At 45.6% G+C, this 71,933-nt stretch overlaps 2 protein-coding genes across 2 annotated transcripts in view; one reads left to right on the plus strand and one right to left on the minus strand.

The window, feature by feature from the left end:
* Positions 1-202: 202 nt before the first annotated feature.
* Positions 203-25,304, plus strand: RP1L1 (RP1 like 1). Its single transcript, XM_066546159.1, has 5 exons — positions 203-841; positions 15,937-16,105; positions 18,151-19,449; positions 20,323-23,120; positions 24,342-25,304. The coding sequence occupies exons 1-5, from the start codon at positions 203-205 to the stop codon at positions 25,302-25,304; spliced, it is 5,868 nt and encodes a 1,955-aa protein (XP_066402256.1).
* Positions 25,305-69,142: 43,838 nt separating this feature from the next.
* LOC136554311 (serine protease 55-like) overlaps positions 69,143-71,933 on the minus strand; it is a 17,282-nt gene continuing 14,491 nt past the window's right edge. Inside the window, 1 exon segment of the mRNA XM_066546160.1 lies at positions 69,143-69,464. Coding sequence (XP_066402257.1) covers positions 69,177-69,464 — 288 coding nt within the window. The 3' untranslated portion in view covers positions 69,143-69,176.

The following is a 71,933-nucleotide window of genomic DNA, read 5'->3' on the forward strand; positions in this document are numbered from 1 at the left end:
ATGGATGCTCTTCCTGCTGTGCTTCCCTGTTCCTGCCTGATCCATGAATTCCTAAGAGCCTTTGGTACAATCTGCTCATGATGGAGCTGTTGTGAGGAGCACAAACCTAGCTCCCACAGCAATCAGGCCCTGATCCTTCCTAACTCAAACAAACCCCACTCTGTTTTTTCCTTCTCTTTGTAGTTACCTTTAAGCAAGAGGGATGACTCAGGTGCCTGCTGACTACCTGTCAACCACCAGCTCCTTCAACTATGAGCCACCCCTCCCCTCCGTGGCTCGGGCCAGCACCCTCACCAAGGTCCCTCCAGCCAAAAAAATAACCTTCTTCAAGAGTGGAGACCCTCAATTTGCGGGAGTCAAGATGGCCATCAACCAGCGGAGCTTCAAGAGCTTCAACGCGCTCATGGACGACCTCTCCCATCGGGTCCCGCTGCCCTTCGGGGTCCGGACCATCACCACCCCACGAGGAATACACTGCATCAGTGAGCTGGACCAGCTGGAGGATGGAGGGTGCTACCTGTGCTCCGACAAGAAGTACGTGAAGCCCATCAGCATCACCTCCGGGGGACACAGGCCGGCCCCGCCGCGGAGCAGTCGCCCCTCCAGCACCATGAGGAGAGTGGCTCAGGAGGGCAAGCTGGAAGATTATTCTGCACCTTTCACTCACCATGGCCCCAGAATACCCAAGAAAATCACTCTGGTTAAGAATGGGGAAAGCGGATTTCGGCGTTCCATCATCCTGAACCGCAGAAATGCCCGGAGTTTCAAAACGCTCCTGGATGAGATCACGGAGATCCTGCAGTTCCCGGTGAAGAAGCTCTACACTATTGATGGGAAGAAGGTAAATATCTCTGGTGCTGGTCAATTGCTCAAACAGGAATCATCACGTTCCTTGTGATGTAAATCCTTTAGCTCATGGGTCCAAAAGTTTATCCACCTTACCTTAATCCTTCAGGCTTTGTCACATTAATCACTTGACCATTAATTACACAATGGTTTGATGCAGAAGAATCTTGTTCAGCCACTCAAGACTGAACTTCGTGCCAAATGTTGTTTGGGGTCAATAGGAGGTTTAATATTTTGCAGTCAGATATAAATCCCCTTCTAGTTACAGTGTTTCTCACCTTTTTTTGGGAGGCATGTCCCGACACAGGTTCAACTTTTCCATACCTGACCACTGGGAATTCAGCAGAATAAGGTGGCTCTTAGGTAGCACCCTGTGGTTGCACAGCTCCCCACAGAACAGGGTCCTGCTCATGATGTAGGATCCTCAACAGAGACAAGATAAGATAACCAATGATGATAAGATAAAATAAGATAAGATGCGGCAGTCTCAGTTCAAAACTGGGCAGAACACATCCATGACAGATGATATGGTAAGATAACCAACTAATGCATAAAAAATTAATGTTTGAGTGGGATCAAGAGACACTTTCCTATTGATGAATTAGTGAATCTGCTGTGGGGGAAATTCTTATGATAAATTCAAGGCATGGCAATCCCTTCATTCCTATGTTCCCAAAGGAATTTCTGGACAAAGCTGAGATCCTCTTGACTTCTTCTCCATTTTTTGAAGGGATCTCACAAGTTATCCTGACTTGTCCCTGTCCCTGCAGTGAATGGAGATTCCCAGCTCCTTTGCCACTTTTCCCACCTTTACAGGGCTGAGTGCCAGCTCCTCAGTGGTAAAGACACAGCCATTTGTGGTGTCACTTTCTGAGCCAGGTGACTGAAATGACCTGGGTTCAAATGGCCCATTATCCAGGAGGGGAAAAATGCAGGAGTATTTTGCAATAAATTCATTTTTACCTGGCAGAGGGAGAGGAATGTGCAATAGGAAGGAGAGAGGGAGGGGATAATTCCTGGTGGAAGCCCTGTGTATTATCACAGAGCTTTCTGCTATTCTCACCAGTCTGGAAAGAGCTTCCAACCAAACCAAATCCTGCTGCCAAGATATTTTATAACCTATGGAAAACTAACTTATTTTGCCACAGATTTCTCCAGTTTTCAAGACTTGGACTGCAGCTCAGTCCAGAGGAACATAGTAATCTTGTGAATGGATAGCAACTTCCTCTTCTTCACTTTTTGAGAATTTTCACTGATGTCTCAAAAGAAATGTTTTGCTTTCTACTTCTTAGTACAGTCTTCATGTTCCCCTTGTAATTCCTAAAAGAATTCCCCACAATTTTCCTTCTAGTTATTATAAAAACCAATATTTTAGGTGAGATATGTGTTAAATATGCAGTCTCTAGACACAATACCCTCAACTCAATGATCCGGAGGTCTTTTCCAACCTTCCCATGTTTGCCATCAGCAGAAATGTGAGTGTGGGTCAAACACCATCACTTAATCTCTCCACAGTCCCTTCAGATTCTATTTTTTTAATATGAAAATTTTCGTTACTGTTTTGTCAATAAGGAGTTGATTTTTATGCCTTAATAATTCTATTTTCATACTTTTAATTCCTGTGCAGAATATCACAGTGATAGGTGACAAGGGGTCCAACCTCAGCAACATCATCATCTTCCACATAATTAGGAGATGTGTGATTATTAATACCATTCCTGGGAATCTTTTACAGTGAGTGTTTTGGCCATTATTAATTTTAGTAATTTACCTCCAGCTTTCAAAGTGTTTACTACTGTTCATTTAACAACCATTTCTATTAGGGCTTCCTGTTACTCTAGGCTTGGGTGTAAAGCATTTAAACCACAAAAAATTCACTCTGTCTTGGATTTTCCAATCCTTTTACTTTCACATAGATTCTCTGTTCTTCTTCTAAGTTTTTGTGTCATAGCTCAGCTTCAAGACCTCTGTTTCTCATACACAGTCGGTTGTGTCTGAGTTTTCATCAGATATAACTGTTTCATTGAGGAGTGAAAATTGTGAATTCAACTCACAGTTTTGAGCTTTCCTGAGATAACCTCCTTCCACTGGTGCTGGAGTTTAATTTTAGCTGCACATCTTGTCTTTATACTTAAATTTGCATTTTCTGTTAAACACAAAGGAAAGAAGCTTCCATTCTTCCATGATCATTCAAAGGTATCTGGATGTTTCATATTTCTTGGGTATTTCCTTTTTTCTTGCTTTATTCTCTTTGAAGAATAAATCAAATTCTCTTTAAATAATTTTGTAAACTTCTTTTATCCCAATTATCTATGTAATTTTTTTTCCCATGGCTTAGCACAGAGATCTTTCTGGGAAAGAGGGCTGGGTTTGAGTGGAACAGTAACTTTTGATATTTATTCCCATATTTTGACAGATTAGCAGAATAATTCCTAAGCAATGCATCTGGACAACTGATGGATTGACTTTGTATTTGACTGGCTCAGAATAACAAAATTCACACCATTTACTAGCAGGTTCACAATGTTTATTTTTTCAGGCAGTTTTTCCTTGAATTCTTGAAAACCAAACACAAAAAAGGGGAAAAATCTCCTGTCTTGCATGTTAATCAATCTTCCATCAGTGGAAGAGATTTTCATAGACCTCAGAGTGTTTGCTCTTCAATGTCCTTTTGTTTCTTCTACTACTGTAATTCCAGATCTGAACTTAAATCCTAAAATGAGTTTAATCATCTCTGTCCAAAATTCCTGGCTCTCTTTTTATCTGCTCCATTTTAATATTGTCACCATTTTATAGAGTAAATTCAGGACACTTTGAAATTACAAATCTTTATGTGGGTATAAACTTAGACACACATGGAACAGGCTTCTTTTGTGTTCCTTTCACAGAGTATTGATTTGAGAAAGCAGAGAAAAGGGATTTCTTCCTTTTGTAGTCCACAAATTTTTCCAGTACACCTCTAAGTTTAATTCAATCATAACTCAAAGTAAAATCATAGAATCTGAGAATTTTAAAGCCCTGATTCCCACAGAAGTGCATCCAGTTTGGTTCTATCGGTATTTGCATATTTGTATTTTCATTCTAGCTCCTGAAGGCTTGAGTGAGGGAAACCAGTATTTTGAATTCCTAAACATCAAGCAGATTTCCTACTAGGAGATCCTAATCCCACTGAAGAAAGTAGGTTGAAATGTTTGAACACTCATTTCATCAGGGCAAATAGCCCATTTTCCCAAATTAACCAAGATTTTTCTTGCCTAGAAATTTGATGACTATGGATCTGGAGAGAAATTTAGTTCAGTTTTCTGGAAGCAAAATCAGTAAAATTTTCAGCAAGAAGAGAAGTGTAAATCATAAAGTTTTTTTCAGGTCAAGCCACTCTTTGGTGTTTTCCAGGTGATTAACTGGAAATAATTGGATTAACTGCCCAAATAGAGAAATTTGCTATTAAGGTTAACATTGACATGCAACCAATTGCCCAGTGAAACTCTGTGCACATTTTCCCACTAAAATACAGACAATCCTGGATGTAATTCAATAATTAATCTAAATCTGATTGTCTTACGAGGCATTTGGGATGGGGAGGACATTTTGCCTTTTGGACCCTCTTTATTAATTTTAGAACAAAGGAAGACTGACTGAGACTAGTAAATTAAGCTAGGCCTAAGTTTTCATATACCAGTTGCAAAGTACTAGAGATATTTAGATATTGGAAACACAAGTGTGGGACTTTACACCCATTAGCTGATGAGATGGTTGGAAATCACGTATTTCCTAGTTTTTACTGACAACATCAGTTCTACACCAAAAAAAGAACCAGGTGTGCAGATATCTCACTAAAAAGAATAATTGTAGGTTATCTTCTCCATCAAATGACCTTTTGACTCCATTCTGGGAAGTTTTTATACCACATAGTGGCTTTTCTTCCTCATGGTCTAAACCACAGGAATGCACCTCTCTTCAGATCCCCACCACCCGCATCTGGAGAGGGAAGGATGTCTCTGGGGCAAAGAGACAGAGATCACAGAAAGGGCAGAAATCCTCCCAGGCTGTAAGAAATGACGTGTAGGATAATGAGGCAGCGACAGAGGATTTCCCTTACAAATGGCAATTATCCAGGGCCCACCAGCTGAACAGTCATTAAGACTTTGTTAAGTCACAGGAACCCAGCACCATGACTGTGTCCAGGCACAGATGTCCTGATTACTGAATCACTAGGCCTCCCTTTTACTGGCTGTCCTGAATTAAAACAAAAACCAAACCAAACTCTTCCTTAAAAGCCAACGTTCCTCCTCACATGGCGTTTGAAACCACACTGCGAGATGGCAAATACTCTACATAGTTCATGGCTGCTGGTGGCAATTACCAAGAGCAGCTCAAGTGGGATTTATCAGCCCTCAGAAGAGTTTTCCAGGGGATGTGGCCGGTTTTATGTTTGCTGGAGTGAGGCCAAGGCCGAGATGTTTTTTGTTTGGGCGCACTCAAGGCTGACCGTAAGTTGTTACATTAAATGAGTGAATCTGATCCGGTTTTGTTGTGTGGAAAGGTCGAGTGGGAGACCAGAAAGACTCGATTTTGCCTCAGATTCTGCAAGTGAGAATGTTGCAGAAGGAGCACTGTGTGCCACTGAATTTCCTTGAGGGATCAGAGAATTGCTGTACAGGTTAATCAGGGGAGCAATCGCGAGTTAAGGAATGTTTCCTCAGGCACCACAAACTGGGGACTGTAAAGAATTAGTTACTAGAAACTCCTTGGGGTAAGAACCCTCAGTTTTCTCTTGTGTTTTTGCCAAATTTGTGAAATTTGGCATGAGCTGCACTTAGGCAAGACCAACCATTCTGGGGCAAATCAAGCCATCTTTAACCGTGTCCCAGTCTTGGAGAAAGACAGAATGGCCCAAATGAAGTGACTCCTTCCCTGGTGCATCTTTCCGATCTCCAGTAACCTGTAGGATAAGATCTTCAGCCCAAAGCAGCACAATGAGCCCTCACAGCTATTCCAGTAGCCAGGAGATTACCAGAGCACAAAATCTGGCACCAAATGGCACCATCTGTGGATAATCACACTTTGTAGGGCACAAAATAGGGTCTAATTCCCACAGGGGTGGACACATTCAAACCACTTCTTAGAAAAGCTCCCTGGCGTGTGTTAACTCCCAGATCTGCCCAGGAATTGTTTGGTAGAGTGCCAGTTGATCCAGGCTTAAATGCTCTAAAAAACACTCTAAAAAGAGTGGTAGGGGCAACTCTGTTCCAGTGCCCTGGATCCAGAACTGACTTTTAGCAGTAAAGGCAGAACTTTTATTTTTAGATGTTACTAGCCAAGCTGGTGGCCTAACTATTATTGCTGAGTAGTTCTTGATAATGACTGTATTTACAGCGACCTAGGGGTGCAAGGCCAGGAAACAGGCTTGTCTGACATATTTCCTGACTCAGATTTACACATCCATAGAGCCATTCCTGGGACATCTGTAGGCTGCCCGCAGGCATCCTCTTGGCCACTCATGTGGCTTTCTACCAAGATCATCTGTCTTAATGACAGGTATCATCAAGATGCTGATGGAAGTGCAGGGGGAAAACGGGATACATGGAGGCAGATAAGCTGGTTTCAAATGTGGTGTGTGTATATAAACAGTGGGAGAAGAGAGGTGATAATTTGCCCCCGTGGGATCGTTAATTTTCTGCTTGCAGGTTGATGTATCTGCTGTGACACTCAGTTTCTGTGCTCAGGTATGAAGGATTGCAGTGAATTCCAGGCCCTGATCTGGAGCAAACTGTTGTTATCAAGTGAGCTGTGCCACTTTTCCACCCACCACATGTGTGACTCATGGTCTAAAAACAAACCACAGGTTTCAGGTTCGATATTCTCTGATTGCATGCCAAAACCACAATGACTCCAACGAGATTTACACAAGCGATCTGTAAACCTCAGCAAAACTTTCCATGAACCTCATCCACAAGAAGATTCATATCCAGGTGTGTTCTGTGAACCTTTGAGATGCCCTGAGATCATCTGGCCAGGTGCCTTACAAGGTAGAGTTAAAGGGACCCCGTGTTTAGCGACTTTCTTATCTAACGTGCGGCAAATCTGATACTTTCTTATCTACCATACACCAAATGCAGATGATTCCTTTAGCCTGAGGAGGTTTTGTTCTTTCAGTAATAATGGAGTAAAGTGTAATTGCTTTCTAATCCTTTTGAATTTAATCCAGGGCAAATACATTTCAAATAATGTTGTTGAGTATATGCAATACTCATGGAATCATGGAATATCCAGAGCTGGAAGGCACTCCCAAGGATCATGCAGTCCAACTTCTGACCCTGCACAGGACATCCCAAAAATCCCACAGTGTTCCTGAGAGTGCTGTCCAAACCCTTCTGGAGCCCTGGCAGCCTTGGTTGTATGATCACTAATATTTCCTAATTTTTCCTAATAGCAATATAGGAAATTCTTCCACTCATTTAACTTGGCCTTATGGACTTCAATTAGACAGCCAAAAGTTTCTGCCATGCTGTGGGTACTTCCTACAACTATTTTTGGCATTTCTGGGTTTTCCCCGGAACAAATGATTTGGTTTTTAAATGTAAGTAGTTTTGGAAAAAAAGGAATTGATTTTTTTGTAGGTACAATTTTGTCACATTTAGGTTTTTTCCCATTTTAAACAAATTTTAGAAAATACTTAGAGGAAAGTATTATATAGTTACCAACATATAGAAGCTTAGAACTCTGGAAAGATTACAGACAGTTAAAGAAGAAACAAAATACCCCAGACTTACAAAATGCAGATTTGTCAATGCAACAAAGGGCACAAAAGTGCATAAGAGTAATTTAAACTTGATATATAATATCCTGTATTGGGGTTTTATTTATGAAAAAAAAATTTATTGAGCCAATAAAAACAGCTTTATGTCAGTAACAGTTAAATTGCTGGGAAAAATCAGGGTTCATCAGAAAAAGTTGTGTTACAAAATATTTATGAGGAATATGAAGCTTTTCCTGTTGATGGCTCTCTTTACAGTCTAGAAAAGGAGCACTAAATTAAAGTGGATTCAGAAGAGTTAAGATTTGTCAGCATGGTCTCTCTATTTATTCATTTGCTGAGAGTACAAAAAATAGCAGAATTCCACCCTCTCCTGGAAAAACTGTGAATTTTTTGTAAGTACTTTCAGTAGAAATCACTGTTTCTTCAAAGAATTTTCACAGGAAAGACTGTGGGGTTTTTTTCTTAGGGAAATCATGCTTTACAAATGCAGACTTGGGAGTCTTTAGCCAGTAAAAGGAGAGGAAAAGATAGGATTTTTACATTTGCATCAATTTTCCTCTTTCTTTTGGGCCTTGAACATGGAATTCAAAGGATTTTGCTGCAAATCATAGCAAGGTCTGGAAGTAGAAGTAAAAATCTTCCCACTTCTCCCATTTGTACCATGGACTTTGCAAAATGAGAGTGAAACTTGGACTCAATAACAAAAAAATACTCAAATAAACCAAAATTTTCAGCTGAATGTGTCTCTCTTTGTGCCCAGAGCTGCTGGAGTCCACAGATTTTACCCACAGTGGTTGTGCTAAGAGACATCCAAGATGGCAAGACCATGGATCAATTCCCTATGGATGTGTGAGCTTGATCCAGGAGGGTTTATATCCTCAGCCCCAGCTCCTAGAGATAATTGAGCACAACTATGTTGTCCTTCCCTCCTTCTCCCACAATTTCCAACTGGAATACCTGCTCATCCACGATGTAAATATTCTCCATATGTAAGGAGTGAGTTTTGACAACTTCTGGTCATGGGGAAAAGCTTGAACCCCCAAACTGGAACCTTCCCATTGACTCAGCCACCACAAGGCTGAGCACAAGAACCAAATGTTTTACATTTTTCAAGGCACGTCAATTTTTAAGCTAATCCTGCCCCAGGAGAGGATCAGGGCAGGCTCTTGGGGTGGAGTGGATGTTACTCTGACTCATCATTTTCAAAGGCTGGTGTTGGATGGACCAGATTTAATGAACCCAGTGCCAAAGGGGCAGGTGGGGGACTCTGATTTCAGTAAGAAGGTGAAAAACATCAACAGCGAAACTTTTCTAGAAAGGCTGTCCTCTCTTCTCAGTTGTAATTTTCACCTTTAACAGCAGTTTGCTCTTTCTCTGGCTGCTTCACAGCTAGAACACTGTCAGACCTAATTTGGAGCTGACAGGGTGGGTGGGGACAGAAAAGGCCATCAAAAGTTGCATATAAGGGCAATGCAACGTGGACAGGGGCAGGACTGCTGGCACCCCTCACACAATCAAAACTTCCAAACTGAACCAGGCTAGAAATCACTTTTCTTCCCATTTATGTCCTCTTCACCTCTTTCTTAAAAACATGCTTTCTCCATGCCTTTAATTTCCCCATCAATCCTCTTCCCTTCCCCTTTTCCCTTTTCCCATGAAGTGTTTCTCTTCTGCTGCTACCCAAGTGATTTTCAACAGCCACTGCTTTTCTGATTGCAATATTTCTCTTGGAATGATGAAAGAGTTGCTCACCCAAAGTATTTTCAGGGCAAAACCCAGTATGTTTATTTGATATGTGTGCAAACTGTCACACACGGGGAAAAAGCATCCATGAGCACTCCAGGAAAAGCTGCCAGCAGAGGAATAGCTGCACATGATCTTTGCCTGTGCTTGACTGAGAAAGCAGAGCAGGGAATTATTGCATTTTTCCTCTCTCTTTCATGTATTTTACTTGGCTCATTGAGTGCTTCATGGCCTTCCAAAACTCTCATTTTTTCATGGATCTTTACACTGTGGGCAAACTTGAAACCTGAACAGGTTGTGTCTGTAAAAATCTAGAGGATGCTGATGTTTGGAGAAATGTTGGAATGGCAAATTATCTTACATTGATGCATTTCAGCACATGGAACACTGGACTTACCCATATTCTCATTAAATAAGCATCAAATAAAGGTGGCACCTTGTAATTACAAGAGCCCTGGACACTGGAATCTGTCCTGATATATGCATTTTTCTTTGGTAAAAGAAGGTTTTGTGATGAGTCTTCCAGTACCTGAAGGGAGCCTGCAAGAGAGATGGAGAGAGACTTTGGACAAGGACATGGGGTGACAGGACAAGGGCTAATGGCTTCAGACTGACAGAGGGCAGGGTTAGATGGGATATTGGGGAGAAATTCTTCCCTGTGAGGGTGGGGAGGCCCTGGCACAGGTTACCCAGAGAAGCTGTCCTGCCCCTGGATCCTTGGAAGTGTCCAAGGTCAGGTTAGAATGGGGCTTGGAGCAACCTGGGATGGTGGAAGGTGTCCCTGCCCATGGCAGGGGTAGAACTGGATGATCTGTGAAGCCCCTTCCCACCCAAACCATTCCATGATTCTGTGTGGATCTGGGGACCTGATATTTAATTAAGTTTAAGAAACCATGTGAGTTTTGATCTGGGAGATGCAATCGATGCTGTGTGCTCTCTTCTTGACCAACAATTTGGAAGCTACCATTTCCAGGGGATTTGATCCATTGATTAGAATGGGGCTTGGAGCAACCTGGGATGGTGGAAGGTGTCCCTGCCCATGGCAGGGGTAGAACTGGATGATCTGTGAAGCCCCTTCCCACCCAAACCATTCCATGATTCTGTGTGGATCTGGGGACCTGATATTTAATTAAGTTTAAGAAACCATGTGAGTTTTGATCTGGGAGATGCAATCGATGCTGTGTGCTCTCTTCTTGACCAACAATTTGGAAGCTACCATTTCCAGGGGATTTGATCCATTTCCATGCAGTATTTCCTCACTCCAAGTTCAGTACTACCTCTTGTTCTGTGTTCCTCCCGATGACAGGGAAGAGCCTTCTGACCCCTGCTCAAGTTAGAGAGAAGAATTCATGCACTTCCTGATCTCTTCCTCCTCCTTTTCTTCCACTACTTTACTAATTTGTATGTGGGCATGGAGTGGCAACACCCCATGATTCACCTTCTGACCACAGATTACCCAGCCACTCCCCAGAAGAACCACTCTCTAATTCCTCTGGTGCAAAGTTTGGGGAAGGGAAGGGCAAACGGGTTCTTTGCATGAATAAAATGCAAAATTCATTATCATTAAACCACGATACATCAGTTCAGAGCCTGGATGCCTCTGGATTGGATGTGGCACATCCACAAAACAACTGGGCTGTTCACACTCCAAGGAGGCGTAAGTGGGAATTGAAGACAAAATGGAGCAGATGGAAGAGCTCTAGGAAAGGAGGCAGTGAGACAGCACAGGGCAGGGACTCAGCCCATTAGAGTTCCTCTCTTTCCAGCTTTTCCTGTTTCTCCCATGCATCTCTGCACTCCTTTGGAAGGTGGATTATAGATTTGTCCTCTGAACCATGACTTGCATTTTTTCCACATTCTCAGTCTCAGATGTCTTTGGCTGGCTGGCAGCCAGCAGAGGCAGAGCAGGGGTGCCTCCTTCACTCTGCCTTCATCAGAAGCTGATATCTGTGTTCAGCTGCTGAGGTGAGCAAGGCTGAGTGGTTCTTCTTTCCCTGGGAAGAGCCAGAGGGTGGCAGGTTCTCCACAACAACCAGCTGCTTCTGTATTTTGGAGGTGTTATGTTTGCCTTGCTTCTGTATAGGTATTGATGGCATTTTATTATTAATTGTGTTGCAGTAGCACCTAGAGGACCTTGCTGAGATCACAGCAGTTGGTGGGTCCTGTAAAGCAAAATTCATGGAGACAATCCATCCTCAATGGATAGCAGCCACACTGGAAGGAAAAGGGGTATTTCAGAAGAGAGGATGTGTTTTCATTTACACCTCACTCGAAATGACCATCCCAGTGAAGTTTAATGTCTGTAAATCATTTTTATTGGAAAGAACATCAATGTTTTTTGAACCAATCTATAAATGCCATGTCCCACTGGGGCAGGGAGTTCCTCTGGTGAGGGATAATGAATCATAAACCATAGGATGGTTTGAGTTGGAAGGCACCTTAAAGATCATCTTGCTCCAACCCCCTGCCATGGGCAGGGACACCTTCCACTAGACCAGGCTGCTCTAAGACTCCTCCAACCTGGGCTCTCGTCCAGACCTTCACTCACAGCATCCATAATCCTCTTGGATCCTGATCCAGAGTCTGTGAAGGTAACCAAGGTTCTCTCCATCTATTACAGTGGGACCTGGGTCAGGTTTTACAGTAAGATTGAGAAACTCAACTTAATTTTCAGGCATTACACAATAAAGCTTTTATAGGAGTTTATTCAAGCCCACCAAGAGCCAGCTGCTAGAGACTGATCCCATGAATTTTGGTGGATTTTTGCCCCCGATAATCCACAGCCTTAACTGTGACTGAGTTACATCAAGAGAACTCCAGAAAGGCTTGAATGGATCCTGAGTGATCCTAAGGAACTCTTTGCTAACCCATCAAACACGTCTATCGTAAGCCATTATTTCTCTTCCATTTTATTCCTAATTGTTCACTTCTAATTAAAATAGTTCACTTCTAATTAAAAGTTCCTGTATTTTGGGACTCAGCTCACAAATGAAGATACCTCATTTTCTAATTTTATGAATGTAGTTGATGTTTCCTGCAGAGCTTTCCGGTCTCATATTTATCTTTTATCCTGTCAGCCATCCTCAGGCACATATTGGATACTCTAGAACATCTCAAATTGTTCTGTGAATCTACATTTAGACAACTGAGATGATTGACTCTGAGAGTCAGGCATGTCCAAGGGGGAATGTTGACCTGCATAAGGTGAAATTATCCATTTTCCAAAAATATTGGCTGGTCTCCACCAAGAAGCCTTGATTGTAGATGATGAGTTACAATCCTGTGTGATGAATTAATGGAGAAATATTAGAGCAGGGCATTCTCTTCTCCATCACATCTCCTTCAGGTGATCACCAGATTTTAAGGATTTACAATCCATTGCCTCTGGGTGTATTTTAGCTAAATTGTGGTGGGATTTAATACTGTTTTCTCTGAATATCCTAGCATGGCTGCTCAGGAACTGTGCTGTGGCAGCCTGAGGGAAGTGGGGAATCTGTTTACCAGTAGAATCTGAGGTTTTACTATTGCTTTAAAATCATAGAATTGCATGGGCCTCACCCAGGACACACTGAGTGAGCTGCAAGTTGTTAAACACACAAGAGGGGATGTGCTGTTCAGTGATAATTCAGCACTAGTAAAAGGTGTCATATTGGTGGCTCTGAAAACAGATGTTCTCTGGAAATCCCAGGCAGTGTGTTGAGAGGATGGGATTCCTGCAGCAGCGTGGGAAGGCTCTGTATGGAGCAGATGGAATGAACTGTTATCCCAACACTGCCCTGAAACAGTGGATGCTGCATTAAATCAATGTGAGAAATGGCATTTATATAACCCTCAGAAAACATTCAGTTGTATTTCAAACTACCAAAATGCTTTTTTGGTAGTTTGGAAACATGACAAAGATGAACCTCTGAAATTATTAATTCAAAGAGATTAATCTTGCAAGACATTAGGAAGAAAATTTACATTATAGACACAAACACAGCTAAAGTGCTGCTGATGTCAGAAACATCCCATACTACAAATACAGACTATTTGAAGTGACATAACACAAGTGTATTCCATATAAAAGAATGTATAAATTCCCTAACTCAGCTGGCTGAGCTCCATGGATCCCTGACTCTCTGTCATTGGCACCATCTATTTTCTGCACACACAGCACAGCAGTGATGAGTGTGATTGAAATATCTACACCCAGACATGGAACCACGTGAGAAAATGTGGGCAAAAATAGCTTTCACTGAAAAAAATGTCCTTTACAAATAGAACAGTCCATAAACTTAGTGGGGCTTGAAAGACAGATTCTTTTACTTTAGGAACAGAACACATTTCCTGTCTATTTTTCTTTTTTTTCTCTCTTCCTATTTTTCTTTTTCGCTTTCTTCTTTTTTATCCCCTTATTTTTCCTACTTGTATAAGATCCAGGGGAAAAAGAACAGAAAAGTAAAGAAGGAAATTAACAGAATTTCCTTTAAATTAATAAAGAAATTAATTGAATTTCCATTAACAGATGGCAAAAACCTACTCAAAATATTTGATTTATTAAATTCTAGGCTTTCAATAAACTTTTAAAGTGAGCTAGAAAGCTGTTTTCATTAGGACTATATAGAGATTTTTTTTTTAGTAATAGATGGACCAGAAGTGGAGTGAGCAGAGGCAAACTGAGATTTGTGGGATATTTTTCTGTGTCACGGTACCCATCACATGAATTTGGCAGTTTCATTGCTTTGCAGAATTTAATGAAAGTTTCATTGAGAAAAGCTCTCTTATTTTAGGTTTTATAGCAAACTGGATGGGCCTAAAACACAAACATTGTTATAACACAAGCAGAAAATAAAAATTAATAGGAAGACAAAGGGTTTTTTATTGTATTCCCACTAAAAAGTTGATGCCATATGTTCTATTGTAAGAAATGCTTTCAGAAGTTATTAACTAGATCCAGAATGTTCTTCCATTTATCTCTGTCTTGCTCTTCCACCCTCCACACATTTATCCTCTTATTTGCACCAGATCCAACACCAATCCCCTAGTACCTCCCACAGTCCTGGTGGGACATCTCGGAAAACCCCAGGAGCATCTCACAAACTGAGGGCTTAGGCTTCCAAGGGGCTCTGGTTCTTCATTCCTTGGCTGTAACAATATTTAGAGGCCAAGTCTTTCCTTTACACAGTTATTTCAGGCACACGTGACAACTGCAGAACTGTCATTGCTGCTCCTCTGAGATTCCTTATCTTGGTTCTCATTAAGGGGATGATGATTAAGTGACAGGGTGAGGTCAGGGTGCATCTTGATAAGCCCAACACCAGAGCTGGCATGGCAACCCATGGCATGGTCGCCTCTTGTTGAAGTCTTCCCTATGCTCTGGAGATGTTCTCCTGAAGGAGCAGGCAGAGGAGGAAGGGACATCCTACATTGTGGAGATGCACAAAACTGCCAGAAATTGGCCACTCTAAAGTCCTCTCAGACTGCAAGAGAGACTTCTCCTTCTTTTGAAAGACATCAAGTATTTTACCTGAGAGCTCAACTTCTGTCTTTCAAATGAGAGGTTGCAGAAACAAGATGGAAGATGGCTCCAAGATCTGTCTGCCCAGTGCTTCTCACAGGACTGATTCCTGCTCTTTGAGAGAGACAAATGTATTTGAGAAAAAGCTGGAGGGGGATCTGAGAAACTTGATTCAGCTGAAGATGTCCCTGCTCATTGTAGGGGCTTGGACTGGATGGCATTTAAAAAGTCCCTTCAAGCTCAAACTTTTCTAGGATTATACAGTTCCATGATAAGTGACTCATGAAGGACTTGGTGTATGATCCAGGAACAGGTCATGTGGTGAGGACCAAGGGTGCAAACCTGAGCTTTTGTGGAGGAATAAAGATTCCTTCACAGGCACTTCCCAGGCTGGAGACAATGTCCCTCATCATCCAGCTCTGAGGCAATACTTGGGGTTATAACTGAAGCAGTATTTGAGGGAATATTAAGGGAAGCCACAATTCTTCCTAAAAAGTCCCTCTTCCTAAAAAAGATCAACTAAGGGACAAAATGAAATGCAGCATTTTTCAGGTAATAAAAGCTGCCCCATACAGAAATTAGAGGAATTTAAGGGCTATAATTCTCAGTAAGGCAAACGGAAACACCTCCAGTTTCACCCTCTTCCTCACTACCACATGAAATATGCCCAAATTTTTTCAAGAATTTGTGAAATCTTGTATAATACATAATAAATGAGATATATTCTCCCTTAGGCAATCTCTCCGAGACCTTCCCTATCTTAAGAAATCTGATCAAAACATAGCAGAGCTTCTCTTTCAATGGATGAATTCTCCAACAGGCTCTGGTAGGCCCCAAAGTTCTCCAGAACCATATTTATTTTCATTGAATCACGGAATATCCTGAGCTGGACAGGACCTACAAGGGCCATCAAGTCCGACTCCTAGCCCTGCACAGGAAAGCCCCAAAACCAACATTTCATGCTTGAGACCATTATCCAAATACTCCTTCATTTAGGTGACAACACATTGTCAGTTGATTGCAGACCTGGAAGAACCAAATTCTTGTGTCTGGGCTCATGGTGCTCCCCTTGCTGCTCCCTTTGCAGATCGACAGCATGCAGGCCCTGCTCCACTGCCCCAACGTGCTGGTGTGCGTCGGCCGGGAGCCCTTCAAACCTGTATCCATGGAGAATTTGAGGAAACACTCAGTGGAGAAGCTGCCCAATCTGCCTCCCCGCTCCAACAATGGCAACAATGTCAACGAGAACAATGAAAGTAAGAAAAACCTCGGGGCCGCGTTGCGCAGTCCTGCCCAGCGCCGCGTCCCAGAGCCTGGGGATTGCAGGTCCCTATTGTGCTGCCCCAATGTATGGATTTCACGTGGAAAATGCACTTCCCTCTCCCTGCCTCCCAGGCCTTTCCATCCTCCCCTTCTTTTTCTCTGGTTTCCTTCTAGGATTTCCTCCCTACACCCCCTAGTCTTTCTTTTACATGCTCCCCATGTCTGGCTGACTTCCCTTCCTCTTTCATATCTCTGGGTCTCCTTTTCCTTCCAGAACTCCCTCCTTTCCTGTGTCTGTCCACCCAGACTCTGGAGATTTCCCACGAATCCTCTATCCCCTCGTTGTCTGTCCTATCATGCCTTCCCTCCTGCACTTTCCTGCACCAGGACCAGAGGATGCCCAGGTTCTGCCAGCAGGAGACTCAGTTTCTCCTGCAAGTTACAGCTGGCCTTTTGCAAACAAACTCTGTTTTTATGGAAAGATTATATACAGGAAGGAGTATGTTATGGATTATTCAGGATTATATTTTTTTGGCATCCCATCACGAGTTATCTAAGGTCATAGGTAATTAAACCAGCCACCCTCAGTAGCCTGGGAAAAGAAATTTCCCAATTCCAAAGGGCAATTAATCTCACCTGTATTAAGGATTTATTGTAGGATAAAATTAAGTGTGCCCCAGAGGTATGTTTGTTTCTCTCCACTGTCAATACCAGAAGCTTGGAAAGATTCATTTGTGTGTGGCCAACAAGTTGTAGAAACTCAAGGACAGAGGCATCCTATGCTCACTATCGAAGACATAAAAAATTGGAGGGAAACATGGGAATAATCTGGAGCTTTGCCCATCAAGAGACCGAGCAAATTCAGTTCAATCATTAGGATGGTCAGGGAAGAGCTATTTAATGTGATTTGGATGTGCTCCTGTTCAGCACTTCACTTCCTAAAATGCCCTCCAATCAGCTGCATATCCATATGCCCAAGGAGGCACAGGATTGTCTGGATATATGTACGAGGAAATTTTGGACAAACTCATATTTGAAATAAGAAAGATGAATGTCTTGCAAGACAGCCTGATAGCAATATATTCTGCTTGAAATGAAAGGACCTACACAAACCTATGCAGATCACTGCATGGGCCATAAAGATGTTCTTCCAATTCAGATTCCTAAATTTCCTTATTCTCACTGATTTCTTCTACAACTCCCAATATTTCTCTTTGCAATTATCACCAGCTTACGATTCCTTTTCTGATTGTTCTTTATGTTTTAATAAGAATTATAATTACTCTTAGTGGCACATCCCTGCAGGGACTGAGTGTTGCTCTGCTGTATATGGCCACACATTTCCTGGAATAGGAGTGGAGAAGTCAATGTTAAACAATAAATGTATGACCAGCTAAGGAAGAAGGTCTCTTCTCCATATTATTTTCCCTGGTTAAACAAGAAGAATGAAACAAGAAGAATGAAAACTTTGGGCATTTTTTTCATGTCACAAATATTCCCTTATTTAATTTTCACAGTTAAATAAGGGAATATTTGTAACATGAAAAAATGCCTGAACTCAGAGACTAAATTGCTCCATATGTATATATATTTTTGATTTTTCTTAATTTTACTTCCTGACATGCACTAAATAAAACAAAGTGTTTGTGTTTCAATTTATTTTCTTAAATAAAGTTAAGGTGTAGAAGATTTTATTACGGATTATTAATTCAAAACTTAAAATTTAACAAGGAAGTTGGACTAGATTATCTCCAGAGGTCCCCTGCAACCTTAACTATTCTATGATTAATGGACATGACTTAGTCAAAGACAAATTTTCAAACTATGTAAATTGGCATAGTCTTGGCTTTAATGGAATAACATCAGGATTCCCTAGCTTGAGGGCTTGACTAACATATTTTCTGCCATCTTTATGTAAGTTAACCTCTTTCTCCATCTTTCTTCACTCCAGTGAACTTCGGACTGAAAGCCAAAAAAAGTGTTATCCATCCACGGTCAGCATCCAGCAACAGGTCAATGAGATTTTCCTTGTCATCAGAAAAGTCATACCCCAATGGCCTCGTGGCCTCTCCAGACAACGGGGGACCCTTCTCCAATGGCTGCTCTCACCCAAAAGCTGGGGACCTCGTCCAGTCCCTGGTCAATGATGACATCGAGAAGCGGGTCCACGTGAACAAGGACGGGAGCTTGTCCGTGGAGATGAAGGTTCGCTTCCGCTTGCTCAACGATGAGACTTTGCAGTGGTCCACCCAGATCAAAAAGTCCAACCTGATGAACCAGCTGCCTTGTGAAGAATCAGGAGTGGAGGAGGACAGCGGAGCAGATCCCCTACAGAAAATGAACCCAGAAGCCAGCTCGGAGGCAGATGATTCCTTATATCCCTGCGATATCGATTCCTACATGTCTAAACTTGAGGAATCAGAATATGACGAGGCCCACTGTCACAGCTGTGGAAAGAAACACCAGGACTATGACATTTGGAAGAACCCCATGCACATGTCCCAGAGGGAAGAGCCCGGCGTGCGAAGCACCTGGCACACGCGGTCATCGTGCTCCAGCACATCTTCCCGGAGGAGAGTAGTCCACAAAAAAATGACATCTGTGGACAGCATCCACACCACATCCAGTGAGGAATTCTCTGAGCACATTGTGAGAGAGTCCTCATCCTACTCAGAAACTATAAAGAACAGAGTGGCGTATCGATCTGTTAAAAAGTGTGTGTGCCGAAGTGATTTATCCACAGGTGCTTCCAATGGGGAAGAACAGCAGGAATACACCAGGACAAGCACAGGAAACAGCCAGAGGCCTTCATCCTTGGGCTTGATGTCACATTCAAGCTGTGAAAACAACCTGGATACTCAAGACAGCCCTGAAGACCAGGAGATCACCAAAATCATTTCACAAAATGAGGATGCAAATTGTTTTGAAGCTTCCTCTGTGAAGTGCTTGAAGGATGACCCAGAAGAGGTTGAAAGCAGCAGAGTCGGGAGTGTCATGTCCAGGTCATCCCTGCAGTCCAGGCAGAGCAAGAAGAACGTGTGTGAGGAAGTGAGCAGCGTGGGCAGGAGCATGTCCTCCTCAAGCCTTCAGAAGGCAAACCAGGGAGAGAACAGCCAGTGCTCCACCCCTGCCAACAGCGTGCACAGCAAGTCCAGTAACTGCACCACACCAAAAGAAAAGGCTGACACCTCTGATGACAACCCAGTGGTGTCCTCTTTCTCCAGTGAGTCCTGCCCCAAGAAGGAGGCTGAAGAGGTGGAAGTAGAGCAGGAAGAAAGTGAAGTCAATGAAGTCAGCTCAGTGTCAGCAAAAACAAAGCCAAGCCAATCAATCAGGGGTGAGAGCAGTGAAGGGGAACGATGCTCTACGCAGGGAACCCACCGCTCCAAGGCTAGTGACAGGAGCAGCAAGAAAAGTGGCAGTGATGAGAATGTTCCATGCAGTGTCTCTTGCTCTTCCAGAGGGTCCAAAAAGAGCAAACGCAGCCACGTCCATTTGGACGCACAGTCTGAAATATCTGTGTCTTCACTTGAATCCACTCCGAATAAAAAGAATTCCCTACATGCAGATGATGTAAGATCAGGCAGCAGGGCATCAATTTACTCCAAAAGCTCATGTGAAATCAAGAAAAAATCTGCTGGAGACACCATGTCTCATAAGTCAGGATCTCGTCACTCAAACATTTCATCTACCAGTGAACCAGAGGCAACTGCTGGTCCTGCTGAGGAGGAGAGCTCAAAAAGTACTGCCAATGGCTACAGTGAATGTTCAAAAAGCTCAAAGAAGAGAAGCCATAAAGAAGAAAACAGCAAGCCATCATCCCTCTGCTCAAGTGTTTCAAGTCCTAATGGAAAATCTGGAAAGGGTCATGCCAGGATTAGTTCTGAACCCTCTTCTTCAAAACAGGGAAGCATGAGTGGGAGTGTATGCTCAAAAGTTGACCACCCAAGTGAAGATGGGATTAGGAATGAAAAACCCACAAGTAGCTCCTCAAGAGTCTCTTCAAAGTCCGAAATAAAAGATAAATGCGTGTTGACCCAGATATCCCAGGAAACTGATGATAGGTGTTCACAATCAAACATGTCTCTGTCTTCAAAATCAAGACAGACAAACAGGAAAAATCTTCGTGTGAAGGTGTCAAACTCCAGCCGGGCATCGGTGTCGGAGACTATGTCAGTGTGCAGTCTGCAATGCCCTGCCCCACCAAAAGGGAAGCCAAAGAGAAAAAATATGCGTGCAACCATGTTGAAGAATTCCTCCATCAGCAGCATCGGCACCGAGTCCGTGCTGACCGCAGGGAGAGAGCAGAAAGAAATTGTGGATTCCTCCAAAGCAACATCCTACGGCTCTAAATCTGCTGCAACCGAAGGAAATGGTCAGAATAATAAAGAGATTGATGATTCTTGCAACAAAAAAACAGAGGAAGAGGTAGAAGATGCTGGTGTTCAGGAGGAAGGAGGTGATTTAATGCCATCAGCTCTACCAAATACATCTCCAGAAGAAGTTGTGCAAGAATGGCTCAGGAAAATCCCTTCGGAAACATTGCTTATGAAATATGAAATGGAAGATGATGGAGAAGAGGAACATGCAGAGTCAACCACTGAGGTGTCACACTGTACAAATGCTGAGGAAGCCCCGGAGGAGGAAAAAGCTGAGGAAAAAAATGAGGAGGAGGAGGAGGCTGAAAAGGATGAAGTAAAGGATGAAGAAAAGGATGAAGCAAAGGATGAAGTGGAAGAAGAGAAAGCAGAAGACACAGCTGTGGTTGAAGAGGCTGAAGAATGCGTGAACCAGGAAGAAATCTCTGAGGTTCCACCTGAAGCTGCTGAAAATGAACAGGCAGAATGCAACAAGTCAGTTACATCCAGCCAAAATAACAACAAGAGAGACCTTCCAACCTCTGTCCAAACGTCTGTCCAGATCATGAAGGCCTTGCTCAGTTCAAAGCACGAGACCAAATTTGACCGATCAAACAGTTTGCCCGAAGTGTCCCCCACAATGGGGAGGAAACTGAGTAACTCTGCCAACATTTTGATTACTTGTCTTGCCAGCCTCCAATTCCTTGATGAAGAGTCAGAGGATCCATCAGAAAACTCAAAACATTTGAATAAGTCAAGGTACACAGAGCTGCTGAATATTTTTCAAGCGCTGTGGTTTGGGTGCACTGCTGAAAGGAGTGGCCCAAGTTCAGGCCAAGAGGAAAGCAAGGTGGCAAAGCCAGTGTCTGGGTCTAAAGCCCCAAAATCCATGGATCATGCCTTCACTCCCATGTCCTCCTCTGGGGTTGATGTTTGCAGTTGCTCTGGTGGCTCAGGAGAAGAGTGCACAGCTGGTGCCACATTGGTGGCACAGAAAACCATGGAATGCAAATCAGCCGAGCAAATGGAAAATGCAGAGACTGGCACAGAAGTGACTGAGGTTGAGGAGCAAAGTAAAGAGGAAGAGCAGCCATCTCGCCCTTCCACAGCTTGCTCAGAGGCAAAAGGTGAGGAAAAGGCAGAGTCTGCTAGAGAGGAGTCTGTAATCCAGGAAGAAGAAGAGAATAAGGAGGATCAGGGCAGTAACTGTGAGCATGGTCAGGAGGAAGGGGAAGAAAAGGAAAATGAAGAAGAAAACAAATTAGCTGAAGCTGGAGAACAAGAAGAAGTTGAAGCTGTGAATGATGAAGTCCCACAAGAAAATCCTGAAGAAGAAGCTGACCAGCCAGAGACCACTGGTGATGCCGATGTTGGTGATGCTGATGTTGGGATGGAGCCGAAAGAGGAGTTGCAGGAGCATCCCCAAGAAGAGTCCCCAAATGACCCCGAGCCCAAAGTCGATACATCCACCAGTGTGGGCACATCCCTTGTCCAGCAAAACTCCGTGGATCCAGACCCAACCTGGGTCCTGAGACTACTCAAGAAAATCGAGAAGGAGTTCATGGCTCACTACGTCAATGCCATGAACGAGTTTAAAGTCAGGTGGAACCTGCAGGACAACCAGCAGATGGATGCAATGATACTGGAGCTGAAGGAGGAAGTGAGTAAAAGGATACAAAAGAGCATAGAGAAGGAATTAAGGAAGATTAAAAGCAGGGCTGGAAGGAGGATGCCGAGACCTCCAGAGGGGCCACCCACACGTGAGTCCAAACTCCAAACCGAGCAGAGGAGATGGCGACTGCAAACTATGCATAAAAAGTCCCTCTTTGGGGACAAGAATGGTGCCCAGATGAGGCTGGAGGAGACATCAGACTTATCATATGATGTAGATAATGACTTTAACCTTAGTGCAGCTTTGGAGGACAGCATGAACGAACAATCCCGTGAGGAGGAATATTGTCCATGTGACTCCTGTGTGAGGAAAAAACTGGCTTCCAGGCCTGCCAGAGCCCCTCTGGTGGCCACCAATGCCCCAGTCATGAAAGCCTTTGATTTGCAGAAAATCCTGAGGCTGAAGAAAGATGGCAATGAGGAAGCCATTGTTGCAGAAGCAGCCCAGGACACCAAAACACTTCCCAATGGTTCTGTGGAAGAAGGGGCAGAAAATGAGGAGAAGGATGAGGAGCAACCTCTGGCAGGTGAAAGAGAAGCAGAAGAAGAAGAAGGAAAAGAGCCAGAATTAAATGAAGATGACGGCACAACATTGAATGGAGATGGAGAGGAACCCGAAGTAGCAGAGAGTCAAAACACTGAGATGGAAGATGAGGCCAAAACTGAAGAAACCAAAGAAGAAGAAGCAGAAGGAGGGGAAGAAACAAAAGAAGGAGAAGAAGAAGAGGAAGCAAAAGAGGAGGACGAAGAGAAAGAGGAAGAAGAAATGGCTAAGGCTGAAGAGGAGGAGGAAATAAAAGAGGAGGAGGGTGAAACGAAAGAAGAAGATGAGGAAGTAAAAGAGGAAGAAGTAGAGGAAAGCAAGGAGGAAGAGGAACTAAATGAGGAGGAAGAGAAGGAAGCGGAAGAGGGACTGAAGGAGGAGGAAGAACCAGAGGAGGAGGAAGGGAAGGAGGAAGATGAAGAAGGAAAGGAAGAAGCAGAAGGGAAAGAGGAAGAGGAAGGGAAGGAAAGAGAGGAAGAAGCAAAAGAGGAGGAGGAAGCCAAAGAGGAGGAGGAAGAAACAAAAGAGGAAGATGAGGAAGCCAAAGAGGAGGAGGAAGAGGCCAAAGAGGAGGAGGAGGAAGGCAAAGAAGAAGAGAAGGAAGCCAAAGAGGAGGAGGAGGAGGAAGGAGGGAAGAAGAAAGAGGAAGAAGACAAAGAGGAGGAGGAGGAAGGAAAGGAGAAAGAGGAAGAAGCAGAAGAGGAGGAGGAGGAAGGGAAGGAAGAAGAAGAAGCAAAAGTGGAGGAGGAAGAAGGGAAGGAAGAAGATGAAGACGCCAAAGAGGAGGAGGAAGAAGCAAAAGAAGAAGAGGAGGAAGCCAAAGAGGAGGAGGAGGAGGAAGAAGGGAAGGAGGAAGAGGAGGAAGCAAAAGAAGAGGAAGAGGAAGGGAAAGAGGAAGAAGAAGAAGCAGAAGAAAAGGCAGAAGGGGAGGAGGAAGTAGAGGAGGGAGATGAAGAAGCAGAAGAAGAGGAAGAAGCCAAAGAGGGAGAGGAAGAAGCTAAAGAGGAGGAGGAAGAGGAGGAGGAGGAAGGGAAGGAGGAGGAGGAAGAAGCCAAAGAAGAGGAAGAAACAAAAGAGGAGGAGGAAGCAAAAGAGGAGGAAGAAGAAGCAAAAGAGGAGGAGGAAGAAGAAGAAGGGAAGGAGGAGGAGGAAGAAGGAAAAGAAGAGGAGGAGGAAGGAAAGGAGGAAGAGGAAGAAGCTAAAGAAGAGGAGGAGGAAGGAAAGGAGGAAGAGGAAGAAGCTAAAGAAGAGGAGGAAGGAAAGGAGGAAGAGGAAGAAGTCAAAGAGGAGGAGGAAGGGAAGGAAGAAGAGGAAGAAGCCAAAGAGGAAGAAGCAGGGAAGGAGGAGGAGGAAGAAGCAAAAGAAGAGGAGGAGGAAGTAAAGGAGGAGGAGGAAGAAGCCAAAGAGGAGGAGGAAGAAGTAAAGGAGGGAGAGGGAGAAGCAAAAGAAGAGGAGGAGAAAGGAAAGGAGGAAGAAGTGAAAGAAGAGGAGGAGGAAGGAAAGGAGGAAGAAGTGAAAGAGGAGGAAGCAGAAGAGGAAGAAGAGCAAAAAGAGGAAGAAGAAACAAAAGAGGAGGAAGGGAAGGAGGAAGAGGAAGAAGGAACAAAGGAAGATGAGGAAGAAAAGGAAGATGAGGGTCAAACAAAAGAGGAGCAGGAAGTGGAAGAGGAAGAAAACCAAAAAGAGGAGGAAGAAGAAGAGGGAGAAAAAGAGGAGGAAGGAACAAAGGAGGAGGAGGAAGAAAAAGAGGAAGAGGAAGAACAAGAAGAAGCAGCTCAAAATGAAGAGCAAGAAGCTGAAGAAAAGTCCAAAGGTGAAGATGAAGGTGAAAATGAAGCTGAAGAAACAGAGGAGCCAGAGGGTGAGGACGTTGTGGCTGATGATGAGGCAGAGACATCAGAATGCAGAGGAGATGCTCAGGGCTCTGGAACTGACAACAATCCTGAAGGAGATGCTGTGGAAGGAAATGAAGAAGCTGAGCAAGAGGAAGCTGAGGCAGAAGAAGATGCAAAACCAGAGTCAGGAGATGAGGCTGAGGAGAAAAGCAGTGAAAGAGGTGAGAATCCTGATGAGAATGGTGAGGAACCCACCAGGGATGACCCCGACAATGCACATGAAAAACATGAAGACCAAGGCAACAACAAGGTTTCTGAGAAAGCCTCAAGGACCAAAGGCAAGAGAACCAACAAAAGGTTAGAGACTCTGAAAAAATCCACAGCCTTTTCTTGTTATTCTTCTGTTGGAAACTTCTCACAGCAATCCCAGAAGGGGTCTGATGATGAAGAGGAAAGAGTAGATGAAGAGGAAGGAGTAGTTGAAGAGGAAGGAATAGTTGAAGAGGAAGCAGTTGAAGAGGAATGCAAAGGTGATGATAACCCCACTAGCGACCACCCAAATGGAGAGGTTCGAAGTGATGAGAGCTCCAAACCCTCTCAGATGTATCCTGACAGTGAGGAAGAAGAGGACAAAGAATCTTCAGGTTCTGATCCCGTGGGAGATGAGGAGCAGCCAGACGCTGAAGGTGCAGATCCAAAGGAGGCTGAAAACACTGAGGAAGTTCAGGCTGATAAAAAGAAAGAAAACTCTGATGAAATTGACCAGGATGACCTGGACTTCTAGAACTGCTGACTAAAAACTGACTTTTTCTTTCTTTCTTCTTTTCTTTCTTTTATAAAAGTATATTTTCATTACATATTTCAGTATCTCCAGTGAGTTGAGCCCTCGTAATCGGCTTTTCTTCTGAGCTAAATGTGGTAAACTCAATCTTGAATCCTGTGAGTAATGTTGCAATTACCTGCCCTCGTTTCTAGAGGGCTAGTAGCTCATTAATATCCCGTGGTCTCAATAGATAAGTGGTTTGGGGAAAGGGAAGGCTGTTTTGTTTGGGATACCTACCTTCTAGCTCCCACCCTTTAAGCCATGCTGTTTGCTGCTGGAGTGCCCTGTGGCTCTGCTGGGCATTGTCTCTGGGTGACTTTGGGATGCCTTTCACCTGCTGCACGCCATTTTCCTGGAGAGATTGCCAACCCACAGAAACACGACAAAATCAGGATTCATTGCCAAAGTCTGGTCAGAGCCCACAGAGATGTACATTGATGTACATTCATCTTCGCCCCTACCCTACCTTCCCTATACTTCCCTGTATATTTATCTTGCCCTCACCTACCCCACCTCCTCTGTACCCAGAAAAAAGAGTCTGAGATATCAAAGATTTTCCCCATTTTCCCCCTTTTTTTCCCCCCCTTTAGTAGATGTTGAGCTCATTGCTCATTTCACTGGAAGTCTCAACATGGAGAAAAGTCTTTCCAGTAGATCCTCTTCCAGACCCCATCTCTTTGTACTGTGCTCATCACTGTAGTGGTAGATAAAAAAGATGAGTTAATTCACCCTGTCAGGTCTCTGAGAAGTGGTTGAACTCAATATTGACCAAATTAGGGATAGATCCAATCCCTTGTGATGTCCTTTTCTATGCCAATGATGGTATTGAAGCACTTTACAACCAGCTGGGATCCCTCTGACAATTTTGCACGAGGCCCTGTTCTGGAGCTAACGGGATTTGCAATGGCTCAATGCCCCATCCTTGCACACAAAATTTAAACTAATTTTCCCTTTAACATGGAAAAGCTTTGGGCATTTGTGCTGCAGCAAACAGCTGGAAGAGGCTGAAGCATTTCTTGGAGAGCTTGGACTTTACAAACCACAATAGAACTACAAACTCCATTTAGCAAATGTTTTTTACCAGATTGTAACTTTTTTTTTCTTTTTCCCTTCCTCTGGGGAAATATAAACATTTCTGAATAAATGCCCAACAAATGTCAGGAGAAGTTTGACCATACCTCAGCTGCATACTTGTGCAAAGCTCTTAGGGACACAGTTCATTTTATCAAAAATTTGCAGGGAGAAGAAAAGAGAGGGGTTGAAAACAAAATGCCTTAAATTGTATGGAGAAAAAGTATGTGTGTAGTGTTGTGTTGGGTTTGTGGAGATGTATGCAAACATGCTCAAATAATCAGTATTCCAAATTAAGCAGTTCCTGTGGTTTTCATTTCTAGAATCCATTTCTTAAACTTACAGCCAGAGATAAGATTCATTTCACTCAAATGAAGAACTGGGTTCAGCTCCAGAGGCAAACACCTAATTTTGGGTCTCTGAGGAGTAGGGGAGTTTGGGAGAAGCCATTGGAGAGCTGGATCTCAGCTGAGCTGTTCCCACAAAGGCTGACAGTGCCTCCAGGGAGATCATCCAGGGACAACAGGACCATCCTCTAGATGAAGGAGTTAAAATAACCTTCCTCAAAAGAAGGAGAACCCTATCTGTGAGCCTCATGGAATCACAGAATGATTTGGGTTGGAAGGGCCTCAAGCATCATCCGTTTCCAACCCCCTGCCATGGACAGGGACAACTTCCACCATCCCAGATTGCTCCAAGCCCTGTCCAACCCTGGACACTTCCAGGGAGCCAGGGACAGCCACAGCTTCTCTGGGCACCCTGTGCCAGGGGCTCACCACCCTCACAGGGAAGGATTGCTTCCCAACATCTAACTTAAATCTCCCCTTTTTCAATTTTTACACATAAAGAACATCAAGTCCAACTGTTAGCCCAGCACTGCCAAACCCACCACTAAACCACGTCCCCAGGTTCTACATCTTGTATAGAACCCATTTGGTTTCATAATCAGCTTTGTGACACATCAGTCCATGCAGGATTCCAAAAAGAACTGAGCCTGGGTAGTCACAGTTCTAATCCTGACATGAGGAATAGACTGGAAGTGGTACATGTTGAGTGAACTCTAAACATTCCTGGTGAAATGTCTCCCCCTGAACCACCGGCCAGAATACCACCATAACCAGCAGGGAGAGAGGGGCAAAGACTCTGATTCATCTGCAGCTCCCTTGGGAGGAGGGGGAGTGCACTGCCAGCAGGCACATTTCCACCTGCAGAGTGCACAGGGAGCCTAGACAACTTCCTCGGATGAAAATCACACAACCACAGAATTATTAGGTTCTAAAAGACCTCCAAGGCAATCAAGTCCAACCTGTCACTGACCTCCACCTTGTCACCCAGACCAGAGCACTGAGTGCCACCTCCAGTCATTCCTTGGACACCTCCAGGAGTAGGGACCCCACCACTTCCCTGGGCAGCCCCTTCCAAAATGTCTCATATGGGAAGAGCTGATCTCACTGTAGCTACTCTAAAGCATCTTATCTTCATGACTTTCAGGCTGTCAGGCAACAGCTCAAGCCAGTCATCCCATGGAAGTTTTAAAAGGTGTCTTTTTAGCTCCAAGATCACAAAGGGAATGGCTTCAAACTGAAAGAGTTTAGGTTGGATATTAGGCAAAAATTCATCCTGTGAGAGTGGGGACGCCCTGGCACAGGTTGCCCAGAGAAGCTGTGGCCGCTTCTGGATCCCTGGAAGTGTCCAAGGCCAGGGTGGACAGGGCTTGGAGCAGCCTGGGACGGTGGAAGGAGTCCCTGCTAATGGCAGGGGGTGGAAGTGGGTAAGGTTTAACATCCCTTCCAACCCAAACCATTCTGGGATTCTATGATTGCCTCTCTGTGCTATTGCTAAAAGTCACTGTTGGAACTTCACAGGTTAGGGAAAGGGCAAACATTTCCCAGGATTTCTCCTGCAGCTGCTGACTTTGATCGCTTTAAAGCTGCTTACACAGTCAACGCCACGCCCTGCTCATGTTGAATCAGTCAGTTCCTCACCTTGCAGCACAGGCAAGGAGAAAGAAACTAAAAGGAACACAAAAATGCAGATGTCAAACCATGAAAACTGAAATCACACAAGTTCCTGCCCAGGAGACCTGTCCCACTCATGTCTGCATTTGTCACCATGTCTGGGCAGTGACTCACACATAGGCCAGTCACAGTCAGGGCAGAGTGAGCTCTGCTCACCAAAATCCTCACTCAGAGGGGCTGGGGAGCAGCCAGTGGGGATGCAGAGACAGATGTTGCTGAAGGAGGTATCTCTTTCCTCCACTAGTCTCACCCAGGATGGCCCAGAGAAGGAAGCAACCAGCTGGAAAGGATCCCTCACAGCCACATCCCTGCTGCTCGCTCGGCTCCCAGCGTTCGCATTTCCCCTTGGCTGCGGTGACTCAGGCGCCTGTTGGGTCTTGCAGCTTCCCCTCTCCCTCTGACAGCACGGGAACACGTGTTCCCAGCCAGCTCCAGGGCTGTCACGTTCAGAGGGGCTGGGGAGATCACTCCTGTCACCACCTGGGAGGGATTACAGCTGCTGTCTTTCAGCAGGGCTGAGGAGGAGGAGGAGGAGGGAGCAGAGGCGACGTGAGACTTGCACAGCCGTACTTTGTGTTTTCCTGTGATCCTCTGCCTGTCTTTGGGGTGGTTGTTTTTGTTCCTTTACCAGCCAGACAAATTGCTTCTTGATCTGCCTCGGTTTTGTTTGCCTGCTTGGTTTTGAAATGGGAAATATCCAGTGAAAGATGAGGAGGAGCGTGGTGAAAATTCAAGTGCAAACCACGGAAACAAAGGAAATGTGCTTCCCAAAGCTGAGGTCTTTGCAGATGTGTGTGAGCAGACTCCTCTCACTAATGGAGAGCAATAATCCCCCTTTCCTGGTGGCTCCTTGTTGACATAGTGCCATATTTAGCTCCAGCCACTTGAAATCCCAGCTGCCTGACAGGAAAGGGTGGTTTGTGGTTATTTCTGGACCTCAGGCTCCTCCAGTAGGTTTTGCTCCGGAGGGCAGGGATAGTTTCCAAGCTGGTTGTGGATGTGCCCTGCAAAGCTCCCTCTTTTTTTTAATTGGAAGGTGGAGAACTTTGTACTTCAGGGCTTGATGGCTCCTTGGCAAAGTGCAGGAATCAGTGCTCCTCCTGGATTGGATGGGATGGGAGCACTCAAATCCGTACACACATCAAGCTCCAGGCATTTTGGAGGTGCAGTGTTTTGCTCCAAAAGTGTGACACTCCTTTCCTGGGGGTAAGTCCATCAGGCCCACTGCTCCTCCAGAGAGGCACTTCTTCAAGGATGCAGGAGGAGTGATTAGGACATGGGATAAAAAATACACAAAACTGTTTTAAACTCTGACCATGCATTACATCCTTGGCCACACTCAGTCCCTGCAGTTTGCCCTGCTCCAGCTGGGATTCCTCGAGCCAAACACTTGGGAAAGGGTGTCTAAAGAAGGTTTGAAACAAACACAGGCTGCCTGGGGCTGTGGGATCTCTCGCCATCTCTTCTGTTGGAGCTGCCCTGCTTTTGGTGAAAAAATTTCCCAGAGTTTCAGGATAAACACAGCAGAGAGAGGAGCTCATTCTGTATTTCTGAATGGTGAATGACCCAATCTTTATATCCCAAAAAAAATGCCAAGACATCTCCTGAGCTGTGTCCATCCAACACAGCTTTCTAGGAGGTGACTCAGCCAGGGATTCCCTAGTCATTCCAGTCCTTACCTTTTTGGTGTGGTCAGCTAGGTGTGTACACACCCTCTACATGCCAGGGAAAGAGAGGGATTATTTAGGGATGAATTCCTGATATTCCAAACCTCCTGCTAAAGGCAGAAGAAGAGGTATTTTCTGTGATCCTCTAGAAAATATGAAGCCTGGAGAGGGAAAGAGAGGGATTATTTAGGGATGAATTCCTGATATTCCAAACCTCCTGCTAAAGGCAGAAGAAGAGGTATTTTCTGTGATCCTCTAGAAAATATGAAGCCTGGAGATGTTTATTTTCTCATGCCCCTCAGCCACAGCCTCCATGACCTTGTCAGGCTCAAGGAGCGACCTCTGTAACCCCGTGGCCACTTCTAATTTTAACTCCCTGCCCTCTGATCCGAGCACCAGGGTTTGTGCAGCTCCAACAGGAAACACCCCTGCTGACCTTTCTAATTCCAGGAGCCTGATGCTTGCTTATCCCTGCAATCCACAGGAAAACCCCTACCTAAGAGCCACCTGCACCGTTTGCAAGGAATCCCATTTTGCTGCAGCTGAGAGGATCCAGCCCTGCTTGGAAAAGGATGTGCTTATTCTCAGCCCTGTGGTGTGAAAGTGGGGCTGGAGTGTGAGGGTGGAAAGGTCAGGCTGTGACAGGCTGGTGGTTTTTATTTTCCCCTCAGTAAAAAGGGGCTCTGCCTATTGCAGAGTGCTGGCCGACAGACGTGACATGTATTAACCTTTCAGCTCTTGCATAAAGGATGGTGCTGGGGCTCATTTTCCAGTTCTAAAAGAGCTGAGCCAGGCTCTTTCAGGCCTGTGCCAGAGAGGGAGTGGGCGTAGCAGCAAGGTCAGGACAGTGCCTCCTAAGCAGATGGAAACGCTTCCCTGTGGTGCCTGATTAGTTTATTCCAGCACAGAAATCCTCCCCCTGCACCAGGCCCAACCTGGGAGCTCTCCCTGGTCCCAAGGGCAGTCCAGCCTGGGGGCAGTGGATAATTTGGCTCCTCTTCTGGTACTCCTGATCCCCTTGCAGAGAAGGCTGTAGGACTCAGGCTGATCCAACAAACACCATCCTTCCCACTGCAATCCCAAAGCATCCTCTCCATCCACAGCAACCTCAGCCACTCAAGGCTAATTCCATGCTTAGTTTCATGAGTGGCACGGGAAAGTCTCCACAAAAAAACTCTTTGTTGTGCACTAAAACATTTGAAGAATGATTTGTGGGTTGCTAAATATTCAAATTTCTGTATTTCTTTTTCAAGTACCAGTATTTCTTCCCACATTATCCAGAGCAGGAACTCTACTAAAGTACAAGGAAACAACTCCTGCTCTTGAGCAGCAGGACTCACCCTCCCCAAGGAGTCAGGAGCAGGCAAGGAATGCAGCCAGGTTTGGCTCTCCCTCTGTCTGTCCTGGGCTGCAGTCCCTCCCTGGCTGTCCCTCCTTGCATCAGACACCTGATTCATCAAACCTCAGGGAGGGCAGGCACAGCCCAGTGCTGCAATCCCAGCAGGAATTCACAGAGTCACAGAATGCTTTGTGTTGGGAGGAACCCTAAAGCTCATCCAGTGCCACCCCCTGCCATGGGCAGGGACACTTTCCTCCATCCCAGGTCACTCCAAATTCCATTCAACCTGACCTTGGACACTTCCAGGGACGGGGCAGGATAATGCTCTGCTCTGGGCAGGATAATGCATCAAGTTGTCCTTGAGGAAGGACAAAACCCTTCTGCTCTCTCACCTTGTGGGCTGCACATGCACCTTGCTGACCCCATGCACCAGCTAAGGTGTATTTGGGGAGTTTTAATCTTGCCTTGATCTTTATGGTGACATCAGACACGTTAGTTGGTTTGGGCTGATAAACCCAGTCACGTGATGGAGCAGAAAGGGAACAGGGATTTCACATTAAAATCTGCAATGATTTAAAGAACGGAGGGTTTGCTGTTAATAAAAATATCCCTATTTTTCTGATAATCCAATTCATATTTTATAGAAGCCTTGATCTCTCCCCAGTCTCCCACCTTGTCCCAAACCTAACCTTGAAGGCAAACACCCATCAGTCCTAACATGCTTTATTCCACTTGGCTTCCCAAGGAACCTGAAGGGTAAAAATAGATCCATAGGATCATAGAATGGTTGGAAGGGACCTTAAAGATCATCCAGTTCTGACCCCCTGCCATGGGCAGGGAATAGAAGGACACTAAGGAGGTAACCTGGGGACAGAGCCATAATGCTTGTCCCAGAGGTAAGAAATATTCATTACACCTGGCACCATATTGAAAATTCCATCCCAAGGACACAAATTCACATCAAGAGTAAAATTCTGGGAGTTATTAGTGTAGTAATTTAGCTTTCTGAGCAGTGATGTAGTAACTTTAGTTTTCAGCCCTGGGGATGCACTTCATAAATACGAAAACTTAAGGAATGAGACCAAGGTAGTGAGGGCTCTGGCAATATCAGCCCACCACAGCAACGTGTGCTGGGAGGGAAGGAAAACTGAGGAGCAAATTGCACCTCTCACATGTGAGAGATGTTTCTTATCTCACCCCTGCCCACGCTGCAAGGATTTGGTTACATCAGATGTCTTTTGGAGCTGTCAGCCTGTCCCAGCAAGGTACCAAATCTAATCTCATCAGGTTTCACCTTCCTGTGACACCCCTGAGCAAGGAAAGAGGATTGTGCATCTCTGGCCACACCCTGGATTCACATCACGTGTGGGAGGGCACTGCTGGAGAGGAAGGACAGAAAATGGGGAGAAAAATGAGCCCCCTGTCCCCCTCCCTTCCCTCACTTTCCTGTCACTCCTCCCTGTCTCTTCCTGTCTGGTGATCCTGGCTGACCTTTTCCCAGCAATATGACAGGAATCCAATGTCCCTCTTGGGCTCAGGGCTGTTCCCTGCCAGGGAGGCAAGGAAGGCACCAAGCGGAGCTGGGAGAACCCACAACCCACGTCCATGGAAGAAAATGAGAGGAACAGAGCATCCATCCTCAAAGAGGGTTCTGGAAACATGAGCAAGCACAGGAGTCTGAGTCTCCTTTCCAATTCAGGAGTGGTTTGAACAAACCTGCTCTTGGTTTTTGCCATAGTTTTTGGAGCAGATCACCTCATGGAGAACGAAAGGGTGGATTTGTATTATTTTCATTAACAATCATTAATTGGAATTCATATATATACTAATTACTTCTGCATTTGGTGCTAAGATGGGAAGACTTTTACAGTTTCCTGACCCTCAGGATCTCAAGAGACAACTCCATGAGCTGGGTATCCTAAAAGAGTCTTATTGATTTGTGGGGATAATCCACAGAGAGAGGAAGATCCATTTTGCTCTGGCATGGATATACAAACCTGGAGAGGAATTTGAAACAACACCACTGCCTACATGTTATCAGGAACATCTACAGGCTGGTATTTCTCCAGTTAACATATTCATAGGCCTTGAGCATCATAGAATCGTGAGTGTGAAGGAACCTTAAAGCTCATCTTGTTCCATTAGAAGGGACAACTTCCACTACCCCAGGTTTCTCACCTGTCCAGCCTGGCCTTGGACACTTCCAGGGCTGGATCAGCCACAGCTTCTCTGGGCATACCGAGCTTCTCACTTCTCCCAGAGGGAAGAATTTTTTCCCAAATATCACCTCTAAAGATCTGGTCAGTGTATTCAGAGCAGGCTATGCCATGCACAGACAGCAAAAACAGACACAGAAATGTTTTCTCAAGTCCCACCAGTGTCTTTCAGTCAGGGGTATAAGCAGGGAGTTGAACTCTTGAGTGGTCTCAAGATCTCCCATCTGGAAGGTGTTTTTCTTGGCATAACTTATCCATGGGGAGAACATGATCTTTGCCATGCACCGTTGGATAAGTTTATGGCAGAGAACCAGTGCAGAGTACCTACGGATTAGTGCCCTTTGCTGTAACACAGGAAATACAGGTTCAAGCTCCATATGGAGCTATTTTAACAAGGGCACCCTGGCAGTGAGGAGAGAGGGTCTAACTGCTCAAAAGGCAAGAGGTTCCTTCCTCCTGCTGCACAAATTTGTGCAAGGAACAAGCTGGCACCTTCAGTGTGCACCCTCTGGATCAATTCCCAAAGCCAAGCAGGTAGGGGCACGCTCAGCTGGTGAATCCCAGCAGGGTTTAGGGGTGAGTAAGCTCCTCACTGATCATCACTGCTGAGAATCAGGCAGCTCCAAACACGTCCTGAAATGGAGAAATTTGTATGTGGTGAGGACTGGACTGATGGGAATAAAGAGCCACCGGTGCATCTAGGGGTAGGTGGTGGCAAACTATTCCTTTTGGGAATTAACTGCTCTAAATGTTTGCAGCACTGAAATCCCAGGGGAGATGAATAGCACAGGGCCTTTGTTAAGCTCCGGGAACTCAGAATACCACTTTTTTGAAGAGTCAGACTCACTAATTTTCTTCACCCCTGATGAAGCAGAAGCAGAACTGGACCTTGTCCTCTGCTCTTTGGTGACCAGGGACAGAACACAGGGAATGGCTGGAGCTGTGCCAGGGAGGGTCAGGCTGGATACCAGGGAAAGGTTCTTCCTCCAGAGGGTGTTTGGGCACTGGAACAGCTCCCCAGCAAATGGTGACATTCCCAAAGCTGCCAGAGCTCCAGGAGTGTTTGGACAACACTCTCAGGGATGCACAGGATGGGATTGTTGGGGTGTCTGTGCAGGGCCAGGAGGTGACTGGATGATCCTTGTGGGTCCCTTCCAGCTCAGGATATTCTTTGATTGCACAATTTCCTGTGGCAATGAAGAGGACGGGAGAAAGGCCACTACAAAGACAATGGAAGTCTCATCTGAAGACTAAGGAATTGTCTCCCAGTTTGGGGAATGCTGGGTGAATATTGATGGGTGATGAACTGAAGCTTCACCCTGCCTTCCTGGAGACCCTGTCACCCTGGTGGAGTCACCCAATCAATCACAGGAGGACACAGCAGGGAAAGAGCAAAGCAATCCTCATCATCACCAGATGTAAGGGCACGTGTAACCTCAGGTCTGTACCAATCCCTGTAGCCCTTGGACATCCCTGCCAACATTCCATCACTTCCTTGCATCCATAAATACATGCAGCCCTCCCACCTCCCTTCCATTCTGGACTCCCCTCAGCAGCAAAAGCTGAAATTCAACAATCAACCAGGGATGAATGAATTTGGGTTAAATTGGTGCCACTTGTGAAAGTGGCAGCTGTTTTGTCATGCACAGCAGACTCTCCTGAATATTTCCTCAAACTCCACTGACAGGAGGGGTTTGCCCTCTGCCTGTGGGAACCAGAGAGCACCTCAAGTGGCACTTGCTACCTGTGTAAGGACAGGTGAGTCACACCTGCTCCCTGTAACTGGAATTTAACTGGAAGTTCACCTGGGGACACCTGCAGGTGCCCTGGCTGCCCATGCCCATAAACTGGAGCTCTCTGTAAAGTGAGGTGAACCCTGCCCTGAGCATCAAGGAGAGAAAGGATTAAAAGTAATAAAAGTAATAAAATCCTTTAATGGTTTGGGTGGGAAGGGACATTAAAGATTACCCAGTTCCACCCACTGCCATGGGCAGGGACACCTTCCACTATCCCAGGTTGCTCCAAGTTTCATCCAACCTGGTCTTGGACACTTCCAGGGATGGGGCAGCCACAGCTTCTCTGGGCAGGTACTCACACAGTGAGTCAGAGACTCACTGAGGGAGAAATTTCACCTTTACTGAGTAGTGCATCCCATTAGTGCATCCCAGTAGTTCATCCCAACTGGCAGAGAGCTGTATTTTATCAGGAATGGTGTTTACAGCTGCAGTAACCCCCAAACCTGGGGAAATAAAATATAATCCAAGCATAGAATATGAAGTTTAGCCACTGGAGTGAGTTCCCTGCTGCTTTTACTTTTTCCAGAAAAAGGTGTTGCATCATTTGGATCTGCATCTTCCAGGTGGGGGAATCTAGGAAAAGACCACTGTGTCTCCATGTTTGCAGTCCCTTCCTCCTCTGTGAGATCTCTGTGGAGTCTTCCCTCAATGCCTAAAGAGAGGAAAGATAAAACCCCGTGGGATAAAACATCATGGGACAGAGGAGAAATCAGGCAACTGGACTGAGACACCACTGGAACAATCCCTGTGATTACATATAATGGTCACATGGAGATATATTAATGATGGCAATCCCAAGAAGCCCAGCAATTTAAGAAGGCTGGAGTGGGACTTTTTACAAGATCATGCAGTGATAGGAGAAGGGAGGATGATTTTAAGCTGACAGAGGGCAGGGAGAGATGGGATATTGGGAAGAAAATCTTCCCTGTGAGGGTGGGGAGGCCCTGGCACAGGGTGCCCAGAGAAGCTGTGGCTGCCCCTGGATCCCTGGAAGTGTCCAAGGCCAGGTTGGACAGGGCTTGGAGCAACCTGGGATAGTGGAAGGTGTCCCTGCCCATGGCAGGGGGTAGGAACTGGATGGTCTTAAAGGTTCTTTCAAACCAAACCAATCCATGATTCTGTCATTTTGGAAGAACTGAGTGTGAACAGGAAATGACAGATTGTATCCCAACCCTTCAGAAATGGAACCACAGAGAGACAGAGTGAGACCGGGAAATGGGTTAAGTCAAAGAAAAATAGAAAAATGGGTTATAGAAAAATGTAAAAAAATCAAAAAAAAGAGGGTGACAAGACAGCAAAATTGACATGGAGGGAAGTGCTCCACCACTACAGACAGCAGTGTACATAGATCAGGTGTGCCAGAAGTGAAACTACCACATCATCATCCAGTTCCTCTCTCTACCCTGAAAAAGAGTTTCTGCCTGTCTCTTCTTGTCCAGGCAAGTTTTAAAACCTCCTGAGGTTGGGTTTAAGGAGTGTGGTGTGTGTTTTCTTGCCTTATCCATAGCTGCAGTTCTCCAGTGAACTGCAGAAATAAACACAGGTGGACAAAGCATGGGAATACTGCAGCAGGAAAGATGGGAAGAAGGAGCAGGGCAAAGGGAGGAGGCAGCAATGCAAAAAGGCAGCTGGGAATAGCTGGGGATCAGCTGTAAGAGGAAGGCTTCAGTTTGATATATGGTGCCAGAGACATTATTAATGATTTGCTGGGTTTTACCTTTAAGAACTTGGGGGGGGATTATTTATTATGTCACCACAGAGCTGATATGATCTATGAAAGGGTCCATAATATGTACCTGTTCCTGGCCTCTCAGATTCACTGTGTTTTTACAGCCTTTAATTAGGATTTAATTCTGCACTCCTGGCACAGAGGAAGAGTTTGTGGCGGACTTAAAGAAAAGAAAAACACTTGCCCCCCTTGCTTAAAATATCCCATTAGACCATGAATGAACAGCTCTGCTGAGAGACATCACAGCATTTTCACAGGCCAAAGGATTTATTTTCCTCTGAAAATAAGGAATAAACCAGGGAAACACAACTGGACTAGAAATATTGATAAAGCCCTTCCTTCAGTGAAATTAGCCAGGAAAGCAGTGGGCATTAGCTGCATTCTGAGTGGGAATCTATGCAGCAGGTACTCTGCATTTGGGAGAAAATGCCTGTGATTTGGGTCCAGAATCATCATTTGTGGCTGGGGAAAGGCAGAAGCTGCAGATCCAACATCCCCACTTGCCATGCACAGGCAGAACTGCAGATAACCCACAGTTTTCTGTGTCCTCAACACCATCTTAGTGTTTTGCCCTAGAAATCCTTCTTCTCTTCTCTTCTCTTCTCTCCTCTCCTCTCCTCTCCTCTCCTCTCCTCTCCTCTCCTCTCCTCTCCTCTCCTCTCCTCTCCTCTCCTCTCCTGCAGCCCTGAGCTGGTCCCAGATGGGTGACAATGGCCTTTCAGAAGCCTAAATCCCTCTTGGCCCCTGTCTCCTGTCCCCAAAGGTCACACTGCAGTCTGTGGGCATCCTCTCTGAGGATCCAAAGGGATTGTTCTGGGCATGGCACAACCTGGCAGTGAGTCAGCCCAAAATTACAAGGGCAGAGAGGAAAGGTGATGGGTGCCAAGGAATGGGATGAGTGAACTGTCAGAGAAGAGCAGCTCAGTGCAGGCACACCCACGGGTGAAGGTCAGAGCAGAGGAGGTGGATGTCAAGTGCTCCTCCCAAAGCTCCAGGATGGACAGTGCCTGGATCACTCCAGCTCTGCCTGGCACTGAAATCTGGGGTGAATTTTGAAGCTGTATGACTGAGAAAAACAGATTTTTTTACTCCCTTGGTTCTCTGCACACACTGCATCAGGCTGAACTTGCTTTTTGGCAGGAGAATGTTCCAAACTTGCAGGTGGAGTACAGCCATGGCATTGAGAAGGAGACATCAAAAGCTGTTTTATTACGTTCCTGTTCTCCTCCATGAGCAGAGCACCTATTCCTGGTGGTTTGGAGAAGAAAAATAATAAAACAATCAGAATAAATATTCTGAATAGAAGGAAAGTGCACTTTTATCCTGCTCCTGGCCTGATTCTTCCCCTCCTCAGTGCCTCACTGAGTGCTTTTGTTGGTTGATAATTTCAACATGGGTGCTCATTCAATAAATACCAAGGGCACTTACCATGGGCATTTTCCTGCCCATGGGGCACCCAGACTCCTTAATTCCACCTGCTGGGATTTTGTGGGTGGAAATTGGGTGTTGGGGAGGTCAGGAGGTGACTTATCTGTGATTGTCTCATGGTGGTGATGGCAAGTTTCTAACAGAGGTAGAATAAAAAAATCCTGGAATGGTTTGGGTTGGAAAGGACCTTAAAGTTCATCTCATTCCATCCCCCATGGACAGGGACACCTCCCACTATCCCAGGTTGCTCCAACCTGGCCTTGGACACTTCCAGGCATGGAAGACCACTGTTTTTTGTGTGATTTTATAAATTTAGTCCTCAGGACATGGTTTGTTCACATCACTCCTGCACCAGTGGGATATGACCTGCAAATCCTCACACTGGACTGTCCCAAGATGAAGCTATGAGAAAAAGGAAAAGGGATGGCCCAGGTGTCGCAGACTGACTCACAGTGATCTTTTAGCAGGAAGGTAAGGTACAGACAGCAAAATGTAAGGAATAAAGCTCAGGACAGAGCTAACATGGGATGAGAAGAGTCACCAATAATTCAAAATGTTCATTATTATGTTCATTAAACTGCAAGGGGGCATTGAGGGATCAAGGATGTGATGTGACTTTCCTGAAACCACTCCAGACACAAACCAATTCTTGTCCTCCAAGCTGAATTCCCACCATTTCCCATCCTAGCTGCAAGCAGAGCCTCATATCAGCCCAAAAACCCAGCTGCTGCCAGTCAGGATAAAAAAGAATTAAGAAAGGACCATCTGAAAAATCCAGTGGTCCTTGAGCAAAGCAAGAGGTCTCCATATACCCTGGTGGTTAGACTTTAACCTAAATTGATATTAAAACAGAAATAAGACATGGTCCCTGCTTAATTTAGAGCAAACATTTGCCATTAAAGCATGCTTCAGTTATTGAAATTAATTACATAAATGAGTAGCAGGCTGAAATAACTTTCGGTTGAACCATTTACCCAAGCTGAGAGACTCTGGGGCTCATTTTTCAGTTTCAGTCTTGCTGGGGATGATCTAAAGCTCCCCATAACCTCTGTGGCCTGGAAGAAGCCAGGCTCAGTCAATACCCCCTGAGAATGACAGGTCCCAAATCCCACTGCAAGCTGTGATGGATTGTCCTGGTATGAGATTTCATACATCTCCTGCTTTCAGAGGGGAGTTGACACGAATAATTGGTGTCACTTTTGCTGGGACCGTGCCAAATGCTGACAAAACAGTTCCTAATCAGAAGTTCTGGGATTTGTGACAACAGGGAGGTGTCATTGTGGCAGTGAGCCCGAGGGGTCTCAGCTGGCTGGGACAGAGCGGCCTCTTGGCTGCTGTAAAAGCTCGGCGTTGTGACAAAGGTTGGTGGCATCAGCTTGGCAAGAGCTCTGCAAACACAGAAACCCAGCTGAAGTCTCAGCCTGAGTCCTGGAGAGCTCAGGAGTTCAGGAGAAAGGGCATCAGCCCATTTTTCTGCAAGTCAGCCCTTAATCCCCTCTTGAAGACCCACAGGATGCTGCCGTGCAGGATGGGGAAACATTCTCTGCTGCCATAGGGTGCTGCATTGCTGTATATGGTTACAACCCTAAAAATCTGATTTTTACAGTTGTTCATGAGTGACAAGAATTAGTGGCTTTCTCAACATCCCAAAGGGAGTCTGGATCCAGGGCCTGACCCTATTTTCCCAAAAACTCCTCCTGTACCCCAGTCCCCACCACTTTGTTGCAGCCACTGTCCCCCACCTGCTTTTCACCAAGAACAGGCTGTGCCCCCCGCCCTGACTCAGCCCCCAGCACCAGCAAAACATAGCAGGGATAGGGAGCTGTTCCCTGGGAAATTGATCCATCCTGACAGGCTCCTGGGATAAATCAGTTTATCCCCACTAATCCAGGGGTGTGACTGATACCACAGCACAAGGCTCGCTGAGGAGTTCCAGGCTGTAAGAGGGATTCACCCAGTGAAAACACCCCCATTTCCATCCTTAAAAACCTGGATTTGGAGACACATGAATAGGGGGAGGCTTTTTTTCATCTCCCCAGGGCTTTCAAACCCTGCTGAATTGTCCTGCTCCTCTCCCACTTTTCCTTTGCCGCATTGTTAGCGTTATCAACAATTCCCATGCTCCAGCACCACGCAGGAAAATAATTCCACACCTGGCACTGGGCTCGCATCCTGTCTGCGGGGGCCACAGGGCGAACAATCGGCTCTGCAGCTCCCGCATGGCACCGAGCACGGAGCGGGGAAGGAAACCCGGGGCAGTGGCACAATTGGCGGGGAAGCATCGGCCGCGCTCCGAGAAATTTTGGCCGCCGTCGGATTTGCTGCTGGAGCTCGGGATTTAGGGACACGCGTGCGTTGGACGCCCTCTGCTGATGATAAATGTGAGGTTGTCTTGTTTCTCTTTTCAGGGATGGAGTTCCAGGCCGGACCCAAGGTCATGGAATCACGGAATCGCAGAGTTGTAGAAATATGGGATCATAGAACCTCAGAAACGTGGGACCATGGAGTCATAGAACAGCAGAAGCATAGAAAGAAACATGGAATCATCGAGCCAGGACATCAGAGAATCATGGGACCATGATATCATGGATTCATGGAATCACAGCCATGACATCACAGAATCATAGAACCATGATGTCATGGAATACTGGAATCATAAAAATAATAAAATAATAAAATCACAGAGCCAGGACATCACGGAATCATAGAACCATGATGTCATGGAATCATGGCATCATAAAACCATGGAACCATACGGCTGTGTCATCACAGGATCACAGAACAATGATATAGAATCATAGAACCATGATGTCATGGAATCATGGAATCATAAAATTATAGAATCGTAAAAATCGTAAAAATTATAGAATCATAAAATCACAGAGCCGTGACATCACAGAATCGTAGAATCACAATATAATGGAATTGTGAAATCATAGAGACCTAGCAGCACAGAATCATAGAACCATGATATCATGGAATCATGGAATCATGGAAACATACAGCCATGACGTCATAGAATCACCGAACCATGACGTCACAGAATCATAGAACCATGATGTCATGAATTCATGGAATTATAAAATCATGGAATCATAAAAATAATAAAATCATAAAATGACAGAGCCATGACATCACAGAATCACAGAACCATAATATAATGGAATCATGGAATCAAAGGGCCAGGCCATCACAGAATCATGGAACCATACAGCCATGACATCAGAGAATCATAGAACCATGATATCATGGACTCATGGAATCATAAAAGAATAACAGAATCATAAAAATCATAAAATTATAAAATCACAGAGCCAGGCCATCACAGAATCATAGAACCATGATATCATGGAATCATGGAATCATAGAAACATACAGCCATGACGTCATAGAATCACCGAACCATGACGTCACAGAATCATAGAACCATGATGTCATGAATTCATGGAATTATAAAATCATGGAATCATAAAAATAATAAAATCATAAAATGACAGAGCCATGACATCACAGAATCACAGAACCATAATATAATGGAATCATGGAATCAAAGGGCCAGGCCATCACAGAATCATGGAACCATTGCATCATGGAATCATGGAATCATACAGCCATGACATCATAGAATCACAGAGCCATGACATCAGAGAATCATAGAACCATGATATCATGGACTCATGGAATCATAAAAGAATAAGAGAATCATAAAAATCATAAAATTATAAAATCACAGAGCCAGGCCATCACAGAATCATAGAACCATGATATCATGGAATCATGGAATCATAAAAACCACAGAACCATATGTCCATGACATCACAGAATCACAGAGCCATGGCATCATGGAATCATACAACCATGATATCATGGAATCATGGAATCATAAAATCATAAAATCATAGAGCCATGTCATCACAGAATCATGGAATCTTAGAACCATGGAATCACAGAATCATGGAATCATAGAATCATAGAATCAGAGCAACGACATCATAGAATCATGGAATCATAGAACCAGGGAATCACAGAGCCATGACATGATAGAATCATAGAACTATGATATCATGGAATCACAGAATCATAGAACCGTGGATTCACGGGATCATGGAATCATAGAATCAGAGCCATGATGTCATAGAATCATAGAGCCATTACATCATAGAATCATAGGACCATGACATCACAGAATCATGGAATCACAGAATCATGGAATTATAGAATCATGGAATTATAGAATCACGGAATTATGAAATCACAGAATCACAGAATCATAGAACCATAGATTCACACAATCACAGAGTCACAGGATCATGGAATAACAGAATGACAGAATGGTTTGGGTTGAAAGGGACCTTAAAAATCATCTCATTCCAAGCCCCTGCCATGGACAACTCTGTTTTTGCATGAGCATAAAATAATAACAACAATATGGAATGGAAGGGCCCAGTAGGCCATGCCCTACCCCCAAAACAAAATAATTTTTGCTTGAATTCTGATTGTTGCAGCTTTTTCCATCTTCTTCTTAAACCTTATTTTTCATTATATTTTTTCCCTGCTCCATTCTGCTCCTCCACCAGTTTAACAGCACGGCCAGTTGACCTCCAGTGCTGCATCCCAGTAGCAAAAATGCAGCCATTGGCTCTGAATTCCTCAGCAGCTCATCCAAAATTTCTCTCTTCCCAGGAAAGCTGTGTCTGCTCCAACCCTGGAAGTGTCCAAGGCTGGGTTGGATGGGGCTTGGAGCAACCTGGGATAGTTCAAGGTGTCCCTGCCCATTGCAGGGGAGTGGAATGGAATGAGTCTTAAGTCCCTTCTAATCCAAACCATTCTAGGATTCTATGATTGAGGTCCCCACAACCATCACTCCAATATCTCACAGAACTGCTGAAATTCTGGAAAGTCTGGCTCAGCTTTACCTCCCACGATCATGACTTTCTCCATCCCTGGATGGCACAGCTGAAGTTGTGGACACAGACCTGACCTTTCAGGTTGAATCTTCTTCGAAAACCTCTCCATTTTCATTGACTTGCCCACCTTTTCTGAGAAGATCTCCACACTGGGCTGGCAGCCTCCTGAGGTTGCCTGATCACTGGAGAGGGAGAAGATGCTCTTTAAAAGGTGTATTTTGCTTTGGACAAAGGCTTGAAATTACCTGATTTAATAATTTTGGCTGTGCCAAAAATCAGGGATTTTATCCAGCCTGAAATATGTTTGGTGACCTATGCAGAGAGAAAACACCCTGCATTTTCTACTGGTATCAAGATTTTTTAATTTGAACTTTTAAGAAATCCCCTTGTCAATTCAATCCCTCTTTCTCTCCAACTGTGCTTTGATCCCGCAGCCCAGGGAGCAACCTGAGGGAGCACATGTCTGAGAGAAAGTGCCTTGTGGGGTCTCATGGGAGCATACACCTTGTGTGGGACTGATTTCTGGAGTCCTGGAGTCAGAAACAGCATCCAGGCTGTGCTCTGGCTGATTTTTGAAGGCACTCTGACCGTCTTTCAGCACCTTGGCATCCAAGAAAAATCCTTAGGGAATCAAAGACCCAGTTTCCAAAGTTTAGGTACCCATTCTGAATCCTTTTAGAGTTGTAGAAAAACTTCATCCTCACCTGTCTGCTGATAAAAGCAGTCAGGAGGATTAGGGAAGGCTTAGGTTCAAATTCCTCATCCTAAGGGTGCCTCAGACCAACACTTGTTAATTGCATCAAGGTGTACTGGATCTTAGGATGAGCCAGGCTGTGATCAGGGGTCCTTTACTGCACAAATGACATTTGCCCACCCTTCGGGCCTTTCAGAGCCACTGTCACTTGGGGAGCACCTGTGTAAGAGCTTTGCTAGTGGCTTGCTTCAACAGTTTATATACCTATAAAGAGTAGGATTTTATTCAGGATCCTCAGCTGCTTAGGACCTCTTCCCACCCACATTCTGTTTGGGACATCTTCTCACTCAAATTTCAATTCCTTGTGCCCACCCTGCCCGGCTGTGTCCCCCCTGCCAAGGGTTTCCTCTGTTTTACACCCCCAGCCAGCTCACACGGGTGACTTACAGAACCCAGACCCCGTCCTTGTGGGTTTGATTCTCAGGAAATCCAGGGCAGTTTGGATCACTGTTTTGTTTTTGTTTTTTTTTTTTCCCAGTGAGAGGAGGTACAGTAAGATTTCCAGCAAGGAATCTGAATGAGCTCCCCACTCCTAGGGGTAGCTGGATGCCTGCTTCATCTCCCAGGGGTGAAGGCACTTCCAAGCTGTGTCCCACGATGTTCCATGGTGGTGCCAAACCCACTCCTGTCCCTCTCTCTCCCTCACCCCACCTGCACCCAGATGTGGCAGCACTCCAGGCTCCCAAGCCCTGATGAAAGTGTGGAGATTTACTTCTGGCATTGGGAAATATTTCATCTTGACAAAACAACAGCCATATTTCCTGTATCTGTACACAAAAGAAATAACAGGCAAATGTGTATCGAGTGGATTTATCTACACAGGATTTTGCCTTACAAGGAACAATGGAAACTCAAATCCGTGTGGTTGCCCAACCACAGCAGAGTGTTTGGATTTTTTTTTTCTTTTTTTTTTTTTTTGGAAAATATTGTGCATAGGGGAGTTCCTTAACACAGCAAGACAGCAGGCAGCTTCCTGTTATGAAAACAGTCAACAACCTGACATTCAGCAATCTGACATTCCCTGCACCCAACGTGATAAACAGGGCTGATAAAGATCTGCCACAATAGGTACAATAGCACCCCCCCATAAAGGAATAGGACGTGGACAGAGCCTCAATACACAAATATCCCAAGCCATCTCTTCCAGCTTCTTTTATACAGTAGATAATCTCATCCTGCTTTCCATATTTTCCCAACATTGATTCATTTCCCCTCAGGCAGGGGTCAAAGTGGGAGCTGGGTGTTTGACACCACTTTCTCGCAGGTCTTTGTAGTTCAGAGGCAATGGGCTGAGATCTGAAAACTGTTTACTGGGTTTCCCTTCCTCCTGCAATTCATGATCCCTGCATTTCAATGCCACAGCTGCTGGAGTCCTCTGGCTTGTCCCCAGAGTCACCTCCTCAATCTGAATTAAATCCCAGAAGCAAAACAAAAAATAGTGGGAACTTCTTCCCCCTTCAGTGACCCTGGAAATGGATGCTGGAGCTGCCTTTTTTTTCCTCCCTGATTCCCTATGTCCTCCAACACAGTGATGCTCTGAGTTTCTCTGCTAAGGCTGCAGAAGAAATATGAGATAATATTAATTTCCCACCAAGTAAGTGTTGGATGAACTTTTCCTCCATCTGAAAGTGATTGCAAAATAAAAGAAGAGGATCTCCTTTACAGCTACTCAGCTCCTAGGCTGTCCAGAGAAGCTGTGGCTGCCCCTGGATCCCTGGAAGTGTCCAAGGCCAGGTTGGACAGGGCTTGGAGCAACTTGGGAGAGTGGGAGGTGTCCCTGCCCATGGCAGGGGGTGGGACTGGATGAGCCTTCAGGTCCTTTCCGACCCAAAACATTTTGGAATTCTGTGATTCCTATATTTATTTTAAAAGGTCTTTGGCCATTTTCCAGCCCTTCCACAAACTCCAGTGAGGTTTAGTGGAGCATCTCCCAGCTCTCCCCCATAGACTGCAATTCCTTTTCTACGTCCTGTAGGAAAATAACAAACACTCAGCTGCTTTGTACTAAGAGCCTTTGGGTACCTCCCAGGCATCAGAAACAGGAGGGACACAGCCTAATCCTCATATTTTCCTCTCAAAGAAAGGACAATCTCTCCCTGGCTGGCAGGAGCCTTTGTGGAGGGGAGGATATGATCTGTAACATGGAAAATTTTGAAGCACTCCTTGGAGGCACAAATCAGTCCCATTGGCCCCTGATTGTGCTGCTCTCTCACAAAGAATCTTCCTTTGAAGCTTCCTTTGAAGGCATCATTCCCATCCAGCAGGAGATGGGAATGAGGCTGGGCATCATTCCATGCAAACTGGGCACAGGAAGATTGTGTCCCACATGCAGTAGCTGGTCAGAGGTGTGGTGGTGTTCACAGGGGTCCCAGGATGAAGGAAGAGAAGAGAACGTTGACTCCAAGTTTCAGAAGGCTGATTTATTTTTTTATTATGATATATATTATATTAAAACTATACTAAAAGAATAGAAGAAAGGATTTCATCAGAAGGCTAGCAAGGAAAGGAATGGAAAAGAATGGAATGGAATGGAATGGAATGGAATGGAATGGAATGGAATGGAATGGAATGGAATGATAATAAAATCTCGTGACTGACCAGACAGTCCAAGACAGCTGGACTGTGATTTGCCATTAATTAGAAACAACCACATGAGACCAATCCCAGATGCACCTGTTGCATTCCACAGCAGCAGATAACCATTGTTTGCATTTTGTTCCTGAGGCCTCTCAGCTTCTCAGGAGAAAAAAATCCTAAGGAAAGGATTTTTCATAAAACATGTCTGTGACACGGCGGCAGCATTTATGATTTACACAGAATTTATTGCTTTTAAAGGTATTTGAGCTCTTTCTGCCATGCTTTGTTACAAGAAGCTTTCTCAGGCTGGTCTTGCTGGTGACTTGGGGACAAGGCCAAGAGCTTGTCCTGCTGCTCCCAGACATCTGAGGAATCCCTCTGAGATGGGGGTGCACAACCCTCATGTCCCTTGAGCTCTGGAGCCTGTGCCTGCCCCCCAAGGGAAGCAAGGACCGTGGCTCCCTTTGAAAGCACAGCTGGAGGAGGCACTTGCTCAGCAGGTTGTTGTTTCCATGAGGATGCTGAAGCACCTTTGTCACTGCCCCACGAGGCCAGTGCCTGGAGAGGTGGGGCCTGACATCAGGGAATAATTCTTTGTAGCCAGGAGTCTCCCGGGTCATCCTTCTGCCACTCTGACACATCTGAATGCTGGCTCAGGTCTCACTCAGGGAACAGGCTCCAGTTTTTCCCTCTGCCACGTGGCCCTAATTCCTTTGTGCACCACCCCATCCAGGAAAAAAGGACAGGTGGTGGTCAAAGCACCAGTCCTGGGGAGGTTTTTGATGGGTATCAGGGGAAGATTCTTCCCCCAGAGGGTGGTCAGGCACAGAAGAGGATCCTCAGGGAATGGTCACATTCCTGAGGCTGCCAGAGCTCCAGGAGTGTTTGGACAACGCTCTCAGGCGCAGGGTGGGATTGTTGGGGTGTCCTGTGCAGGGCCAGGAGTTGGATTTGATGATCCTGGTGGGTTTATTGCAACTCAGGACATTGTAGCCTAGCCCAGTCTAGAAAATATGTGTGAATTCAACCCATATTACAAAGCATTAGGTGACATCTGGAAGTATTTGTGTCACCCATCAAGATCAGTCAAGAACACTCAGAAAAACCATCCTGAAAGCCAAGGAGACAAAGAGAAAAATCAAACCCATCAGCTCAGAGAAGCCCCTTCTGTTCAGCCAAGTCTCCTTGTGTGGCTGAGACTGCGAGAGAAGGAGCTGTGCTGCCTCAGGTCGTGGTGACACCATGTCTGGCACCACTTGGAAATCACAAGGACCAGCATCTTGACCCCGGGGCAGCACTTGAGAGCAGCCTTGGCTCAAACCTTGCAGGGGAAGAAATGTGAAGAGCATCGAGGGCAGCGAGACCTGCACTGGGGATCTGGGAACCAGAGCACGTTTTCCTCCTGGGGAAATGTCACTGCCATGCAAGCACTCATTAAAACGGGCTCATGCTCATTAAAAATGGGCTGTATCTCTACCAACCACTGCCAGGACTTGCTCCTAGCTGTGCCCCTGTGGAATTTGCCCTCTAACCCATGGGACAGGGGTCCCACACAAGATTCCCAGTTGGTCACTGCTCAGTGCTGATGCCTGAGCTGTTCCTGGGCTGGGCCAAACCCCTGTCAAAGACAACTCAAACAATCCAGTGGTGCACATGAAGGAATTCCTGTCTGGGGTAATTTACTGGTGTGATGCAGCCCTCGAGCCCTCCCTGACCTCCTTTGGTCACAGTATCTGATTTATGCCACTGTTAATTGCCATAATTCACTGCAGTAGCAGCGAGGAGCCTCAGGCTGGGGAAGAAATGCTTGTGCTAGGTGCTGCTCAAAAGCAGAGCAAGCCCTTTCTGCTCTTCAAAGGGTCTGCAAATCAAAATATAACCTGTGAGAAGGAGAACCAGCACCCACAGGGGCAGAGGGAGGTGGGTGCAGTGACAACTCACAGCCCTGTAATCTCCTGAAGGGGTGGGAAAGGGTTTTTAAAGCCAAAAATGAGACTTTTTAGGACAGATCAGAAGGAGAATCCTGTGTGCATGCACAGGAAGGTCCTTGCTCTCACAGGGCACAGTGAATTTGTTAGAGTGCACCCAGTGCTACCTCCCAGGCACCCACCCTGGAGCAGGAGGGTGCAAAACCTTCCCAGGCCACTCAGGGATTGGGTCATGTCCTCATTTCACAGGTGCAAAATGACCCAAAAGCAAACACTCTGGTGCACGAGTGGCTCATGTGTTGCACTTGGGTTGTTTGCAAACCCTTCAGCTTTTATGTGCTCTGTGCCTGGGGGGTGCTGAGCTGAGCAGCTGTGTTTGGCCAGCAAACTCCCCAGTGCCTCCTGGTCCCTCATCGCTGCCTCAAATGGTCTCAGCATCAACCCCAAAAAGTTGCTCTTCCACCAACCAAAGGGACTTTCCCTCTCCCTTTCCATTAGAAATGGAAAAAAAAAAAAAACTTCCCTCAGTTTCTGTGTGCAACAAAGTGGCCACTGAATCATTTATAGGTGGGTAACACAGATTTGGGAGGGATTACAGCAACTTTTTACATCTTTTTTCTTCATAGTTGAGCTCCGTGGAGAGCCTCACTCACCTCCTTTGCTCCCCATTCCTTGAGAGGCATTTTTTGCTAACAGAGAGCAGGCAGGATTTGCCCTTGTGCCCCATCCAAGAAAAAGAGAGAAAAATAACCCCAAACAATTGCAAAGCTTTCATTTGAGAAATTAATCCACAAGGGAGCAAGGTTAAAAATAAAGTTCTTTGGCCAGGGCCTTTATAAGCTCTAGCCATATTCTCTGGAATATAATTCATAAGCACAATATGTTTTTTTGTTGTGAATGAGTGTGAAGTACCAGAAAAGGAAAGAGGAAACCCCTAATGTAGTCCTGAATAGACCTGTGAAAAAGGATAATAAAACTTGTCCTGGATTTCCTTTAGCAGCAGGTGCTTCCTTTGGAGCTTCTATTCATTCAGACTTTGGGCAGACACAGCCTGCCAATTTCTTTTTTTTTTTTTTTTAACTTTTTGTAAACACAGCACTCAGTTGATCTGAATGAAGGTGAATTCGTCTTCTTGGCCACTGTCAAGCTCATGGGCTCACAAGGTCAGTGGCAAAGCTCCTCCAAGATTTTGGGGTGGGTTCTCCTCCAGACCTGACAGGTAGAAAGGTGCTACCTCAGGTCAGGAGGTTTCCTCAAGAATCCAAGGCTGGAAGGCCCCAAATTTTCATTTTAAATAGACCATTCCATCATTCCTGGTGAGACATCCACACTTGCCCATCCACAGCACAACACCAGCAGGGGAATGCAGCTCCTCAGCCTCCCAAGGCTCATTTCTGGGGAAAAAAACAGAGATATTGAGCACTGATTGATATAAAAATAAAACCTTTAACCAGAGGATTAAATTGCACAGCTTTTGAAGGCCTACATTGTCCAGATCCTTCAGCTTTCAACATCTTCCTGGTCAACACCAGGAAAACCCAACTTGTCCCTGTCAAACACAGCCTGGCTTCCCTCCCAAGCCCTTCTCCCAGCCAGAGACAACACCACAAGCTCCATTCATGGGATCTTAGAGTGGTTTGGGCTGGGAAGGGACCTTACAGCTCACCTTGCTATGTACACACACAGAAAAAGGCAGTTTGCTCCACGGAGCTGAAAGTCTGAATTCACCTTTCCTGAAACTGCTGAAACAGTTGACACTTCCATGAGGAAAATACGGGATATATTACATTATATCACAATACATTAGAAACGTTCTTGTCTGCCTAAAGGAAGGAGGGATTGGAACAAAAGGATCCAAAAGGATCTTTAAGGGTCCCTTCCAACCCAAACCATTCTGCACAAAGTGTCAGAGCTGCTGGGGTTTAGGTATATAAAACAAATATTTATTATTTTAACTCTATATATTTAAATATATACATTTAAAATATATATTTAAAATATTATATTTAAATGTATTATATATTATATCATAATATACTATATATATTATATTTAAATATATTATATATTATATTTAAATATTATATTTAAAATATATATAATAAATATATATATTTTAAATACATATTTTAACAAATATATATTATTTTCTGTAGTTGCTTTTTCTTGCCAAACATCCTCACTGCCTGCTCCAGCTCACTTCTACTGAGGAAAACACAAACAGCTCATCCCACTCCCTATATTTAACTTTCCAAACCTGGCACAGATTTGTACTAGCCCTGGTAACAATGGCATGCAACACCTGTCAGTGACTGCATTTGCCCAGGGATTCACTCTGTTCCATGCTCTGTGTGTTTAATAATTCCTGTGAACAATGGGACAAATAATTTTTTGTGGTTGTTGTTTTTTGGGTTTTTTTTTTTTTTTGCTCAGCTCTCACTCAAGCCAACACCACTGTCCAAATTGTACATGAGGGGCCTGCAGAGGCTGCTGGTTGTTTCCTAGACTTGAGGCCTCTTTCCCTCAAAAAAGATGTTGTCAGCAGCTCTGAGCTCAGAGAGGGCATTTTCCACTTGTATGGAAGGAAGGAAGAGGAAGAATGAGCAGGAAAGGGGCAGTGTCCTGCAGGGCTCTGAAGGCAAAGGATGATGAATTTGAACTTCAAGCAGGGGATGACAGACAGATCTTCTGAGAAGGATCTGAGCACAAGGATGAGGCATGTGGGGAGGGCATGGCCAAGGCTGGAATAACAAGGGGTTACAGGAGCTGGGAGCTGCTGACCAGAGGGACTGAAACAATCTGCAGCTCTGTCCTGGAACAGTGCACAGGGATGGGGATGGGGAGAATGTGGAGCTGCTGGAAAGAGTTCAGAGGAGGCCACGGAGATGCTGGAGTCCCTTTGCTCTGGAGCCAGACTGGGAGAGCTGGGGGGGTTCACCTGGAGATGAGAAGGATCCAGGGAGAGCTCAGAGCCTCTTCCAGAGCCTAAAGGGGCTCCAGGAGAGCTGGAGAGGGACTGGGGACAAGGGATGGAGGGACAGGACACAGGGAATGGCTGCCCACTCAAAGAAGGCAGGGAGAGATGGGATTTTGGGAAGGAATTCTTGGCTGTGAGGGTGCCCAGAGAAGCTGTGGATGCCCCTGAATCCCTGGGAGTGTCCAAGGCCAGGCTGGACAGAGCTTGGATCAACCTGGGACAGTGGAAGCTGTCCCTGCCCATGGCAGGGGGTGGCACTGGGTGATAATTCTTTCTATGGCTCAATCCAGCCTCTTCGTTCCAGCACAAAACTCACTCCCCCAGATCTTATGTCTCCTTCCAGAAATCATTTCCCATCCCTGCACCAGTCCCTATCCCCAGAGCAGGACCCCAGAGTCACCAGCCAACCCCACCCTCCCACGTCCCCTTGTCCCCATGTCCCCATCATTGCCCCAGGGGTGGCAGTCTGAGCACAACTGCCCTGAGTCTCAGCAAACACCACCAGAACACCCCCCAGGCAGAACTTATCACACAAGAGTTCTCATTTCAGGTATCTCAGCCCTCCTTAAACAGCAGAAAATCCATCCCAGGGCTGTACTTGAGCACCTTGTGCAGCCCAGCTGGGGACAGGTGATGCTGAGGGACACCCCAGCCTTGATGGACCTCCAAAAACAGGAGCCTTCCCTTAAAATGGGCTGCTAGAGGCTGTTCCTGCATGAAAAACAAAGTCTTTTTAGGTCATTTAACCTATTCCCAGGGTTCAGCAAAGCTTCTTGCAACCTTGTTACAGATATGATTCACACAATGATATTTCAATCACTTCCTCTGGGAGACTCTTTCCAACAATGCAGATTTCTTGGCAGGAGAAGAATTCCCAGGGACTGAGCTGAAGTTTTCCTTCGCCCTTCCAATACATCCTCTCAAACAGCTTCAAAATGAGAATTTCCCTCCCTTTTCATTGCCCTCCTGAGGCGCCACATCATTCCCCAAGGGCACGTGCCAAGCCCAGGAAAAAACTGGCATGAAAATCCAAAAATCAGAGCTACAGTGATCCTAATCCAGTTCAGAGAAACCCACTGGAGAAAAAAATATGGCAGGTTCTCCACAACTCCATGACAGGAGGGTTGAGCCAGGTGAGGTGTGCCAAGGAACAAGTGATAGGATAAGAAAAAACAGCCTCAAGTTGCAGCACCAGGGGAGGCTTAGACTGGGTATCAGGAGTAATCCCGGGAAGTGCTGGAATCACCATACATGGAGGGATTTAAATCCTGTGGATGTGGCACTTGGGGACATGGATTAGTGGTGGCCTTGGCTCTGCTGGAGAATGGTTGGACTCAATGCTCTTAAATGACTTTTAAAATCCAGAGGATTCCAATTTTTGTCCTTTTCATTATTTCCCAGCTCAGAGGGGGTTTTTTTGGACCAGGAAAATCCCAATGACACACCCCAGGTTCTATCCCATGGCTTTTCTGCAGGTGAACCCCAGGTGTCTGTACAGGGATGCTAATCCAAGAGTCTGCTAATCCATGAGTCTCCTGATGTCTGACAGGACTAAACTTTGCCATGTCAGATGTAAAAAATGGCTGATTTCTGAAGATTAAATATGCCAGAATGTCGTGTAGCACAAACTCAGGATCCTGGAATCGCTAAGGCTGGAAAATCCCACCAAGTTCATCAGGTCCAACCAGTCCTCCAGCAGTGCCAAAGCCACCTCTGATCCATGTCCCCAAGTGCCACATCCATAATTTAACCTCTCCAGGGATGGGGATCCACCACTTCCCTGCCAGACAAGCCACCCCCGTTTCACCAGAAATGAGCACCTAGTCCTGGATCTGCTCCTGGAAAGAGGGGACAAAGCAACGCAGGATGCAGATGAAATGAGAAATTTTTTAATTGTCTTTGAGCAGAGGTGTGGGAGAGGGAGGAACAGAGGCATTTTCCTTGCCTTGGAGACACATCTGTGTTCTTCAGGTGAAAATTGAAGTAGAAAATTTCATTACCATTGGTTGGGTTTTCTTGCTGTACCAAATGATGGTTTGGCCATGATTTTCCTCCCTCTTGCAGCTCAGTCTCTCACTGTTTGTTATTTTGAAGAATTCTCTCCCCAAAAGTACAGGAAAATAAACTTCTTATCCCTGCAAGTAATTGTGGAAGGGATCCAGTAGACAAAGAAGAAGTACAAATACTTCCAGATTTGTGGTTTTGCAAAATATTAAATTGCAAAGAAACAGGCTTTGTATTAGAATTGTTTGTTATTACCCATCTCTTGAGCATCTCTGAAAACAAACCTTCTCCCCTGGGAAAGAATAACTCATCCCTTTTCATTATTTTTATTATTATTATGGTGCTCAAGACGCCGTTGTGGAAGCGCTGTGGTATCAGATCAGTTATCAAAGATGAGCATTTTTCTCTTGTATTAAGTAACGTGGAAACATCATGAGACAACCCCTGATGCTGCAAATTTGCAATTTAAATAACTGAGCACTGGGGAAAATCAAGGTGGAAACTGAGGCACAGGAAGGTTTTTTACCCCCAGTGTTATTTCAGTGCTTCTGAGCAGGAAACTGAAGAGATTCTGAGGATTTGGGCTGTTTGAGGTCACACAGAGAAAGTTTAGGGTGAACTCAAGAGGTAAAAGCTGAGCCAGATTTCCCAGTGCTTAAATCCAGCAGTAAATCCCTGTTGGATGGAACAAAGGGAGCAAAACTGTTAGAGCATTATTGCTCATGTCCATCTGTCTTGGTCAAAGCATGAAAACATGGAATCAGGGAATGGCTTGGGTTGGAAGGGGCCTTGAAGTTCATCCCAAACCTTGCCATGGACAGGGACACCTTCCACTACCCCAGGTGGCTCCAAACCCCATCCAGCCTGGATAAGGTCCCCTGTGTGATGTGGACACACTGAGATCTTCCTTCCTGCATCCCACCAGACCCTGGAGCCATTACAAGGCCCTGGAAGGAATCCCAAAGTTTAGGGAAGGTTCTGGTGACCCCTGTGACACAAAATAACCCTATTTGGACAACAACCCTCAGGCAGGACCCACAAGTGTCATCCCAGCTTGTGCAGGTGGCGGGGTGGACATTCCAGGTGGGATAAATCCCCAGGTGTGAGGGTCATTGGCAGCCACTGAATGCTCCATAGGAATTATTTTAAGCAAGGGATGAGGTGGAGAAAGTCTCAGAACTTCCCAAGCCTGGAGTGCTGGTGATTGTGCCATCTCTGCAAGCATTCAAGGCCAGCTTGGACAAGGAAGGCTTTGAGCAACCAGATCTGGTGAGTGACATCCCTGCCCATGGCAGGGGGTGGGACTGGATGACCTTTAAACATCCCTTCCCACCCAGACCATTCCATGATTCTCCAATCACCGTCCCTGCTGGTGGTAGAGCCTCATGTCAGGCTTTATCCCACCACAGGACATCTTGCACAACCCATCCTCTTCCCATTGCTTGTGCACACACGCACACAAACCCATTTTTCCATCAGCCACGGGCATCCCAGCAAAGCCTCTGAAAAATGGAAGCTGCCCACCAGCCTTTGGGACCTGCTCCCTACGGACCTGGGAAGGGGATGCGAATCCCTTTGGTGTTGGGTTACGTTTGGCTTGTTACGAACATTTTTTTTTCCCTCTTTTCTCTCTGTCTCCCTGGATCAGGATCCCGGGATAAGGCCAGCATGAGAAAGTGGGGGCTGTCCGTGCAGATGTTGCCCGGGGAAGCCGAGGTTCCCACACCGGGTAGGAAGCGGGGCCTCACGGAGCCGGGATGGGGCTGCGGAAGTGGCAGCAGGGCTGGTCCAGGGATGATGGGAGAGGAGAAGCCAAGCAGGGGGGGCCCCAGCCTGGAGGGGGGGGACATCTATTCTTGGAGAAAAAGGGAGGCCCTGGTTGGGGGGGTTTTATTGTAAGGCTTTGTTTACACCCCGAGCTGAATGAATCAAATGACCTTGTTTATTGTCGGTCGCCTGAATGGACGGCACAGGGAGAGGGGGGAGGGATGGGGACAGGGTAGGGGGGGTTGTATTATTGTTAATTCTGCCATTTACAACTTCTTCTTCTTCTTCTTTTTTAATTTTTTTTTCCCCTACCACGCATTGTTGCCGTGATAAAAGAATAAAAGGTGAAACTCTATTCCTTCCTTTCCCCATCTCCGCAGTATTCTCCAAATCCCCAGGCTGGAGCCTGTTGGGATGAAAGTGCCAAACCACGGAGCCATGGATGAGATGCAGGGCCTGATCCTGCTGCTCCTGACCTCATTCCTTCCCAAAATCCTTTCCCATGGGGTGAGACCTGTCCTTACAGGGCTCACTGTGTCCTTTCCCACAACAAACCTTTTGCCACCACCCTGTGATGGATCCCATTTTGCCCCTGGGTAGATTCAGCAACATGCCCACTGCTGCCACATCCAGGGACATTATTCCCAGGGAATAGCAATATCCAGGCATGGTTCCTTACACCCCTGCAGTTTTTGGGAGCTGAACTGAAGCCTTCATTGAAGGACCCAGCTTTGCAGCAAACCACCTGCTCTTGGTGCCAGCTGCACGGAGATATTTTGGTGCAAGTCCTGATTGTGGTTTATTTTACCTTTTAATTGGCCGCTGGTGATCCCCACTGCTGCTTGATAACTCCCCAGCCAAGAACTCAGCAGTTTTTTGGAGTATTTGACTTTGCAGAGCTATGAAGATCCAGGTTTGAGAATTAACAAGATTGCTGAGGGCATTAAATGGTCCTTATTGGTTTGAGCATCACAAAAACACTCAAGGAGAAGGACAGAGGATTATGTTGGGTTTGAAATAACAGTTTTCTCTCCTTGTCACAATTTATAAAGATTTTTACATCTCTAGGATGAAGAGAAAGAGTGAAATGTTTCCCAAATTCTGGCCCCTCCAGGGACATCCCTTGGGGTACCCTTGGCTCCACTGGAATTCAGCTCCTGCACTGGGATTTGCCATATTCATGGATGTTTCCTCTATCTCTTCCCCTCACTTCTCTTTCCCTTCAGCTTAAGGTATTTTGATTCCTTCAGGATCATATTTTAATTTCTGAAAGACTTCTGGATTTTATTAGCACAATGTCAGAGATTCTCACTGGGGACAAGTTGAAACCTCATCCCAAAAACCTCATCCTGGCTTCTTCCTCTCTCTCCCAGCAACTTGCAGGTGGTGATGGAGCTTTCCTGGCTGAGAAACATCAGTGCAACAAGGAAAGCATCCTAAGTAGCTTGTGCAACCAATCTTCTGGGAACTCAGCACTGGAAAGCTGATTTTTCAGGGGGACACAGGTGTCTCAGGTACTTCAGGGCAGCTCAAATGTCACTGAGTGCCAGTGGGCAGCTGAATCACACACCCGTGGCACAGACATCCACTTCCCAGGAGGGTGTTTATCCCACAGAAACCCAACCAGACAGTCCATGAAGTGACTCAGCAGACCACAGGGAGGTCTCTGATTTATGGGGAGGTGAATCACTGCCTGGGAATATTTGCTAGAGATCCATAGCAGTGTAAGAGGCTAAAAGCCTGAGCTGATAAAAAGACATAAACACTTAGAGGCAGGTGAGATGAGCTGTGGCATCCAGGGCAGCCACCTTGGGAAATGCACCTTCCCAGGACAGAACCCAGGGAATTCCTGGGCTGGAGCTGGGGTTGTGCTGAAATGAGCCTGATCCTGTTTCCCTGAGCTGGCTTACAGAGAAGGAGAGAGATGGGCATAAAACCCCAGACCTGGACCTACAGAAGAACTCAGATACACATTTTTAGGTCCTTTCTGGCCATCAAAGCTATGCATTTATTGTTATTTCAAGGAATAACAAATAATCCAGCCTTTACAAAGGAACCCTGACCACACTCACCACTAGAGGAAACTAGATGGAATCATCACTCAAGTCATTCAGTCATGACTTTATACTGCTTTATATTCTGCCTTATGAGCTTTTCCCATTGTTTATTTACCTCTGCAATCCACGCTTGATCACAGATTTCTCACTAATTAATATCAAGGATTAGCCTAGGTTCTTTGGTCAGTGCTGAGCTAAAATCAAGGTTTTGGTCCTTGGCTTCCTTCATTCATGTGCTCCATTTTACTGGCAGACTCCTTTTTTTTGGCTTATATCCTTCAGATTTCCCCATGGCTGGAGACAGGTGGATGGATTTAATGAATTTAATGCAACTTGTGGGTGTAGGACACACTGCCAGAGCATAGAGGATGGCCATAAATCTTGAAAATTTACATCAGCATTAGAAGAGCACATTTTGGGCCAAGGTCAAGAAACCCTTGGCTGAGAACAGAGGTGGGAAAAGAGAATTAAAAACACGAAGAGGTAGAAATGAGCAAAGAAAAGCCCTGTCTGTTACCCAGAGCCAGAAGAGGGGATGGACAAGGTGTATTTTGGCTGTGACATCATGGGCAGGTGGATAAATAAAAGCCCTTTTCCCCTCTCAGTGGCCCAACCCTTTTTTCAGTACCATGTGAACACCCTGTTTGCCATCCATGCCATCACTTCCCAACCTGTGCAGCCCCAGGGGGGACTGGGAATCCATAAATTTCAGCAAAGGAAGGCATGAGGCTGCAGGAGTGCAGCAGCAGTGGTCCTTGAACAAAGTGGGTGTCCCAAGTAGGAGGAATTAATCACTTGTCTCACTGCATGGATAGCAAAAACCAACCATGAGACCTCCTCAGCCTGGATTCTGAACTTCTAGGGACCAATTTTTACCCCCATACCTGATAATTGTATCAACTGGACTGTGCCAACAATTCTGTAATGCCCCCATCTCCTCTCCACCTCTGCACCAATGCATCCAAATAATCCAATATTTATACTCTGAGCTCATTCAGATTTACACTGAAGGACACCAAAAAGCCCTGGGATCTGTCTGATAAGAGGACAGGGAGATGCATTTTGGCATAAGATTTGCAGTTTGATCAGCAAAAGCAATTTTGGTGGGGTTTGAAATCCACTGATGTCACGTCATGGAATGAGATCTTGGATAAAGCTGAGTATCATAAATACTGACACTTGAGATTATCCCATGCAGGGATTAAAAGAAACCAAAACACCCCAAAAGAGGGACTTTCTGCCATCTAGGGGTTGTGTTTTTCAATTACAATCAGGACTGAAAAAGGAAAACTGTGATTTCACCTCTCTTGAAACTATGCTTGTAAATATGTCAGTATATAAAAAATAAAAAGACATTCTTTCCAAAAACAAGTTTTAAAAGGGAAGAAGTTGTGAATACACAGAAAGAAACCCCATTTAATTTCTGTTCTACTGCAACATCTCAGCATTGTTTGTGTTAGAAATGTGCTGGATAAAGCACATGAGAAAATACAGTTTATTTTCCATTTCCCACCTGGGAGGAAAGTTTTTAGAAAAATCCACAAAAGAGGAGGGAGAAAAGCCAGAGATATTTCATTTTTTTCTGCTTTAAAACCTCAATTTTTCTAAGATATCCAGTAGCATCATTAACATCACATATTTTTATATTTAACACCCACAGCTAAGCTCAGCCTATAAAAGAATTCAACTTACAGTTAAAAAAGTAAAAAAAGTGATTTGATATTTCAAGTGTGCCCCACTCTTCACTGCTTGGGCATTTTGCTGAAGGATTTAAAATCTTTAACAGCTAATAACAGAATAATATTTTAATATTTAATACTTCATTTCTGTGCTACACAGATGGCAAAATTATGTGATGAGTTTCTTTTTTTGGGTGATGATCTGGAGTGCCAGGACAAGGGTGAATGGCTTCCTACTACCAGAGGAATAGATGGGATATTGGGAAGGAATTCCTGGCTGTGAGGGTGGGGAGGCCCTGGCACAGGGTGTCCAGAGAAGCTGTGGCTGCCCCTGGATCCCTGGAAGTGTCCAAGGCCAGGCTGGAGGGGGCTTGGATCAGCCTGGGACAGTGGAAGGTGTCATGTCCCATGGAATTTCACAATTCCATGAATTTCCTATTCCTGTCCCATTGAATTTCACAATTCCATAAAAATCCGACATGCCCAGTTTATGACTGGTCACAGTTTCCTCATTTCCATCTCACGTTGACCAAACTTTGCCATCTTACCTGGCTGATAAAGATCCAAAATTTAGTAAGCACATGAAAATTTTTTTTCTTGTTTTCATAACATTTCACTTCTCCCCCAAAGTGGCAACTGAAGGAAGGAGTGCCTGCAGTCAGATCCAAACTGCAGCTGTTTGTCCCAGTTTTGTGTCTCCAGACTTTGTAAGTGGATGATGCCCAGAGGAAAATTTTGAGATGATAAGGATAAAATAATATTTTCCTGGTAGCTGAGCCATTGGAACATCCCTAGCCAGGAATCAGCTGATGAAATCCTTGGGTTTATGGCTGTAGGACACCATACTATCCACCAATCCAGGATTTTCCAAGAGGCAGCTGGACTGAGGGCACCCATATGGGGAAGGGAGAGTTTTTAAAAGCCTGGAGATGGCCAGACTGGGTCACTTGGCTTTGTGAGGTTGCCACCATTGTTGGCACCATTGTTTATTGACATTAATGCACCTACAAGTGGCACATCTGGGATTCCTACAGCCCTGCCTGGGCTCTGCTTCAGGCTGGACCAGGAGGCGCCTTTGCTTCCCCTTCACTCCTGCATTTACTTTGGAATTTTTCAGAATTCTTCAAAAATTAAGAGTTTTACGGCCCCTTACTGCCAGAAGGACATTGAGGGGCTGGAGCGTGTCCAGGGAAGGGAATGGGGCTGGGGAAGGGGCTGGAGCACCAGGAGGGGCTGAGGGAGCTGGGAAAGGGGCTCAGCCTGCAGAAAAGGAGGCTCAGGGGGGCCCCTGTGGCTCTGCACAACTCCCTGACAGGAGGGGACAGCCGGGGGGGTCGGGCTCTGCTCCCAGGGAACAGGGACGGGACAAGAAGAAATGGCCTCAAGCCACACCAGGGGAGGTTTAGGTTGGACATCAGGAGGAATTTCTTCACTGGAGGGGGCTTCCCATGGAGGTTTGGAGTTCCCATCCCTGGAGGTGTCCCAGGAATGACTGGACGTGGCATTCAGTGCTCCGGGCTGATGACAAGGTGAGGATCAGTCACAGGTTGGACTCAATGGTCTTGGAGGTCTTTCCCAATCTAAATGATCCTGTGATTCTTTGTCTCTTACCCTTTTATCCTTGCAAACACTCATTTACAAGATGCAGAGCAGCTCCCACAGTGACTCCCAGCAACAGCCCATGGAGCTGTGCCCTGGATCACACCTGGGGTGGGAGGGGCTGCTCCTCCCACCAGACAGCAGCAGGTGACAGGAAGGGGTAATCAGGTTGGGATTCTGCTTCACAGCATTGTGCTTGGACATTTCCGGATGCTTTTGTCAAAATGCAAAAGCTTCAGTTTAACCACAAAGCACAACAGGAAAAATCCTCATCCTCCCCAACGTGCTCCTGAGATGGGATGCTCCTTTTCCACCCGTGTCTAATTGGGATTTCTCCTGCTGAAATCATCTGAGGGTCATTATGCAGCGAAGCAGAAACCGATTTACCTTTATTACAGAACAGCTCTGCCTTTCTCCATGAGATCACAGTGGGATGGCACCATTCCCTTCCCTTTTTTGTATTGTTAGCCTGTAATTGTGCCGTGGATTGCTTTGAAACCCTGGCAGCCGAGCAGGGGCGTGGGTGGCATTGAGAAGTTTGGGATGCAGCCCCTTCCCAAATCCCCTGGCAGCAGGTCGGCCCAAACCCTTTTCAGCAGTGACTCAGGGTGCCCCCAAACACAGTGGGGGGAACAGAACACCAAAATGCATCTTTTAAAGCCATTGGAGGGCTTCAATAACGGCTTTATGACTCCAGTGAGCCTGCCAGGCTGTAGGAGGATGTTTGGGATGGCTGCAGAGCAGGAATCATTGGCAGAAGAGCTAGGAAAGAAGCAGGGTTTGGAGGAGGGAGCTCTGTGCTGGGAAATCAAATAGGGATGAGTGGGTACAGGATTTTTCTGCCAACACAGAGCAGAGATGGCTGAAACCAACCCAAACACCAGCCCAAACACAGGCCAGGGCCCTTTGCCAGGAGGCAGTTTGGATCAGCCACCCTAAAACAGAGAATGTCACCAAATGGGTCAGGCAGGACAGGGCCAGTTGGTTCTTGGGGTGGAGAAGAGGCTTTGGTACCATTTAGGTTATGGGAGATGTGAAATATCAACATCTGTGTGCTGGCAGCAAGGAAAATAAAACAGAGTCACCTCAAGCTTATGTTAAGAGCAACCTGCAGAGGTGGTTTTTAAATGAGTCTTTGGAGGTGCATGAGTTTGGGATTTAAAATACCAGGAAAATGGAAATGCAGGGCCCTGTGTAAAGGCAAAAATCCTCCAGGGTAAGCTAAAGGCTTAATAAGTGAAGCAAAGCTGTGTGCAAGCAAAGAGGCACAAGAATCATGGAATTACAGAACCCATGGATTGGGTTGGAAGGGACCTTAAAATTTAGCCCATCTCAACCCCTGCCATGGGCAGGGACACCTTCCTCTATGCCAGGTTGCTCCAAGACTCATCCAACCTGACCTTGGACATTTCCAGAGATCCAGGGAGAGCCACAACTTCTCTGGACAACCTGTGCCACCCTCACAGCCAAGAATTCCTTCCCAGTATTCCATCTAAATGTCTCCTCTTTTATTTTAAAACCTTATGGAAAGGCTGAAACACACCCCTTTTCTCCTTCCTTCTCCAATATTTTACTGCTGAGCATGGCACTATGGGGTATGGAATATCCCTGTGGTCATTTGGGGTCACCCGTGTTCCCTCCCAGTTCCTTTTGCCCTCCCAGCCTCCTCACTGGTGGGGTGGGGTGGGAAAACAGGGAAAGTTTTGATGCTGTGTGATCCCAGCAACGGCAAAATCACTGACACAGGTTTGGGGACAAGTCTAAGACAGAGCACGATGTGTGTTGGCATAAAGAATGTGAATTCCATCCCAGCAGAGCCAGTGCATGGGGCAGGAAGGTCCTGACCAAGATCTGACTCCTGACAGAGGAGGAACAGCCAAAAAAGGACAGGACAAGGTCACACCCAGAGATCTCCCAGAGCATGGAGCATTTTGGAGAGAATTAAATTCCCCTGAGGGATGGGAGGTGCCAAGATCCTCTGGGAAACAGGTTCAAATGTGAGGCACTGGAGAGATCTGCAAGTGGCAGCACACCCTGAGCCCACTGCCCTGGCCCCTTGGATGTGATAACCAGGATGTGCTGGGAGGTCCTTCTGCACCAGAGTCTTCATCCCAATATTCCAGCCATGCAAACGCAGCCACAGCAGCTCAGCCATCCACAAAACAACTCCCTTGTCACCAGGCACCATCAACTGGACCCACCCTGAATTAGCATTTTGGGAATCTTCAGGCTCCCCTACACATACAGCTCCAGCTTCCCACTCCTGCTCCTCCTCTGTGAGCAGAGCTGAGCACGGACAGTGGCACTCAGACAACTGAACTGGAGTTTCCCAAAATGTCCCTTAAGCTCCTGCACCACTGCTAGAACCAGAATATCCTAAATTGGAAGGGACCCACAAAGACCATCAAGTCCAAATCCTGACCCTGCAAAAGACAATCCAACAATCCCACCCTGTGCATCCCTGAGAGCATTGTCCAAACCCTCCTGGAGCTCTGGCAGCCTTGGGAATGTCACCATTCCCAGGGGAGCTGTTCCCATTTTTGGGTCCCCTCCCATCCTAACAAAGCCCTCTGCTCTGTAGAGCATCATTTTTGCCTCAAGTCTTTGGCCAAAAGTTGCACAACAGGACAAAATATTAGTGTAGCTTGGAATGGAGGAGTACATGAAGCATTGGCCCAGCAATTCTGGGTTTATGGGGTTGTTTGTAATCTCGTGCTCAGAGTTAAGAGATCACTTCCTATTTTTCCTTTGGCCTTTCCCATGATTCTGCTCAGACCAAGGCAGATCCCAGATTTTTTCTAGGCTCTCAAAGTGTAGCTGCAGAGCTGCACACTTTTGTTTGCACTGAGTGCCTAAATCATCCTTTGCCCTACTTTATTTTCCAAGGCACACAGGCAGCTCTGGAATTGTTCACATTGCAGTCAATGCCTGCAGAAGTGGTATGAAAACACATAAGTTCAAAAGCCTTAAGGAAGAGGAAATTTTACATTCCAGCGTTGTGTTGAAGCCTGGACTTTGCAGCAGAGGAGCCAAACGCACTTTGGCAAATCATTTTGGTGGTTTGGTCTGTGGGAACAAAGGGAATTCCATATTGAAAAGCCCTCGGAGCAGTGAGTCACCATGGGACAGTTGTGAGTACAAGAATTGTTAGAGAGCACAGGACTCCCCCCTGAAAAGGACATGGGAGGCAGATAGTTGGAAATACCCAAAAAGAGGAGGTTTCCTGGTGCTGCAGAGTGTTTTAAGTTCAGCTGCTGCCATTTTACAAATTCTATTACCCACCAGGAGCAGTGACCAGTAACAGAACAGTGAAGGAAGAGGGGTCAGCCCAGAAGTGACCAAGCTGCTCCTCTTGTTGCCCAGAGAAGCTGTGGCTGCCCCTGGATCCCTGGAAGTGTTCCAGGCCAGCTTGGACAGGGCTTGGAGCCACCTGGGATGGTGGAAAGTGTCCCTGAGTGTCACTGTGATATTTTATGAAAAATCCCTTCAACAGCATTTCTTCTCCTGGCAAGATGAGAACCCTCAGCTTCTCCATGTTTTGCCCCTCTGGAATGTGATTTGGAGAATTGTTTACCCAGCATGTGAATTGTTTTAACTTAATGACCAATCCCAGTCCAGCTGTGTTGGGACTCAGGTCAGTCACGAGTTTTTATTATCATTTCTTTCCTAGCCTTCCGATGTCTCCCTTCTCTTTCTTTAGTATAGTTTTAGCATATAATTTTCTTTTAATATAATATATATAATAACACAATAAATCAGCCTTCTGAGAACTTGGGGTCAATTCTCATCTCTCACCTCATCCTGGGGACCCTCACAACAACACTGCAACACCTGAGTGTCTTCAGCCTGACACCAGAAACGTTCACCAGGGGTTTTTTTCAACAAATCAAGGAGTTCCTTATTGTCAGTGGTGTTTTCTGTCCCAGAGCCACCTTTAATTAACATCAGTGATTAATCACTCTCACCACTGGCGCATCCCAAGGGACATCCCTGCTCTTTAATTATTCCCATGCTTACAGAAGGATAAACAGAGCCCTCACTCTGAAAAATGCCATGAAAGCCATAAGGGAAAGTGCTGGGAATTGTGGGAATAGGTTCTGATCCTGTGCAGCCTCCAGTCTCCACCTCAAATCCTACATTATTATCAATAAAAATCACATTTCACTCCATGTAGTGCATAAGGAGTGACAAATGGATGGCAGTGGTCACAGTCAGAGCCATGTGTGCCCTCTGCCTCCTCCTCAGAGGGACAAAGAGGTGTTCAGGGTGTGTCACCGACATATTTTCTGAAAAATCCCTTCACCAGGATTTCTTCTCCTGGGAAGCTGAGAAGCCTCAGAGAAAAATGAAAGCAATAATTATCTCATTTGCTTCTCCTGTGTTTTGCTGCTTTGGAATGTGATTTGGACATTGTTTACCAACTGGTCATTGTTTGATTGGTTTCACGTGAATTGTTTTGACTTAATGACCAATCACGGTCAGGCTGTGATGGACTCTGAGGAGAGAGTCACAAGTTTTTAATTATTATCTTTTAGCCTTCTGTAAGTATCTTTTCTCTAATCTTTAGTATAGCATAATATCATATCATATGATATAAAATCAAATCAATATTATATATATTATATTATATTATATTATATTATATTATATTATATTATATTATATTATATTATATTATATTAATAATATAATATAATATAATATAATATAATATAATATAATATAATATAATATAATATAATATAATATAATATAATATAATATAATATAATATAATATAATATAATATAATATAATATCCTTCCAAGAACATGGAGTCAGATTCATTCCTTCCTGCCACAGGAGACCCCAGAAAACACCACAGGGATGCTGAGGGGAGCAGGAGAAACAAACCTAGGCTTTTCATTGTGTTTTACGCCTGTGAAGAAATCCAGGCTGGGAAAGGAGAAAATGGGAAATCTCAGTCCCCTACAAGGACAGCTGCTTTGTCTTCAGATCCCCCAGGTGACATGTACTGAGAAGGAGCTGGGTGACAGGTGTGGGATCATCCCCTTGAATCACAGATTCATGGAATATTTGGGGTCATCCAAAGGCTCGTTCCATGGGCAGGGGCACCTTCCATCAGGAGGATGAGTAAAGGTTCGATTTCTCCAGGAGCACTTACCTGTGACCAGGGATTGAATCACAGATTCATGGAATATTTGGGGTTGGAAGGGACCCTAAGGCTCATCCCATGGGCAGGATGGGATGGGTGGATCAATTCCACCAGGAGGATGAGTAAAGGTTGGACTTCTCCGGCAGCACTTACCTGTGACCAGGGATTGCTGCTTTTCCCACCTTCCTTCTCTGGGGTGGAACCACACAAATGTGCTTGGAGCCCTCCCCATCCTTCACCTCCACCAGCTCTTGCTGCCAAATTTGCACAAACATCATCATCTTCAACTCTCCCAGCTCCCTGCTCCAGCTGGGATTGGGCAGACAGGGAAACACAAAGTGGGTACACAAAGCCCTTAATCTCTGCAGAACTAAGCCAAAATTACTTTGATGTATTGGCTTTTAAATTGCTGCCTTCAGTGCTCAGGGGGGCTTTTCTTCTTATCTCCTCAGCAAAACGTGCAAGCAGCTCCTGACCACCTCTTTTCTCTGCTTGAGTACTCATATCCTCCTGGCTTTTTTTTCCCCTGAATCCTCTTACAGATGTTTTCCCAGGTCTCTAAGCATTTCCATATCCTGTTTATTTGCTGCTAAAGGTGTAGTGATGCAAACAAAATCTGTCTCTGGAAAGAAGGGAGAGGCAATAAGAAACGAGCTGTAAGTTAGGACAAAAAATGAACTTTGCCAGCTACAGACTGCAGCATAAATGTTGAGGGGCTTCAGCATGGAAATGCTGCATTTTGATGTTCTAAACCCAAAAGAGAAGCTGTGGCTGCCCCTGGATCCTTGGAAGTGTCCAAGGCCAGGTTGGAAAGGGCTTGGAGCAAACTGGGACAGTGGAAGGTGTCCCTGCCCATGGCAGGGGGTGGAATGGGATGATCTTTTAGGTCCCTTCCAACTCAAACCATTTTGGGATTCTACAAATACAGAATAATATAACATAATGAACATTTACACCAATGCTGGAAAGCTAAAAAAATTAATGTGTCCCATTGAACAGCTGCATTTTGATTTTGAGTGACTCCAAAATATTCCTGTCAAGTCCACAATCAGAACACTCCCTGAAAACCCAAATACCCTCAGAAAAAAAGACAGCATCAAGATGTTTTCATCAGACCTAATTGTAGCCTGGAAAGTTAAACAGACGTGTCCTTTCTCACCCTGGTAATTGAACAGTGGAAGAAGTAACAGAGATGAATTCACTTTACTGAGTTTTATGATGTTTTAAATAAGGAGGGAAAGGTTTTTCCTGTTTATTTCTCTGCTGGTCTGAACTTGCAGAAGTGTTGCTCCACATAGGAAAGTGAGCCTCTTTCATGCTCTCAATTTACAAGCAGGGAAATTGAGGCACCAAGCACAAAGTTATCCCCAAATCCATTGAATAAATAAAGAGCAGGATGAATCAAAGCCCAGAGCAGCAGTGCCCTGCCTTCATTTAGCACAGACCATGATCAATTTGCAAATGCTTCTGATGGAAAAGACCTACTGGGTCATTTTGCAGGCCCCTGTAAGCCCAGGCTTTTTCCCTGCCATGTGCTGGAGACAAAAGTGCTTTATACAACCCCTACATTAAAATAATTTAAGCAGGAGGACTTCTCTCATTTCCTCTGGGGGAAACAATTCCGCAGCTGAAGAGATTGCAACATTAGGAAATATTTCCTGACGTCCATGGCTTCCAGAATCTGTTGATATATTATTAATAGAAAGGAAAATAAATATAGGTATTAATGCCAGCAGACACTGTCTGCTACTAATAGCTGTTAAAGTAATATATTCCCCTTGTTTTTAGCTCTTATTAGTCTTTTTGCAAAGGGTTACAAGACCCTTATGCATCCATTAGCCAGTCAGCCATGTGAAATTAATGTGGAGCAATTTTCATAAGCATTACTCAGAACTAATAATAATTAAGCATTATTTTCTGCTCAGATAACACAGAAAATAAAGCCTGACTTTTATGCCAAGATGGGTTTGCATTAGCTTAAGGTAAATGAATTAATTCTCATTTACAAGGCTTTTCTGCCAGCTAGCCAGAAAATATCAAGGTAATTAAAACCAATTTGTGAGGTTCTGTCCCATTGCACATTCACTGGGTTTTATCATTGCTGCAAATTGCAGGTGCTTTTATGCAAAGGTGGGACATGAAGGGGACTTTGCTGCCTCTCTCCTTCCCCATCACTTCCAAGAAAAGCTGAAACCTCCTTGTGAAGAGCAGAACATGTTTGTAATGCTGGAGATCAATAAAGGAAGGATGGAAGGATGTGAGGGACCAGCTCAGGCTGGGATGTGGAGCTGGGATGTGAAGCCCTCAGCAATTCAGGAAAAAATACACTTCTAATAGAGTGGGAAAAAAAATCTCTTTCCTTTTACTTTGCCATTGACTTGCAAGGGATTAATTTGATTATTTGTAAGACTGAAGGGTTTTTGTAGGCAGCGTTTTGTGGATAGTCCCCAAATATTTCTCTCACCACAAAATCCTAAAATGGTTTGGGTTGGAATGAACCTTAAATCCCATCCCAACCCCTTGCCATGGGCAGGGACACCTTCCACTATCCCAGATTCCTCCAAGGCCCATCCAGCCTGGCCTTGGACACTTCCAGGGATCCAGGGGCAGCCACAGCTTCTCTGGGCAGCCTCTTCCAGTGCCTCAGTGGTTCTGTCCCAGAAGTTTGACAGCACCTGAGGAGGGGCTGAGCTCTATGTGGGTGCTCTTAGTAAAAATAAAATTAGTTAAAACCAGACTAAAATAAATTAGTCCAGCTAATCTGTAAGATTCAAAAGCCCAGAGGTATCCTACAGCAGCTAATGATAATGAGTGAGTGAATCTCTTCCTCTGGGTTTCAACTTTCCAAGGGGATCGGCACCTTCAGATGCCATATCTTCACTTAGCAAACAACTGAGTCCAGTGTGACCCAGCAGTGTGGAATATCTGTGTTTTCCAGAGAATTATGGCCCTTCTTGCCCAAATCCTCCCTCCTTCATTTCATTTCATTTCATTTCATTTCATTTCATTTCATTTCATTTCATTTCTCCAGCCTCTGACTCCCTCCCTGTCTCATCATGACATCTCCTGTTGGTCCCTGTGTCCACATCAGGGACATGGAGCAGGTTGGCCTCAGAAAAAAAGAATGAAGCGGCAGTTCTGACTTTTATTTTCAAAAACCTCCTCTCAGGGTAATTTTATTGCTATTAAAAAGATGAATAAAAGGAGACAATACCCCAGAAACACCACCTGTGTTCCAGCCCTGGAACGAGCAACCCTGACGTGTGTTCCACTGTCCACACCTTCAGTGAAGAAAGGTTTTCCCCTTATGGCTGTTTCCTTCTCAATCCACTCCTGGTAGCTGAAAACAGGTGTCAAAATCCTGTGCTTTGGGTTTCCTCCACTGACGATGCCGACCTGGAACCACTTCATGGTGTCCCAGTAGCTGCAGACCAGAGGTCCCCCGCTGTCCACCTGTGGCAGAAGCAGGAATGTTACAGCTGGATCCAACCTCAGGTCCCTCAGAGCAGCCTGAGTGGGAAATTCAATCTCTGTCCCAGGTTTGTGAGGATTTGGGGAGGGGAAAAAAGGGAATTTGGATTCAAAATCTCGCAGCTCAGCCCTGAGATCCTGCAGAATAAATAGATACAGGAGGCAAGAGGAAGAGATCAGTCCCAAGCTCTGGCTCAGTGCACTGAGTCCCTGTCATTCCCAGCCTTTCCCACGTGCTCCTGTGGCCCCAGGAGGACACCTGAGACCTGCCAGCAAGAGACACCATCCCAGAGAGAAAAGGAACATTTGCTGTGACTGCTCACTCAGTCCTTGTCTCCTGTGCAAAGCTGCTGCTGGAGGTGCTGGGTACCTGCCACTGTGAATTTTGGGGGCTGGCAGCCAGAAACTGGGCAGCAGATGAACAATAATCCTGACAAATCCCTCTTGAAGCCACAGTCACTTCCCTGAAAACTTTCCTGCTGCTGCAAGACCACTCACCCAGTGTGGGCAAGGCTTCAAATGCAAGTTGCAGCCACCTCAAAAAGAGGAATATTCTCCTGGTGGCTGCTGTAGCTGGAGCACCCAGAGCACATCCAGCTCTGGAATCTCTGGACACAAACCCAGGGAGAAGAGAAAGCAGCACAAAATCCACCCAAGGCAGTGGCAACACTTTTCTGAGGAAAGGCTGTGTGAGAGCTGGGAGTGCTCACCTGGAGAAGAGAAGGATGCAGGGAGAGCTCAGAGCCCCTTCCAGAGCCTAAAGGGGCTCCAGGAGAGCTGGAGAGGGACTGGGGACAAGGCATGGACAGACAGGACACAGGGAATGGCTTCCCACTGCCAGAGGGCAGGGTTGGGTGGGATATTGGGAAGGAATTGTTCCCTGTGAAGGTGGTGAGGCCCTGGCACAGGGTGCCCAGAGAAGCTGTGGCTGCCCCTGGATCCCTGGAAGCGTCCAAGCTGGACAGGGCTTGGAGCTTGGGATAGTGGAAGGTACTAGGAGATTTTTAAGATCCTTCCAAGCCAAACCAGTCCGGGATTCCAGAACATCTTTAGTGCTGCGCAGTCCCTGCTATAAAAAAATTTCCTTCCACAGTGGGCTTGAATCTTTTTTTCCACCTTTTCTGACCAGCACTCGTGGTAAACAAATTCAATACAAATCCATTTCCTAAGACAGCAAACTTTACTGGGAAATGTTGTCCTTCCCTGTTTGCACACTACTTTGGGAAACATCTTTGTCATTAATGGATGAAACCCCTTCTGCCAGCAGCTACCCTGAGCTAACACACATTAATTAACGAGCAAGGAAGGGGCTGAAGTTCCCTGTGCAGCTCATCAGCACTCGCTGAAGTTTATGGCTGAATTCCCACTCCAGTAGCTGGAGGGCTCTGGTCATTAATATTCTTATCTTTTCTTTATTTTTCCTTTTTTCTTTCAGTTCAGTATTCATTCAGGAGTTAAAAATTAAGATAAATGCAGAGGAAATGTTTGTAGAATCACAGAATGTCCTGAGCTGGAAGGGATTAACAAAGACAAGAGATTTAGGCTGGAAAAGACCTTTCAGATTATTGAGTCCAAACTCATAAAATCAACACTGTTTGTTGTTATTATAGCCACATCCTTGCATCTCAAGCAGTGCTGCTGGACCCTCTTCAGACTCAGCATCTAAAAGAGGTTTCCCGACCCCATTTCAGCCAAGAATTGCCGTGAAAACCACAAAGGTGACCTTGGAGCCGCTCCTTGGCGGTGGCATCCCTCTGGGATCAATGAGCATCCACACACGATTCGATTCCCGGGGATTTCACTGCGGATACCCTCGGGGCAGGAATGGGCTAAGGCATTATCCTGGAGGCGAGAGGAAGGCGCTGGGAGCCTCCCACACCGGGATAAGCAACGGAGGCTGGAGAGTGGGACCCCGGGATGCTCCGCTCCAGTTTTTCCCAGCAGCAAAAAAAAAAAAAAAAAATTAAAAAAAAAAAAAAAAAAAGGAGTATTTCAGTACCGGTCGAGGTCTTGCACAGATCACTTTCAGCTCCAGTTTGGAGGCTGTTTACACTCGTAAAGTATCTTCCTTCCCGGAGCAGCAGTGAATTCCTGATGCCCTGTGACTGTCCCCGCGGGAATTGTCGCATCGCAGCAGGGCAGGGATGCGGACTGGAGGCAGAGCCAGAGATCCCCATTTAAACCCTGCTTCCCTCTCAAACCAGATCTGCTCTTCCCTTCTTTTCCTCTTTAACCACGTCCGTTCTGTTCCCTGCCCGGTTGGTGGGGAAATGGGGATGTTTGGGGGATCGGTGATTTAAATCTCGGGCAGGGAGGGAGTTCAGGAATGCTCTGAGCAACCCAGGCAGCAGCTGCAAATCCATTTCCCTAATCCATGAGCCCTGGCACCCAAATCCTGATCTCTTTCCACACGGGCTGAGCTGCTCTGCTTCCTGGGTGCTATTTCTCACA

Source organism: Molothrus aeneus, chromosome 3, assembly GCF_037042795.1.
Source record: "Molothrus aeneus isolate 106 chromosome 3, BPBGC_Maene_1.0, whole genome shotgun sequence".
In the NCBI taxonomy this organism is placed as follows: domain Eukaryota; kingdom Metazoa; phylum Chordata; class Aves; order Passeriformes; family Icteridae; genus Molothrus; species Molothrus aeneus.

Coding starts and splice junctions, on each gene's coding strand:
- RP1L1 (XM_066546159.1), top strand. CDS start 203: ATGACTCAGGTGCCTGCTGACTACCTGTCAACCACCAGCTCCTTCAAC. Junction 19,450..20,322: donor GCCAAGCCAATCAATCAGGG/GTGAGAGCAGTG, acceptor CCCCACCAAAAG/GGAAGCCAAAGAGAAAAAAT. Junction 23,121..24,341: donor ATGAAGAAGGAAAGGAAGAA/GCAGAAGGGAAA, acceptor AAAGAGGAGCAG/GAAGTGGAAGAGGAAGAAAA.